Source organism: Hyaena hyaena, unplaced genomic scaffold (genome assembly GCF_003009895.1).
Source record: "Hyaena hyaena isolate Hyena2069 unplaced genomic scaffold, ASM300989v1 scaffold_119, whole genome shotgun sequence".
NCBI classification, from domain to species: Eukaryota; Metazoa; Chordata; class Mammalia; order Carnivora; family Hyaenidae; genus Hyaena; species Hyaena hyaena.
In genome coordinates this window covers 900,387-967,968 of record NW_024080750.1, presented here as the reverse complement: position 1 = coordinate 967,968, position 67,582 = coordinate 900,387, and the positions used below count along the sequence as shown (strand labels likewise).

The following is a 67,582-nucleotide window of genomic DNA, read 5'->3' as shown; positions in this document are numbered from 1 at the left end:
CTTCCTTCCTTCCTTCCTTCCTTCCTTCCTTCCTTCCTTCCTTCCTTTCTTTCTTTCTTTCTTTCTTTCTTTCTTTCTTTCTTTCTTTCTTTCTTTCTTTCTTTCTTCTTTCTTCTTTCTTCTTTCTTCTTTTTTAGGTAGACTCTACACCCAGTGTGGAGCCCAGTACAGGGCTTAAACTCACAACCCTGAGTTAAAAGACCTGAGCTGAGAACAAGAATTAGATGCTTAACTGACTGAGCCACCCAGGCACCCCTTAATTTCTTATATATCTTTATAATTAACTCAGAAGTGTAAGGGCACTCACATGTCAGGTACTGTGTGATTTTTTTTTAAATGTTTATTTATTTTTGAGAGAGAGAGAGAGAGCATGAGCAGGGGAGGGGCAGAGAGAGAGGGAGACACAGAATCCGAAGCAGGATCCACACTCTGAGCTGTCAGCACAGAGCCCGACATGGAGCTCAAACCCATGAACTGTGACATCATGACCTGAGCTCAAGTCAGATGCCTAACCCACTGAGTCAACCAGGTGCCCCAGTTCTTTGTGATTTTTAATGTATTTTCTCAGGAAGGTCCCTCCTGGAGCTCTCCATTCGTTTGCTGCTCTCTGGACTGATCTCTCTCTAGACCTGCTGAGCAGCTCTCATCCCAGGAAGGCCCTTCCTTCACCATCATCTTCCTTTGTTCTCTTTTGGGTGGATCCCCTGTTTTCCAGATCTCTAGCTTCCTCTTTCTTGTTTTACCTCCTCATTGTCATGGAGCACATTCTTAAGCTGGTTTCTGAGAAAGGAGTATGTGGGAGATAACTTCTCTGAGAACTTTACATATCTGAAAATGGTCCATTCTGCCCTTGCACTTGAGTGATAGTTGTATTGGGTATAAAAATCAGGGTCAAAAATCATTCAGAGGATTTTGAGAACATTGTGGATAGCCAGCTTTCAGTGTTGCCCTTAAGAAGTCTAATAACCATTTTAACTCCTGATCCATTTTTTTTTAATTCCTGGAGAAATTATTCAACCTTAATTTCCACTTTCTCATGATTTTTATCTGCTATCATATTTATAATTTTCAAGATTCTTTACTTTCTAATTACTATTATTTGCTTATAACAGCCTGCTCTTGCTAGACGTATATGTTCTTCTCACTGAGGATATTATAGGCCTTTTTTTCTCATTCTGTAAATAAGAGGGACTAGATAATGGCGATGGTCTTTAAAAGGTTAGCATTGTTTTCACGAGGGTGGTATAGTTCTTTTTGTGGTTGTTCTGTCCCCTGCATTATCTGCTTCTTACTAAGAAGTCTTGGACTAAGTTTTGTTCTCTGTCATTTTGGAGGCTTTCCTTAAATGCTTGGTGATCCTTGACGGTCCTTTAATATATTTACAAGTGGAATACCAAAAGGCTGATGGGAAGTTGCATTTGTGCAGATGGGATTTGCTGAATGGTAGGTCTCTATGGAGGCTTACTGGGTAGGGACCTCACAGATACCTCCTCGGGGAACTTCTGGCTGTCAGTATCTGTAGTTGGTTTAGCATGGGCTCACTTCTCTAGGATATTCCTGTCTCCTGCATGGCAGCAGAAGCTTGACCACCACCTCTTAAGGAGAAAGAGACTGTGCAACCCAACAGTTTAATGGGTAGAGTTTTTATTTGGTACCTGTGTTTTTACCATGACACCTTGTGCTGGAGTGTCCCTACGTCCAAACATCCCGATGACCCTCCAGGTTTCATACAGGGGTTAGGAAGGAGCTAGACCTCCTTTGTAGACTTTCGAATAGTCCTCTTTTCAGCCCCAGTGCTCTTCTGCCTCTGAGGTTCCGTGGGCCACTGACTTGCTAAGACTTTGGGGGCACGAACGGACCTGCTTCTGACCCCTCCCCCCTCAACTGGCTGGCGGCACCTTTCTCTCTGCCCCCTGCCGTCGATAGGCTGCCCACCAGCCCTCCAGACTCCAGAAGGTTGCTGCCATCTCTTGGTGGCTGTGTTCCCTTCTCCTTTACTGTGCGTCCACGTGATCTTGTACCTTTTTGTTCTTTTCCCATAATTTACTGGGGCTTCCGAAGGAAGTAGATGTGAATGTATATAAGTTCTGCCTGGCCTATGTCGGGTGCTCAATATGTAGCTATAGTTCTTAATAAACTCACAGTTGATTTTTTTAAATGTTTATTTATTTTTGAGAGAGGGAGACAGGATGAGAGAGAGAGAGCGGGGGAGGGGCAGAGAGAGAGAGGGAGAGAGAGCATCCTAAGCAGGCTTCGCACTGTCAGTGCAGAGCCTGATGCAGGGCTTGAACTGACGAATCTGTGAGGTCATGACATGAGCCGAAGTTGGACGCTTAATGGACTGAGCCACCCAGGTGCTTCCCGACAATTGATTTTAACAGAAGTAATGACATGACCACCTCAGTTTTTTATTATTCTCCTGGGGGATTAAAAATACCAGGTGTAGGAGTGAGAGCAGGTGGTTTGTAATAACCCTTAGGAAGTAAATACAGCCTCACTGGAAGAAGGCCCAGCCTCACCTATTGTTGGAAGCCATTCATCTTAGAAAATCTCCCTGCTTCCTCTTGAGTCTCTTACTAGGTATGGCCTTTTCACGTTTGTCCCGGCTCATTTTCCTGGTGAGGGAGCTCAAGCCGGGGCTCCACCGCGGACGGTGGAGGGTCTTAGGCACCTGCACGATGCCAGGGGGCTCCCTGTCTCTGACTGTGTGTGAGACCCGCCCGCCCTGTGTCAGGCGGTGTGGCCCCCTGTTGTGGGATAGCAGTTGGCCCAACCTGGGTAGGTAAAGAGATTTCCTCAAATTGACAGTTCTGGGCTCTTATTTATGTATTTACTTATTTATTTTTTAATGTTTCTATTTTAGAGAGAGAAAGAGAGAGAGCACGCAAGCACAGGGGAGAGGGGCAAAGGGAGAGAAGGAGAGAATCTCAAGCAGGCTCCCAGCTTAGAGGCCAACACGGGCCCCGATCCCATTGACCCTGGGATCATAACCTGAGCTGAAATCAAGAGTTAGACCTCCACCAACGGAGGCCCCCCCCTCCCCCGCAGGGGGCCCTGTCTGCCCATCTTATGAAAAAAAAAATAGCAACATGAAAATTCCAAACAAGATGTAGGGTACGTGGTTCAGTTTGGAGCCTCCAGTCTGAACCCAGAGCATTTATTCATTCAACCAGCGTTTATTGAGCTCCTACTATGTGCCACAGCCCCTCCCCACACTAGCCACATGGTGGGGGGACAAGACAGACAAGGGCTTTCTATTCTAAAGGAGACGGGCCGAGAAGAGTGAAGGAAACAAAGCAAAGGCTCCTTACAGTGAAGGGCAAGGTGGTAGAACTTCTTCAGGCAGAGGAGGGGGCGACGCGAAGACCCTCACAGGTGGGGGCCCAGGTGAGCACTGGGTCCTCACATCCATCCAGTGGGGCGTGTGGGAGGAGGAAGCCAGTCACTTAGGAGCCCTGGGGATGGATTGGAGGTCAGCTTTGCCCCAGGGAGCTCCCCGCCAGTGAGCAGAACCAGCTCCCGACCCCTGCGGGCTGGAAGGCAGCCTGTGCCCTGGTCAGGAGCCGCCACTCGCCCCCCTTCCCCCTGCAGCCTCCCTCTCGCCTGAGTCACCCAGGCCCCCCGAGACCGGCATGCGGCAGGGCCCGCGTCATCGTGAGCTGCTCTTTCCTCGGCCGGTAGCACCACTGGGAGATTAAACACATTCGCTTAGAAAAAGCAAAGAAATAGCTTCTTTTGATAACCAGCATCTGTTAGTTAATGGGCCTCTGAGAGCTGTATACAATTTAAACTTTTTATTAAAAAAAAAAAAAGCTCATTTCCTCTCCTGGGAGCTTGCACGATGAAATTATAAACTGCACTCGGTTTTTCTCCCCCCTTTTAAACGTGACTGAACATAGAATGGAGAACATTAGTTTTGTGTTGTTTTGTTTTGAAGTAGAAGTACAGGTGTCCCTTTCCCCTCCGCTGATTAAAGCCGCCTCGGGTTTTATGCGGAGGGTATTATAAGGAGCAACGAAGGGGGCCAGAAGGCTGGCGTCTGAGGGCTTCTCAGCTGGCCCCCTCGGGCCCCTGGGCCCCCCAAACGACCCCTCCCTCCTGATTTCAGCCCAGGATCTGGGAAAGCGAGGCCTCTGGCCCAGGAGCTAAGGGCGTGTGGCCTTTCTGTCCAGAAAGTCACCATCAGCTGCTCCAGAACCAAGCGGCCCTGGGAGGGAGGGCAGCTCGGCCCCGTCAAGAGAACCTTTCATTAGAAGTGCCCCACAGAGGGGCGCCTGGGTGGCTTAGTCGGTTAAGCGTCCGACTTTCGCTTAGGTCATGATCTCGCGGTTCGTGGTTTCGAGCCCCGCGTCGGGCTCTGTGCTGACTGCCAGCTCGGAGCCTGGAGCCTGTTTCAGTCTGTGACTCCCTCTCTCTCTGACCCTCCCCTGCTCATGCTGTCTCTCTCTCTCCTAAAAATAAAATAAAAAACATTAAAAAAAAAAAAAAAAGAAGTGCCCCACAGAGCCCCTCTGAACTGCTTTCCCGAACACAGTCAAGGATTCCCCCCCCGCCGCCGAGAGACTGGGACCCTGGAAGGGCACCCCAAGACCGAAGCTTGGCCCTCGGGTTCCGGGGAGCAGCTGATGGTGATCTTGGGCAAAGCCCTCTCTCCAGTCTGTGCCTTTAGCATCCTCCCCGAGTAAGACACAGAGTCCCCCCCCACCTACCCTGTCCCCCCCCACCGCTGTGAAGGATGCCATGCCTGGCGAGCGTCTGTGGCCTCTTCACAGGTCTTGGTGTGAGGATTACATGGGATTGTCAACATTTGTGCACTCGGCTGTGTTTACTGACGTGGTTAGCACGTCAAAATATGGCAGCGACCAACTCAGTCCGTCCCTGTCCCCACAGAGCTTACAGCCGTGGTAGAGGAGGCAGAGAAGAGACATGAATGAAACAGGACATTTCCGACAGTGACCCATAAGCGTTATAAAGAAGAGACGGCATGATGGAACGGAGGGCGCTCTTTGGGGTGCTGGAGGTAGGCCTGCCTAAGCAGGTGACACTTGGTCTGTGACTAGAAAAAGCCAAGCTTCTGAGGATAGGGGTGGTGGTGAGGTGGAGAGAAGCAGCGATGACACATGCAAGGGCCCTGAGGTAGGGCGTGGTTTATTGTGACTGAGACACAGAAGGAAGGCCCACACAGCCAGGCTGTGGGGACGCACAGCCAGACCTCTCGGACATCGGACATCGGGGACCGGGGAACTGAGACTTTATTCTGAGTGTGCCGGAAGCTTCTGGAGAGTTTTTAACAGGGCAGGACAGCAATTGGAACCAAAGTGGCATGACAGAGCCAGAGTTTACCTCCACTGCCTTTATTCTCTCTCACACATTCTCTGGGAGACACTTCACTTCCTTTCTTTAGAACCGTAATCCTTGGCTGACTTTAATAACCAGCAGGAACATTTTTCAGGCTGTTTAATTTTATTAAAAGATTCAAATTTGATGATAAATGGTGTCATGGCTGCCTCACGCCTCGGATACAAGACTTGCTCAGTCACTGGCACGTTATCGCCGCCCACCCTCCTTCCCCCAGGAGCCGCGCCCCCCGCCCCGAGGCAGTCTGAGACTGTAAATAATCTTAATTATTTTTTGCACTGTGGTAAATACACCAGGAACTCTCACAGCTTTCAGAGACCTACAGAGAATATTAACTTGGTGGGGTTCCTTTTCTTTTGTATCTTTTTGTTGTTGTTGTTGTTGTTGAAGAATGGGTAGATAAGTTAGAGCAATTGCAGCAGGCTGATGGAGCCCCACACGATCTCGGGGAAGACAAGGGCTTCCCTCCGAAAGCACCATTAGCCTCACAGACAATTGTTGTTCAAGATCTGTGATAAGAGCCAGAGATAGGAATCAGTCGGAGGAAGGAGGGGGCGTGTCGGAGGCACAGAATCCCGGAAACCCTCGAGCCCACCAGGATGCCAGTTAATTTCGCAGTGTATGGCCGAGGCCCTGGGAACACGAGCAGAGGCCTTGCGTCCCCACCTTGATGACAGCCCCCTCCCAGCAGCGGAGGACGTCACGTGGCGAGCAGCCGCCTCTACCTCCAGATGTTGCCGCGTAGCCCCGTGACCCTGACCTCTCCCTGGATGGTTCCAAAGACACATTTGGAGGTTCCTCTCCCTCCTTGTCAGTTAAGCACAGGGAATCTGGAGAACAGAGGACGCCTGTACGGGGCTAATTACAGAGCACGTTTCGTGTTACCGCGATCGTTAGTATTAATTACTTTCCAAAGGCTAGAAACGCCGTGTTCCTCCGAAGACCTGCCCCCAGCAGCCAGCCTGGTGCGGGCGCGGGTCTCGCAGGCCCCAAGGGGGGCGGCTGCTTTCCCCCGCCGGCCCGGGAGGGCTGCATGCAGCGCTGACTGCTCGAGGCCCGACTCACAGACGCACAGGCAAGTGCAGGCAAACGCCAGCAGTCAGAACTCAAGAAAGCCGCGTTGCCCCCACAGAGACCAGCCTCTTGCAGAGAGCTGCGGAGTGCCGGGAGCCCGAAGCGGCATCTTTAATTCATGGCCGAGGCTCGAGTTTGTATTGCTAAATTCGAATTAATAATCTTTAAACAGCAATCCGCAGGCCCGGCCAGGGAGCAGCAGCCCATGCAGAACCTCGCTCCCGTTTCCCGGGCTGCTGTCCTCCAACCGCCCTGGGAAAACCGCGAGCCGCGGCAGAAGCGCGTGGCAGTTGACACGGCCGCGCCCAGGTTCATGGTCGGCACTGGCGTTCTCTCGCCCACACTGGTGTAGGCTTTGCAGGCGCTCCGGACTCAGGTGCGATGCCAGCCGGGAGCGCAGGCCGGCTGATAGCAGCGGGGCCGTGTCACCATCCACGATGGAGCAGTGGGGGGCGGGCCCTTCCTCACCGAAGGACGGACGAGTCTGTCCACCGGGGCGGCGAGGGGCCAGACGAGCGGCCCGGAGGTCAGACGCTGATTTCATAGCCACTCGAGGAGGGCCAGCCCCAGAGCAAGGGGCAGAACGGGGAGAGGGGCCACCCGAGGACATGGCCCCCTGCCGGGGAGGGGCTTCTGTGGCGGCGGCCCAGACACTCCGTCACAGAGCACCAGGGGCGCCTGGTAGGAAGTGGGACGCTTCTCCGGGCTGTCGGGACTTGACCCATCCGTGGGCCTTTGTCCAATGAAGAGCAGGCTCTGCCCGAGGGGGTCTCGCTCCATCTTAAAAAGCTCATACTCCACGTGGGGGAGCCTGATGCCCAGCGGCAGGCACCCATTGGTGGCTGTGACGTCCCGCTCGGTCCCCAGGGACCAGGCCCCCGGGCCCCCACAGCTGCTCGGTTCAGAGACGTTGAGCAAGGCTGTGGTGACCTGGTCCATAGGCGTCACCCGGGCCCGCGTGACCTGAAACACGAGTTCGGTGCCCCCGAGGACCTTGTTGGACGGCGTGCCCCGGGTGTACCGGCCGGCCGCGTAGACCGTGAAGGTGGGCTGACGGCAGGCGGGGTCCGAGAAGTGGTGGTAGTATCCTTCCCAGGAGCGGTTGTGCCCGTGGAAGGTGAAGAGCCTGGTGAGGAACAGCACAGCGGGGCGCACCTCGCAGCCGGGGCTGACCCACCGGCCCCCCAGGCGCAGGGGCAGGGCCGCCGGGGCGGGCAGCACGGGCGGGTGGTGCTCGTCAGAGCCGGCGATGAGGCTGCACGCAGGGCAGGGCCGAGCGTGGTGCTGGCAGAAGGCAAGGAGAGTGGTGACCATCCGACACCGAGTGGGATCGGGGTGCGGCCTGCACTGGGGTACCGCGGGGGCCCGCTCTCCCTCCCCGCCTCCCGTTCCCAGCAGCCACTTTGCCCTTCTGGGGCCGCGGGAAGCTCCTCCCTCTCCTGGGCCTCTGCACGCACTGTCCCTCCCGGGTGCTGGCCTGGCTGCCTCCTCCTTGTCCCCGGGTCCCGGCTCAGCGGGGCCTTAGCGACACTTTTGCAGATCATAGACCTGCCACCTCCTGTGTCCGCTTCTCTCCACCCTCCCCTTGGCTGGACGGTGGAGTCCCGCAGGCCCCACGGCTACACCGTCCCCAGCGCGGTGCCAGGCTCACAGCAGCCACACAGCGATTCGAAGGAGCAGTTGGATGAATGAGCGAGAAATGGGCTGGAGGTGCCTTATGCCCTGTGGTCTGGAGGTCGTCTGCCCCACACACAGCCCGCTTGGTCCTGAGATTCAGCCGCTCAAGTTTATGTCCTTTCTCCTGGCTCACCGTTCCTCCCCCTGGCCCCCGCCCCTCACTTTCAGGACCTTTCTAAGTGCCCGGCGGTGTGCTCGGCCCAGCTGGGGCAGCCGCCACGTGCTCTGGCGGAAGATGCTGGGACCCAGTGGCCCCGGGGCCCCGCCACGGCCTCCAGCCTGGACTTGGTGGAGACGGCTGGGCCGTGCCGTCTGGAACCTCTTCCCCGTCCCTTCCGTACTGGGAACTTCACCCTCCTCAGAGCCGTGCCCTCTCCAGCTCGGGGGGGAGAAGAGAGGCTCTTTAGCTTCAGAAGCCTCCCCCAGAGGGGTGGGCATCGTCCTCTCACTCCCGTGGAAAGTGCGTGTGCTGACAGGGAGGAGGGGCCATCAAAACACTGCTGCCCACGGAACCCGGTGGCTTAGAGTCTCCCCGAGGGGCCGGCGGGACAGCGACGCAGCCCAGAGATGTTCCTCCTAGTGAGAGTGACAAGACACTGCTGCCCGCACGTCGTCAGCCAGGCCACGGCCCCGGCCGCCCCAGGCAGGGGTTTGCCTTCCTCCGTCTCTGGCCTTACTTACAGGTGTCCCTGCTTTCCAGAGTCCCCGAGCTGGGCCTGCAGTGAAGCCCAGCAACAGGAAACAGATGCCAAATCAAAGGGTGTGGGAGGACTCAGGCTGCATTTTGGAGGGAAAAGGCTCAGAAGAGGCCAAAAAGGAACCAGATATAGGCATCTTTGTGTGTGTGTGTGTGTGTGTGTGTGTGTGTGTGTGTGCGTGTGCGCGCGCTTTGGTTTGGTTTGGTTTTGGAAGGGAGCTGTTGCTCAGGATTTGGTCTAGAGCATCATTCTGAAAGGTAAATGTCCTGGGAACAGCCACTTGTCACAGCAAGGCTGACCCTGGGGACTAGCATACATTCCAGCAGGGAACCTCAGGGCAGGGCCGGGGGGCAGGACGGGCCGGGGAAAACGAGGGGCATTTTGAGAGCCCAGCTGGGAAAGTAGCTCCCTTTTTTTTTTCATTGCAAACACACACACACACACACACACACACACACACACACACACACAAGATTTCCACAGATTGCTGCTGGGTGAGTTTCATGCCAAACAAGTGGCGCTTGGGAGTTCTTGTTTAGAAAGAAAATATTGGATGATTAAGAACAAGTTTTTTTTGTTTTTGTTTGTGTTTTCATTTCCAGATTGCCACATTATCAGCTCTTATTGTTTGGGCCTGTGATGAACCTAAACTGTCCTGATTTTCATAGTACGGAAACCTGTACTATTTTCAGTTCAGTTCAGATGTTGACTTGAGGACAGAGGACGGGAAGGTACTTGGAAATGCCAGTAAATGGCTGCAAAATGCGAGGGGCAGAAATGAGCGACTGGGTAGTTAGCTGGCGTGCCGGTAATTGGGGTGCTGGCTGATAAGGGTCTGATGTAGGCATCTTAACTCACATTCTGACTGTTGTCACATTGGTGGGTGTTGGCAGGGCAGGATGCGATACAGCAAAATAACACCAGGGCTGTTCCCCCCCCACACAATCCCCCCCCCACTCCCCACCCCCACCCCTGCCTCAGATCTTCTGCAGACAGGACATCGGAGGTACTGGTTGGTAATCTGGCAAGTGGTCTTCTGCATGACACACTGAGAGGTAGCGAGCCTTTCAGGTGAGAGAGGACAGAGAACACGCATTTCCTTCTCTGATGCACTTGAAGGGGAAGAAAGATGAGAAACCTTTCTGGCGTCATTCTGCAGAGGTCTGGAGCTGTGCGTGTTAATAAACAAGGCCCCAGCCAGCAGAATTCACACTTGTGCGGAAGCCAAACTCTTACTGGTTCAAACCTGTTACATAAAGTTATCTCTCAAACAGCACATAACAGTTTCTAATTAACCCCCAGAGGTGACAGCAGGCTTAGATGATTTTGGTCGAGTGTTGGCTGATTGATTAGGATTCTACATCCAGGCAATGAATTTGGGGATCAAATTGGTTTTAAATTAACTTCTAAAAATGTTCATGTTTACCATCTGGTTTGGGTCATGGGCAAGGCTTGGGCCCCAGAGAGCATAAGGTAACGACTAATTCGTTCCTTGGGGGGTTATCTGCAGCATTTTCTTCTTTGAAATTATCTTTTTTTTTTTTTTTTTCCCGGGGAAGGGGCAGTTGGTGAGTGGATATTTAATTTAATGTCTGTGCATCTGGCACTGCTCGCCTGTGGCCGCATTCCTGATCTGCTTCTCAGTCACCTCTCAGGTTGCATCGGCCATGCTGGCTGGTCAGGCAGCGGGAGGGCCAGGAGTCTGCAGCACCAGAGCCCTGCCTGGGGAGACCTGACAATTGTCATCCTCTGTGCCCCGGGGGTCCGTCCTCTCTGTATTCAGAGCGCTTTGCCCTCCTGATGAGGTGGTGGGCACCGGTAATCACCCCACCGCCAGAGCCTTTTCCTCTCTAAGTAGGGTTAACGTCAGACCCGCCTGGAACATTGGCTGCCAAAAAGGGAATAATTTTGAGGTTACGAAAAGAATTCAGGCTGATTTTCTGATTATGAGAACGTCTCGAGCCTCTTCTCTGCCATCCGGATCCTGGCTTGGGAGGAGGAGGGGGTGGGAGAGGGGAGGGTGGTGGCTGGGATCATCCCTAGTGCCCTCCTTTGGGGTACTTCGGCAAGCAGTTGCTTCCAGAGATGAGAAATTGCCCATGTGGTTTAGTTGCTTGAGTGTTGAGTACACAGTAGGCACTGAATACATGCTGAATGATGTGATCACTGCCTCAGAGCTCAAAGAGCACTTGGTGGGGGGACTCCTGAACTCATCCATCCAATCTATTTGTTCTCACTTTTTTTTTTTTAATGTTTATTTTGAGAGAGAAAGAGAGAGAAGGAGAGAGTAGGAGCAGGGGAGAGGCAGAGAGAGAGAAGGAGAGAGAGAATCTCAAGCAGGTTCGGCGCTGTCAGCACAGAGCCTGACACGGGGCTCGATCTCTTGAAGTGTGAGACCATGGCCTGAGCCAAAACCAGGCACCCGCATTCTCACTTTTGAAAAATATTCCTTGGGTACCTAGTATGGACATTCTTAACATGGCATCCTACCTTGACTTCTCTTCCAATAAACCCTAATAAAAGTTAACTTTTCTGGGGGCGCCTAGGTGGCTTAGTCGGTTAAGCGTCCGACTTTCACTTAGGTCATGATCTCACGGTTCGTGGGTTCGAGCCCCGCGTCGGGCTCTGCGCTGACTGCCGGCTCAGAGCCTGGAGCCTGTTTCAGTCTGTGACTCCCTCTCTCTCTGACCCTCCCCTGCTCACGCTGTCTCTCTCTCTCCTAGAAATAAATAAAAGATAAAAAAAAAAAAAGTTAACTTTTCTGTAACCGTGGGCATTGGCAACGAGCCTCTGTAGCCGGGAGCTGCGGCTTTGCTGCCTGTCTCCCAGTAACAGTGTTGCAGATACTGGGAACACTGTTCACACCCAGTTAGGGAGGATAAAGGATGCATGTTCTTAGTAGTCCTGGGTTACAAATTACTCTGTTTTAGTAGAATTGGTTTCTGTTTAAATTCTATGTATTTTATTTTATGCTTCTGCCCACAGTTTTCGGAGGAGGGGTCCTTAGGCTTCAGCAGCCCCACTGGAGAAGTCACGAGCCTCCGTGCCACGCTGGCCAGGCTCCGCACTACGTGCCAAGACTAGTACATTATACAAATGAAATTCGGATTCTTTCTGCCTGTGTGCTTGCAGGCCAGAAAGGGCTACGGGGATCTTCCTCAAACGGGGGCGGTGTGCTTGTGACCACTTAATTTAAAATGTAGGTTAAGAACCTCGAGTGAAATTCACATTGGAGTTGGGGCGGGGGAAGCGCGTCTCACAGGGTGGTTCCCTCTATACTTGCAGCCTCCTGCCCGGAGTCGGGAGTCCACGGGCACCTCTGGGAGCCTGTTAGAAATGCAGAATCCCGGGCCCCGCCCCACCCCCACCCAACCTGACGCTGCATTCTCAGAAGGCGCCCAGATGATGCCATCTCAAGATGGCACCTTGAGGAAGATTCTGACAAGTGCTTCTGTCCCTGACATTAGTATGAACACCTCTGGCTCCAGGCCCACAGGGAGGTCCGCAGGCTGTGTGGCTGGCCAGCAGAGCCCTAGAGAAGGGCTGACCTCTCCCTAGTTCCCTCACTAACATTTAGTGGCCCCGACGGTATGCCAGACCCTGGGCCACGTGCAGCGACACAGGAGAGCAGCCTCCCCCACCCCCCGGAACGTCTATTTCTAGAGGAGAGGGAGATGATTAACAAGTAAACCGTGCAGCCCAGGGCAAGCTGAGCGCTGGAAAAATGCGCAGAGTGGGGACTGGATGGCACATCTGATCTGAGAACTGAGAGACACCTGCCCAGGCCCACATGGCCAGCAGCGGCAGAAGGGGACCCCGTGGGGCCCACAAGAAGGATGTCAGGAGGATCAGACACAGCCAGCCTGAAAGGCAGTTCTTTTGGAAAAAGCCAGCCCTGCAAAGACCCGAGCAAAGATGTCTCAGGCAGCGGGAACAGCATGTGCGAATGTCCTGAGACACGCAGGCCAGAGTGCGGGTGCAGAGAGGGTCCTAGGCAGGGCCCAGGCCATAGAGGGCCCGCCGGGTTGGGGCTCAGAGCTCGCCTTTCCAGGGCCCCAGACTCACCAGGGCGCTCTGAAGCGGGCGCTGGTAGCCCGTGGGCCGGTAGTGCTGCCTTTCCACGGGGTCGGTGTGGACGTCACCCAGGTAGAGCTCGTCCACTAGCCGGGGCCCGGCCCGGGGCTGCAGCTGCACGCGGCGCTGCGTGCGGACCAGGCTGAGCTCGTGCATGGTGAAGCCCAGCGCCGCCGTGCAGTCCCGCCTGGCCCGCGCGCTCAGCAGCTCGTACAGCGCCCCGGGCAGCCAGGCGCGGGCTGGGGGCAGCTGCCCGGCGCAGTCCTGGCCCGCCCACGTCCCGTTGAGGCTCCTGGTGACATCGAGCAGTGCGCGGCGGCTGTGAAAGACGATGCCCACCTTGTGCAGGTGGTAGTCGGCCTCGGTGGCGCCCCGGGTGACCCAGGAGGCTCGGCGCAGGCGGACCTTGCCCTTGATGAGCAGGGAGTGGGCGGGCTCCCGGCAGAAGGGGTCCCGGTAGTAGAACTGGTAGCCTCGGAAGAGGCGGTTGGGGTAGAAGGTGTAGGAACGGGCGAGGAACTCGGGTCCTGGGCGCACCTCGCAGCTGTCAGAGAGAGACGGGGGCCGGGCAAAGCAGTGAGAACCAGCACAGTGAGCCTGCAGCCTGCCCGTCCGGGCGGGGCTCCTGCAGCCTCAGTTTCCCCGAGTAGCCTCTACCCCAGCTTTGAGCCCAGCGGCCTTCCACTTAGTGCCTTGCGGCCTCCCCGAATCCTAATTGCCTTCTTCGGCGGACACCCTCCCTGGTGGCCTGAGTCCCTGTGGTCCCTTCTGGCCCAAGAAGCGTACAGACTCGCAGCCAGAGGACCTCAGTGGCAGTGGACGGCGCCCGGCTCCGTCCTCTGTGACGTGGAGGGTCAGACTCACCGCCAGGGCCGCTGGGAAGCATGAAGCACAATCCCTGGGGGGCACTTAGGAAACAGGGGCTCCTTCGCCCCGTTCGGGGACCCTGTGTGCTGTGAGCTCCAGGAGACGGTGGCCTGCCCCTTCTTTCTCCACTGCGTCCCCGGCCCCTGGCCCAGAGCCTGGCACCCAGCGGACGCTCCCTGGGGCCTCACTGAGTGAATGGTGGCTGGACACTTACATTCCATCTCCCCTTCACTAGGTTGACTCCCCTGACCAAGCGGCATCCGTGTCTGTGACAAGTTTGTTGATCTAAACCAGGGGTCACCAAACTTCTGCTGTAAAGGGTCAGATAATAAATGTGTGTTTTTTGTGGGCCAGGTGCTCTCTAGAGCGAAAGCAGCCGGAGACCAGAAGTACATGGGGTGGGGGAGGGGCCGTGATTGTGTGCCAATAAAACTTTATTTACAAAAAACAGGCAGTGGGCTGTCACCCCCGCTCTTCTGCTGGCGGTGACGACTGCAGCAGGGCAGGCTTGACGCGGAGGGCACCTAAAGGTCTCCTGGGCCCCCCGCTGCGCCCTGGGTCGGCGGTTCAGACTTCGCTGTTGAGGGTGCGGACGGGGCGGATGTTGGATGGGTCCCAGGGGACAAAGGAGCAGGCGGGTGCCCCCTCCACACGTCTCACACCACCTGTACTGTCATTGTTCACTCAACAGTCCCCACACCGAGGCTGATGGAGCAAAGGACACCTGTCCTTCCCCGGCAGGCGAACAGCCCCCTTCCCTTTCCTTCAGTCTTTCTGATTATGTTAAGGAGAAAGTCTCTGTTGGAGCTAATATGTCTTTAATGCCAACCTCCCTTTCCTCCCAGAGAGAACAGACTCTGAGGCAGGCGACGAATCTAGTGAGAATTTAATTATGTTGTTTTGTTTCAATTGACTCTCTTTTTACAGTTACCTCCTATTTATGGCAGGTGGCTGGGCTCTCCCTATCCACAGAGAGATTACGCTTCCGTTAAAAATAATTATAGTGCGTTGTAAATGTGTGCAGTTTACTGTATACCAATTATACTTCAATAAAGCTGTGAAGCGAAATGAATATATTTAGGTAAACAAAAGCAAGCTGGTTTAAAGAAAAATGGTAAGGAAGTGCCAGTACAGGAGGTAGTTAAAAACACAGAGGGGTGACTCACCCACCTGAGGGGTGGGCTGCAATCCTGTCCTCACCTGTATCCCAGACAGGGCTGCACGGGGAGTTTGCCCAATGGGACGCAGCAGGCCACGGCGACACCTCGCTGGTTCCCAGACTCTGGATTGTTCCCTGCGCTGCTCCCAGGAAGCAGCAAAGCCTGTTTAGAGAGCACGAAGGGGAACTTTCTAGGAAGAAAGTTCTAGAAGTTTCTAGAAGAACGGTCCTGGAATGCTGTTTTCACAGGGCAGAAGCAGCCTGCAGCCAGTTCCGATGTTCCCCACGCCCCAGTTCTATCTCAGGGTGACCCGGGCCAGTGGCGCCTGGATCTCACCTGGATTTTGGAGTCAGGGTCAAGGCAGAGTCTGGGAATGCATCCAAAGTGGCTTTACAGAGCTCACGCCCCCCTCCCTCCACCCCGAGTGCTAACAGATGTTTGGCAATCGGGCTTCTCCCTGACCCCACGAGATGCATGGAGGACGTGGAGTCCAGTCCCTGACCCCAGAGCAGGACTGGCCAAAAAAGGGACGGCAAGGGCGGGGGAGGGATGTAGGTGTGGAGGAGGCCACTGCCCCCCCTTCCCCCTCACCCAGGAGGGAGGACTCAGGCAGCTGTTAGAGAGTTCGCACTCCCCACCCCCACCCCCGATGAGGGCAGAGCACAGAGCCCATGGCCCCAGAGCAGCAAACGGGGCCTCTGAAATGTCAGGAGAGACTGTCAAGTTAGAGAATTCAGCAGACAAGCCGGATGCCTGGGCCCTCTCTGGCCTGCTGCCTCCTGCCTCGGGACATTTGCACCGGCCTTTCCCTCTGCCTCGCTCTTCCCCCGGTTCTCTGGAAGGCTGAGTCTTCTTTCAGCTCTTAACAGAATGTCGCCACATCTGAGAAGCCTTCCCTGACCACCCTCAAAAGAACGCTCCCAGGTCACTAGCTGTCACCTCCTTGGTTTTATTTCCTTCATTGCAGAGCTTAGCACCAGTTTCCGTCACTTATTTCTGTGTTAGCATGTCCCGTCTTGTCCCCTCTGTGGCCCCCCCAGACCTCGCTCATAGTCGGTGCTCAGCGAGCATTGCATACTGGGTGCTCCCGCAGATTTCATCCATCGCTGTTTGTGGCTGACGCCCGGCACGTCCCTGCCCACCAGGTCCACTCTGTGTGCGTGCGTGGGGGGCGGGGGGCGGCTGGCAAAACACTTGCCGCTTTGTTTGACAGGTGGTGGGCCTCTCGGACACTGGATGAATCATGCCACGTGGACCTCACGTGAGGCTCAGGGAGGGGGAGGTCTCCCTGCCCAGAGGCCTGTGATCGGGGTGCTCTCAGGCTCTTACCCGGTGGAGACCCAGGGCCCGTCGAGGCGCGGGGGCAGCAGCGCAGTGATGGGCGCTCTGTTGGGGAGGGGCTGCTGGCAGCGGGGGTCCCAGTGGAGCCGGCTCTCCCCTCCCGTCCCAGTCGCCTCTGCTGTGTGGGCTGCAAAGCAGACAGACGCAGGTTAGTGACCTGACTCCTTCCAGAAACTCCGCCCACCCTGCCCACCTTCCCAAGCCATCCTGGGCCACAGCAGAGAGCCAGGCAGGGTCTGCCTGCACCTCCAGCGTGGCCTCTCCCCAGGGCGCCGAGCTCCCCGTCAGCCGCACCCAAATCAGGGTGCCTAGAGTCAGCATCTAGACCCGTCATCTCCTGGATCTCAGACGTGACCACTATGGAGCTCTAGCCTCCTGGAGGGAGAGCAGCCGGGCCCCTGAGCTGGAAAGGCTCTGAGAGGTACTGTGCCACGCAGACCCCCAGGAGCCCAGGTTCCCCTTGACCTCTGCCCCGTGGAGCAGGCCAGAGCTGACACCTGCCGCCGGCACCGCTCGCATAGCGGTCCCTGCGTTGGTGTGGCCCGTGTGTGGCCCGTGTGTCGTCCGTCAGCACGTCACGGGCCCCCGGCCGGCACCTGGCACACAGCGGGCGTCAGGGAGCGAGCGGTGGGTCCACGGGCTGACGCACACGGCTGACGGGGGTGGGGGGGTGACCCCGGGAGGAACCGGAGGCCCAGGGAGGTCGGCCGTGAGCAGCGGGCGCCTCAGACCCTCCTGCGTGGCCCCCGCATGTGCTCATCTGACGGAGACCGGCCAGGCTTGGCCGCTCGCTGCCCCGACGCGAGCACCCCAGGGCCTTCAGCTGCTGAAGAGCAGCAACCGCTCCAGAAACCGTCACCTCCACTCAGAGGGCTGGGCCTGACACGACGCAGATGGCGGGCGTGTGGGAAGCTGGGCGGCGAGCAGCGTCCAAGTATTACAGCAGCGAGCTGTGTCCGGGGGCGGCCGGCCTCGACCCGCTGGCCAGCTCCTGCACAGGGCTTTCCAACAGCACTTCCTCCCACCGAGCCTGGGGCCCAGGTGGGGGGGGGCAGAAATAGCGGGGGACACAGGCCCTGATGGTCCGGGGGCCCCAGGAAGGCCGGATGCTGGAGTGGGAGAAGCAGATGAAAGGTACGGCCCACCCCCTCTCCTCCGCACATCACACCCCTGGCGCCCCTGCCCTGGGGAGGCCTGAGGGTCCCACACCAGCCCCTTCGCAGCCATCCGATGGGGCGCACGGCCCCCAAACTCTCTGCGCCCCGGCAGCGTCCCAGGAAAATGAGGCAGAGTAGACCCCTCACTTCCTGGAGGCCGGGGGTCCCATTTAGAGACTCTTGGGGTCCCCAGAGATCCGCAGACGTGATGCCCTCGTGGCCACATTCATGGCAGCCATGGTTCTTGTGGGCTGAGTACCACGCCCACGGGTTTCGTTCCCCGCCTGACTTTTGTGACTGCCGTCAGAGAGGGACGTGGGTGTCAGCCTCCTTCTGCACAGAGAGACAGGCTGGTGGGCCGGGCTTCGCGCAGCGGGGCACGTGCTGCCCATGGGACAAAACCCAGGTGGTCAGGCCCGGGCTGGATGGTTTGCTGTTGGCAGTCTTGCATCACAGACAAGGAGAAGGGGCTGTTTCCAAGACCCAGTGGGATGCATTTGCTGAATGAATGAATGAATGAATGAATGAATGAATGAATGAACGAACGAACGAATGAACGAACGAATGAACGAACGAACGAACGAACGGATGAAAATGCTGATGCAGCGCTGGGTCCTTGCCTATATTCCCAGCATGTCCTATAGTTGATTTGTGGGTTTTAACCCACCAAACAGGAGACATGAAAACAACCACTGTACCAACCGGGGCTGACATGGCCCCACGTGGACACGTGGACACTGAGCTGCTGGAGGGCTCTCAGGCTACACCGAGGGAGGTCTTGAAAAGGAAGCTTGTGGGTAGTTCTGTATTAACTCGGGCCCATCTCATTTCTTGAGGACCAGGACCAAGAGGTTGTGGTGCGCGGGTAGGCACGGAAATTGGGCCACGTTGCCAGTCCTCAGATGGGACATTCCCACTGAGCGTGTTCTACTTTGTCCTGTTTCTCTACGAGAAGTTAGGGTCTAATGAAGTCATGAAATCTCACCGTGTTCATAACCAACACACACGAAACACAGCGCACACCTGGAGGCCCTCTTCATGAGCACGCCGGAGTGGCACACAACATCGCACCCTGGCCGTTGGCCGAGCTTCCATTTAAAGGTTGCAAAAATTAAATCAACCACAGATAAATCACAGTCACAAATAAATATATAGAAGGTTTTCTGTCGCAGCTTTTGAGGTAGCTTTTTGAATTTTTTCTTCCTCCCCCTTCTGGCCCCCCCCCCCCGAAAAGTCTTCACAAAGGGAACACCCGAAAGCAGATGGTGCCGTGGGCCAGTTGCACAACTTTTCACAGGGACCTGATAGACTGAGTTCAATACGTGGGCCAAATTGATTTTTATCACCACGGGTTTTTAATTAACAGTGGTGTCCAGTTACCGCCATCCATTATTTACTGTTTACCCGCTAATTACAAATTATGCTGCTTTCGCACTCGTAAGAGCAGGGACGTGAGCAGGGATGTTTGAGATGAGACAGCATCATTCAAATTACCTGTGGGATTACATCCCGAGCGCCCAACTGCTCAGAACAAGCTCCTGGCATTTAAAATATGAGCTGCCCCAACCTGCTGTGTTACCTGTCGTGAGTCAGAATATGCCAGAAACAGCCTCCAGAGGCCAAGGCGAGCAGAGCCTGCCTGGGGCCTGAAGGGGGCGGGATGCTTGCTGAGCCTCTTCCGAACACGCATCTCCAGATCGGTGGCTCTGTCTGCTTCATGCGCCTGCCACACGCCGGTCATGTCTGCAGAACAGGTGGTATAATCTGCACAACTCCCGGTGACATGGGTTCTGCCGTCAGCCCTGTTTTGCAGATGAGGAGACAGGTTCGGAGAGGGCGAGGGACTTGACTACTGTCACTTACCCCAGGCAGATGCCACCTCTCCAGTTAAAAAAATAAATTTCGGCGAAATGCACCTAACATAAAACTCATCATTTCATTTATTATTTTTTAAAGTTTATTTCCTTATTTTGAGAGAGAGTGAGAGGGAGAAAGCCAGCAGGAAGGAACAGAGAGAGAGGGAGAGAGAATCCCAAGCAGCTTCTGTGTTATCAGCATAGAGCCCTGGCCACGGGGCTCAAACACACAAACCATGAGATCATGACCTGAGCCAAAACCAAGAGTCAGACACTCAACTGACGGAGCCCCCCAGGCACCCCTAAAGCTCATCATTGTAGCCATTTTATCTTATTTTTTTAAATGTTTTACTTATTTCTAGGAGAGAGAGAGAGACAGCATGAGCAGGGGAGGGTCAGAGAGAGAGGGAGTCACAGACTGAAACAGGCTCCAGGCTCTGAGCTGGCAGTCAGCACAGAGCCCGACGCGGGGCCCGAACCCACGAACCGCGAGATCATGACCTAAGCGAAAGTCAGACGCTTAACCGACTAAGCCACCCAGGCGCCCCCCTTGTAGCCATTTTATTTATTTTTTATTTTTTTATTTTTTTTTAAATATTTTTATTTATTTCTAGGAGAGAGAGAGAGAGATAGCATGAGCAGGGGAGGGTCAGAGAGAGAGGGAGTCACAGACTGAAACAGGCTCCAGGCTCTGAGCTGGCAGTCAGCACAGAGCCCGACGCGGGGCTCGAACCCACGAACTGCGAGATCATGACCTAAGCGAAAGTGGACGCTTAACCGACTAAGCCACCCAGGAGCCCCCCATTGTAGCCATTTTAAAGCGTACAAGTAAAATCCAGTGGCATTGAGGCCATTCACCATGCTGCGCAGCCATTACTGCTGTCTGGTTCCAGAATATTCTTATCACCGCAAAAGGAGGCCCTGTTCACATCGGTGAGCACCCTTCGTTCCCTCCTCTCAAACCCTGGCAATCACTAATCTGCTTTCTGTCTCCCGTTCTGGGTTTTTCCTAGAAATGGTGTTAAAAATCTGTGCCCTTTTCTCGTCTGGTCTTCAGAACACTCGTGTGAAGTGGATGTGCTTATATCTGCATCGTGCAGATGCATCTGGAGGCTTCGAGAGCTTTCACACCCAGCTCCACAACCCATGTTTTCTTCAGAGATCACAGGAGTGGGCCTGAATGACAAGGGATTTGTAGCCAGAGAAATATCAGGGCTTCGGAGAGCTTTCTTTTGGGGGCAAAAAGCAACAGAAAAGCAGTCTTTCTTCCTGTCCTAATTGGCTTGTTCCGAGGTTCTGGGAGGTGAGCCAGCTGGTTCTGGGTGCAGCAGCGAGCATCTCTCGCCCCAGCGGCTGTGCACTGATTTTAGAGGGTGTTAAAAAGCAGCCGTGGTTACCGTGGCAGACTTGCACTGTGCGGTCCACATTGCCAAGGACCGGACTGAATTTTTAAAAGGGGGTTGGTCAGGGCGCCTGGGGGGCTCAGTCGGTTAAGCATCCGACTTTGGCTCAGGTCATGATCTCACGGTTCGTGGGTTCGAGCCCCACATCGGGCTCTGTGCTGACAGCTCAGAGCCTGGAGCTGCTGCAGATTCTGTGTCTCCCTTTCTCTCTGCCCCTCCCCTGCTCATGCTCTGTCTCTCTCTCTCTCAGAAATAAATGAAACATTAAAAAATTTTAAGAAAAAACTTAATAAAAGGGCGTTGGTCTGTGCTTGATTTTAAAATATCAAGTAATGCTCGAAGTAAATCGTATTTGATAAGTAAATGCATAAACGGATCATGGACAGTCCGAGGGAGGTGCAGGCGGCGCAGAGAGACAGAGTCGACTCCTCACTCTCTGCCCTCAACAATGCAAAAGGACAGTGGCTCTGTGTCCTAGAGCTGCTCTGACAGAGGACCCCAAACGAGGTGACCCACCCAGCAGAACTTTATTCTTTCAGAGCCTCAGACCACAAGTCTGCAATCGAGGTGTGAGCAGGGCCATGCTCTGCCCCGAGGCTGCAGGGGAGGCTCCTTCCGGAATCTTCCAGCCTCTGGTGGCTCCAGCTGGTCCTTGGCTTGTAGATGCGTGGCTCCAACTTCCACCTCCGCCTCCACATGGGCTCCTCTCCTGTCTTTCCAGGGTTCTACCTGCCCGCTGTATTTCTCTGTTGGGTTCCTAGGGGAGAGCAGGGGTGCAGCTTTCCTGCCTCGGGACTGTTGTGCGTGCGGTTCCTGAGCCAGAAGAGCACTGTTCCCTCTGCTTCGGGCTGGGTTCTCCCTCTGCAGTGAGGTCTGAGAATAAATGGCAATTCCCGGCAGGCTGGTATCGAACACTCTCTTCTGCTCTTTCATTCCCTCTGTTTCGTGTGGCGCTCGCTGCAGCTTGCAGTGATTTCCCGGATTTCTGTTCCTTATTTACTTTTATTTGTTGACCTTTTAACTTGAAATAATCTCAGACTCACAAGAATGTTGCAAGAGCAGTAGAAAGTGCTAGCATACCCTTCATCTCAGTCCCCAATGTTAGTATGATGCACAGACATAGTTCTTGGTCAAAACCAGGACATTAATGTTGATACAACGTCATTAACTAATCTCCAGACCCTACGCACGGTTCGCGTCTGTCCCATCCGTGTCTCCTTTTGGGTCCAGGATCCAGTTCCAGATCACACATCACATTTATTTTTCACGGCTCTTGTCTCCTTTCACCAGAGATATTTCTTTGGTCTTTGTCTTTCACGACCTTGCTGCCTTTGAAGAGTGCTGGTCGGTATTTTGTAGTCTGTTCCTCAATTTGGGGTTGTCTGAAGTCTCTTCATGAGTAAATTCAGCCTCTGCAGTTTGGGTCAGAATCCACAGAGGTGACGTGTGGCTGCCAGTGAGACACGTGGTGTCACATCAATTTGTCCCAATACTGGTGATGTTCGATTTGATTACTTGCTTAAGGAGGTGGCCGCCAGATTTCTTCACTGGCAAGTTACTGCTTTTCTTTGTAATTAACAATTGTCGTACGGGCACCTACTTAGAGATAATGTAAATATCTTGTTTTTCATTGTACTTCCTCCTCCACTAATTTCAGCATCTACTGGTGACCGGTGATGGCTCCTGCCTACAGCAGTGATTACTGTAGTGTCTTCCAGATGGAATTTCTCCAGTTCCACCAAACCTCCGGAGCCCGTTGATTGGGATTGTGCTGTACGGGAGGCCTCCCATCTGTTCTCCCGTCTCTCATTCAGTTGCTATTTGTATTAGTATAAACCTGGATATATTGATTTTATAGGTTACAATCCATTGCAATCATTATTCATTTTGTTGCCGAATTGTCCCTGATTCAGTCGTTAGGAGATCCTTCAACTTAGCTCTTGGGTAACTCTCTACATGCCCTTGTCATTTTTGTGAGCACTTCCTCATTTTCTGGCACCGGAAGATCTTCCAGGTTCATTTTGTACTTTCCTTGCTCTTGGCCTGGAATCAACCATTTTTTTAAGGAGTCCTGGTTCTCCCTCTCTCCGCCCCCCCCCCCCCCCGGTGGATGGTATTTAGAAACCAAGATCTGGGCTCTGGGTGTGCTCATTGCTGCTGGGGTGTCACACAAGGTTCCTCAATTTTCTTTTTCTTTCCTTTCTTTCTTCCTTCCTTCCTTCCTTTCCCTTCTTTCCTTCCTTCCTTCCCTTTTTTCTTTTTCTTTTCTTTTTCCTTCCTTCCTCCCCCTTTCTTTCTTCCTTCTTTCCTTCCTTCCTTTTTCTCTTTTTTCTTCTTCCCCCTTTTCTTTCTTTTTCTTTCCTTCTTTCACCTTCCTTTCTTCTTTTATTCCTTCCTTCCTTCCTTCCTTCCTTCCTTCCTTCCTTCCTTCCTTCCTTCCACTTCCTTCCTTTCCCTTCCCTTCTCTCCTTTCTTCCTTCCTATCTCTTACTATCTAGTTTGCCTGCTACATAAGAAGAGGTCTTTATCTCTCTTGCTTACTGCTGATTCTTCAACACCTAGGACAATGCCTGATGGATGCTCAATCCACATTTGTTGTTGAGACAAGAAAGCACTTGAGACAAGAAAGCTCCTGTAGTTGAATGAATGAGTGACTCGTGCACCGTAACACGGATGCACATGAGTTCCCTGTTGACACTTCTCCCACCCTTTGGGGTTTCCTCTCCTAAAAATCAGCTGGTGACTTCCATCATATGTGTGGCTATTAGGATCAGGCTTGAAATGGAGGCAGAGTGAGGCTTACAGTTGCTGGGATCACTAACAGTCTGGCTAAGGAGCAAAGATGGTGGGCAAGGGAGCCCCCAGCAGGCTGGGGGTCTTGGATGAGCCAAGCAAGGTGAGAGGAAAGGGAAGTGGGTGGAGAGAGATTTAGGTGAGCATCAAACCTGCTGAGAGCTTCAAGGACAGGCTTCATCCAGCATCAAAACCTGATGCCAGGTGCTTTGCTTTAAATCCTTTGTTGTTGTGTGTGCGTGCGCATGTGTGTGTGTTTAAATGTTTATTTATTTTTTGAGAGAGTGAGTTAGAGGAAGGCAGGGCTCAGAGAGAGAGAGGGAGACAGAGAATTTCAAGCAGGCTCCGCACTTGTCAGCCTGGAGCCCAATGCAGGGCTTGAACTGACGAATGTGAGATCTGGACTTGAGCTGAGATCAAGAGTTGGGCACTTAACCGACTGAGCCACCCAGGCGCCCCAAAGCCTTTGTTGAACTTGGAACCCACCCCAGCCAAACCTGGACCCCGATGTGGTTGTAGACCCCCAGGGAAGGCACTGCATGGCTCTGTGGCACTGCTCAATGGAAAAAGAGTATGAGCCACAAACGTCAGCCATGTATGTGACTCTATGCTTTCTAGCATCCACAGTGAAAAGGGTAAAAAGTAACAGGTAAATTAATTTTAATGATCTTCAGCCCCAAATAGTGTGTCTTAACATGGAATAAATGTGAAAACTATTCATGAGATACATGCTCTTTTCCATAAAACTCTTGGAAGTCAGGTGCGTATTTACACTCAAAACACAACTCAGTTTAGAACTGGCTGCATTTTGGAGGCTCGGGCCACACGTGGCTGCTGCACAGGTGGCCTCACTCTAGCTCAAGAATGGGGTGTGTCTCTTCCACCTTTGCTTGTACTCAAGGTTTTCAAGCTGGTTTCCAAAGACCACTAACATTTTGTTCTGGGAGAAAAGAGGCGTCCCAGTGAGTGGAGCGCTAGCCTCCACTCCCCCACCCCACTTTAGCCCAAGTAGCCCCTGGTTTCTATATTGGAATGCAAATTAAAATCTGCTTTGGAAAACAGTGTTCTCTTGCTTAAAAAAAAACAAAATAGGAAACCCTCTGGTTTATTTCAAAATCCTCAGCTTGAGGTAATTCACCTAGAATGTTTGGAGTTGGAAGCCTACGCACATTTTAAATAAAAACCTCTGCCCCAAAACATAAGCCCTCTTGATTAGAGGTGGCCGCTTTTTACAGATGGACACGTGCTAGAGTGAAGTGGGACACCCCGGCTGCTTCGCCAACAAGCTCAGAAACCGGCTGTTGGCAATGGCAGCCGTCACCGCGTTGCTACAGCAAAAGATGTGCTTTCCGGTGAAGTCATTGCACAGAAGGCACACGGAGTTTCCATGTAAACTCCCCCGAGGTTACAGGCTGTCATGTTATGGCAGGACCAGCAAATTGCAGAAATATGAAGACAAACTCTGAATTCTAAGGAGTCTAAACCTCCACTCTGGTGTGGATGGCTGGTCGTCAGAGCCCTCATATGTCCCTCATTTGGCCATAATTGAAACTCATCATCCATCTAATCCGAGGCCTTTCTGTTCAAGGCCAAGTGTTGGGGGCGGTGAGGTTGGGGGTTGGGGGGAGAGGCTCTGTGTTCTTGGGAAACTCAGAAACAGCCGTGCCCTGGAAAAAGTACACTCCACCGCCCACTCCCCCAAAGCGTCCAGGACTTTGAAGCGTGCCCTCCTCTGCTTGCTGAGCTTGGAGGTTTGAAAGTCACCCTGAGGAGCCCTGGAGGGCCTGAGGGGCTGGGGAAGCAGGTTCTGAGCTGGCGGGAAGGGAGAGGGCATCAGAGTCAGATGTCAGCGTGCCCGAAGGCCAGTGGAGGGCACAGTGTGGAGTGTGCACTCAGCCCCCCATGAAAAGTCCCGGCGGCAGGCTGGACCACGGGGGCGGTGGAGAAGGTGGGCTTCCCCTGGTGCCACTTGAGGGGGTGATTGTTTTACGTTCGTGTTTCCAAAATTGAAAACACTTTGTAACGGGGAGCAGCTGGTCATGCAGACACTTCCCGCCCCCCCACCCGCCCTTCCCCCTACCCCCGCCCCAGCCTGTTTCCTGCTGAGCGAAGAGGAAATGTACAGCTCCAGGGGTGGGAAGGGAATGGGGGTTTGGGAAATGAGTCTGGCCCACCAGGCCTGGCTCATTAGCCAGTGTTTTTTGTTTGTTTGTTTAGGAATGTTCCAGCACAAAAACGGTTCACATCAAAACTCTCCCTCGGCCCCATGATAATGCTAATTACCCCTTGTTCTGGCTGGGGCTTCCACCCAGATGAAAACTGGAAAATTCCAGCCAAAGCCCAGCTGTTTCCAAATAGCCAAGGCATTGGGGTGATTGATGGAAGTTTTCGCCTTTTCACCCAGATGTTCTGGTGTCTTGGAGGCAAGGCCTCGTCAGCGAGTCTCGCGCCCGTGTTCCCAGATCTGCACGTTGACCCTTCGATGCTCATAATCTGCACCACATAGTCTCCAGCCAGTGCTCTCCACCGATACCGGTGATCTGCCCTGTGATTCGAGGAGGGCGTGGGGGCTCGGACAGATAAAGCGTGGGCTCTCCCAGGACCTCGGGGTGCACCGAGGCCGACATCCTTGGTGCCTGCTGTCAGGGTGTGGTTACACCCTCAGTCAGCATTTGCTCCACAGAACATGTGTCTAGAAGTCTCCCATTGGACTGAATCTTTGTTCGCCCTCTTGGCAGAACCCTGAAGCTCTCATTGCTCCACAGAATAGGAGTTGGCTAAGATGATCACAAGGTTTTGACACATTCAATGAGAAAGAAGACGTGTGAGCAATCGCGGTGAAGACTCTGGAAGAGTCCAGGAAGAAAGCAAAGCAAGAGGGATCTTCAGGCGGCACCTTGAGGAGCTTAACTCTTCATGGGGCCTTGGGAGCTGGTTCTCCACCAGCTCTTCGCTGGAGGGGCCAAGAACGTTCTGGTCCCGCAGAATCATTTAGGTCTTAAAGAGAGAAGGATGGAGGCCCATGGTTTCCGTTGAGTGTCTTTGGGTCTGAGAAGCGCTGGGAGACGCGGGGGGGTCACGGGGAGCAAGCCCGTCGTTGGGGGAAGTACACCACTCACCGGGCTGTTCTTGGGAGTCTCCACAAGGGGGCCCTCTTGAGCTTTGGTTGGGGCGGTTGGGCGCCCCGGGTGAAACCGGGCACTACCTCCTCCAGCATCCTGCCCCCGCCTGGGGCCACCAGGCCTCCCTTGTCCACCCGGACTCCATAACGACGGAGTCCATGGAAGGCCAGCTCTGGGCCCCATGTCGTCTCCCACTGGGCATCACTTCCACTCCACAGAGGACGTATTTGGAGACTAAAGGGCGCAGGCAATGGGGTCAACCAGGCTTGCCTCCTTTCAGAGAAGTTTGCAGCACGGAACAAAAACTCCAATCGGAACCACAAGAAAGGGCATCTAGGAGGCTTCATAAACAATGAAACAAAACATTCTGGCTCCTTGAGCCTTTTCCCTAAAGACACGTATTGGAGGGGGGGCGGGGGAGGCTTGGGGTCAGCTATGACAGGAAGCATGGAGATTTTAAATGCAGGAAAATTATTGTAATTTAACAAATCAATTTTTCTTACGTTGCGTTGTGATTAAGTTCGTGGTCTCTTCCGCACATTGAAAATAACGAATTTCCCCAGAGTGCAGTTTTGTGGGAAAACCTCCATTATGTTTCGAAAAACCCATTTTGTTAGGAGTTACCAGATTTTATTTTAAGAGAAATGGTAATATTTAATTATGGCATTATTTTACCGTCCAGAAAATTAATGTGCTTTCAGAGTTTTAGGAGTAAGGCCCTGCTCTAAGTCCGAACCCTATTTTTAAATTACCATACAAATAGAAACCCAAAGACGCAAATATTGGCATAAGTGTTGCAGACAAGGTCCAGGAAAATGCGTTGGCTTCCTAAATGTTAAATAAACAGGCTTGTAATTCTTGCCTTCCCCTGCGACCTTGGGCCGGGGGCGGCCTCACGCTGGGGAGGCACACAGGGCTCACAGAGGGGACACGGCCGTGCGGACTGGATGGACACAGAGGATTCATCATCTGCGTCCCTGGGACCATCCAGGAATAAGCTCACGTTTCTATAAAGCTCCAAAGTCTGCAAAGCCCACATTCACTTCCCCACCCGGTCGCGCTAAAGCCTTTGGGACGGGAAATTGATCACCCCATCTTACAGACAGGGAAACGGAGGCTCAGGAGAGGAGCATCGGAGAGCGTCAAGCTTCCGTCACACAAGTCGGTGGGTGGAAAGGCCCAGTCTCCAAACCAAGTCTGTTCCCTGTACATTGTAGTCTCCTTCCACCTACACACAGCCCCTGGGCCGTGCTTGACATTTATTGAGCGCCTACTGTGTGCCTGGACCCAGGTGGAAAGATGCTTCTACGAGGGCTCAGGGTCTGGTATCCCGAACCAGGGCAACAGAACCCTGGAGATGTTCTGCGTGGTGCTGACCCAGTTTGCCAGGAGGGGCCTCGCCGCCTACGTGCTCCTTGAGTGTCGCTACGAGGGCTGTAACGGGCACTCGGGCAGAGGCAGGGGCGGTGGCAGGGAGGTGTGAAGCAGCAGACAGCGCGAGGGAGACGTAATTAGTCCCTGCGGCGGGCGGGCACAGGGCGAAGGTTGTCATGGGGGGGCGGGCAGGAGGCCCTGACAGCCACTTCAGGGGTCTGGAGTGCTCTTCAAAGAGAGGGAGCCATGCGGGGGCTGCGAGCAGGTGGGCGTGATGCCGGGGAACCTGAAGGATGGCTCACGTCTGAATAGTTACATGTCTGTTTTGATTTGAGTCGATAACTGACACATCAGGCTTGGGGTTTTGTTAGCATGAGGCTAAAGCAAACAGAGGTAGGTTGGTTTTTTTTTTTTTTAAACTAAGTGAAAATGAGTTATTTGCTTGAGAGAGAGAGAGAGAGATGTCAACGCAATTATAGGACAGTAGCGATCAGATGTGGCCAAACTGCCATGGTGGCAGTTGGGGACCAAGGCTCCAAGGTCTCCTGACTTGTGTGAAGGATGTTCTAGTGTGTGTGTTGGGGGGGGGGGGGGGGGGGGGGGGGAAGGAAGGGCTTGAACCTGCGAGAGACCCCCTCAAATCCCAGGCACGGGGCAGGGCATGTTGAAGGGCAAAGCCAGCCTGAGGCCATTGAGCTGTGAGGTGAGGGCAGGGAGCAGAGAGGTGCCTCAGGAGTGTGGGTTCTCGGCCTGGCGGCTGGGTGGGGGCCGCTGGGGGCCACTCCGTCTCCCAGCCGGAGAGCCGGGCAGTTGCGTCTCTGGGGTTTGCTGTTTGAGGAGCTGATGGGGCATCTAGGAGGAGGCAGCCGTGAAGGGCTCACCGGGGCCTCCCGTCCAGGGACGATGCGCGCACAGGGCTGCGGGCAGAGGGTGGGAGTTGGCCAGAGGCAGAATCCCAAGGGAAGGGCCAGGGAGGGCCCGAGGCGGGCCACTCGGAGAGGATCAGAAGTGCTGGGAGCCGTTTGTTTAAAAGTAGGGCTGCAGACAAAGTACAAGGGGCACACTGAAATTTGATTTCCAGATCCATTCCGAAAATTTTGTTAGTATCGGTATATCTCAACCACTGCATGGATAAGTGTAGGCGTTTGGAGAAGACAGACAAAACCAGAGAGGTAGGAAGATTGTGTTTTATGGCTTAATTATTATTTTTATATAAGATCTTTTATGCCATACACAGGGCAAGAAAAAAATGAATCAGAAGATACAGGAAAACATGAAGGTGATATAAAAGCTTACTCACAATCGCCTCACCCACGGTGAATTGCCATTAACCTGCTGGTACAATTTACCCTTCAGATTCCAGAGCCTGGGATGCAAGAGAGAGAGAGCACAGGGACCCTGGTGCCCTTTGAACTTGCATCTCTGCAACAATGCCTGGCTCTTGGCAGGCACACAATACATTGTTGTTGAATGAATGGATAAATCTTCCTCGACGTTTGTTTCTTCTTTTATACACACACGCACGCATTTATTCCGTTATTGTTCACAAAAATGGGATCGTTTTATGCATATTATTTGAAATCTATGTTTTTGTCTTAATAATAGATTTTGGAGATCTTTGGGGAAGGTTGGCTTTTTAGGACCGGAGGGACTAAGGATTATTCACAGTCTTCAAGGGAGGAACCGGGGAAATGATGAAGTGGTACCAGCAGGAGATATAATAACCACGGGGAGCAGGTTCCCTAATCACGAGGAGCCCAATAAAAACAAGCCTAACTCTTCAAACAAAAGCAATGCACGGCTTGCAGTGGAATTTTCAGAATGTATAAAAATGGTGTAAAATGAAAAGCGAAAGTTGCTTTTTCTACCCTGAAGCTCTGCTCGCTTTCTCCAGCGTGTGTCATTTTAAGTTACTTGCGTGCCCTCCCCGAAGATGGCTTCATGCCGGTCTCTGCATATGAATGCATATGTTTTTTATTTGGCCATTAGCATTTTTTTTATGGATGCAGTCTTTCTGTACACATTGGTCTGCATTTGCTTTTTACACTTGAATTATCAGGGATATCTTTCTACCTTAGAGGTGTCTCTGTGCAAAATGACATGGTATTCCATGAAGGAGATGAATCTTCATTTACAAACCAGCCTCCCAGACGGCCATTCAGACCACGGTCAGCTTTCTGGGTTGGTTTCGCTTGTTGCTGTTACTACACAATATGGCAGTTTGTTGGACAGCCTTTCAACATTTTAACGTGCTTTGGTGGACATTCTGTACGTGTCCTTCGGAGGAATTCCTAACAAAGAGATTGTACTCTTAACATTTTGATAAGTTTGACCAAGCTGCCCTCCAAAAATGCTGTTTCAGGTCAGCCTCCCTCAATGGAATCTGAGAGTATTTGTGTCCTTTTACCTTTTGGCCACACGGGATATTATGACATTTTTCACTTTCTGCTCTCTAACATCTGAACAGGGGCAGAGACATTACAAGCTAATGAGAGTCGGTGGCCAATCACACATTTCTGTGCCTGTAAGTGAGCAAGGGACACACGGTAACAAGCAGACACTCCACCCCCTTAGATTCATGCCCTTCTGTTTATTTTCACTGATCCCACCCTGGGTCAGACCACCACCATCGCTCACCTCAAAGACTGACAGCCACCCCTCCCTGTTTCCCCCGCGTCTCAGCCCCCTTCAGAGCCCACCCCCGCCTTTTCTCCACAAAGCAGCAGGTGTGATCTTTAACGATGTAACTGGCATCCCGTTTCTTCAGGGTGGCGCTCAGAATATTCCCCACCCTCAGGATGCACAACTAGATTTGATGTAAAGCATCATTTTGCAGAAAGTAGGGAAGCCTCTGAGTTCCTTGGCCCCGAGAGTGAGCTGAAGGGGGACCCGTAGAGGCCGTCCTGGGGACAAATGTCATTGTTAGCATTGCTGGCAGTTAAGAACCAGGGTGTGAACCAGGTTGCTGGTGCAGTCTTGGCTTTTGGTAGAAACAAATATGAATGTTCTCTTGAGAAGAGTATGATCATTCCCCCTGCCCCAAGATTTTCCATGGATTAAGACCAAACAGGGGCTCCTAGGTGGCTCAGTTGGTTAAGCGTCCAATTTCAGCTCAGGTCATGTCTAGCGGTTTGTTGGGTTCGAGCCCCGGGTCGGGTTCTGTGCTGACAGCTCAGGGCCTGGAGCCTCCTTCAGATTCTGTGTCTCCCCTTCTCTCTGCCCACCCCCCCCACCTTTGTGCTCTGTCTCTCTCTGTTAAAAAAAAAAAAGGCCAAACAAAAATGAGTTCCTAATTAAAGATCACCAAATACGCAAGTAAACCACTCACTATGCAGTAAGAGTTAACAAAAAAACAAAAAACTTACATCCCAGGAGCATCAGATATTGGAATTACTATCACAGAAAAAAGAAATGTTTAATAAAAATTGGAATGAAAAAAATGAGCATTCAGCAAATAACCATTTCAGTAAAATACCTCAACTAAACTTAAATTTGGAAAATAATGGAGTTGATGCCCTTGTTGCTACGCTGTGTAAAAATAGTTTCAGAACTGCTGTTGCAAAAAGACAATTTTCCTTCAGTTCTGATGTTAGGCTGTTTAAATTTTAACTTCTAAGCTGTCTTGTCATTGAGATTATTTGATCACAAAAACCAAATGTTTATTACAGACGCATCTGTATCAGCAATTAAAAAACAAATAAGTAAAGGTGATACTGTAGGGGAAGCTGAAGCTCATATAACCTGCACTGGAAATCTGTTCATTAGCTTACTTCCAAAAGAATAGAAGAACTCAGTCTGAATATGATCTATTACTGATTGATTTCAGTCACAAATATACCCAGTACTCTTTTCTCACAAAGCAATATGCTAAGTAGTGCTAGAGACACCAAGTTAGGGCTAGTTCTTGCATTTAGGATCTTCATCAAAATAAATAATATTTAACAAGCAAAAAGAAAAAAAAAGAATAACAAACATGAGCCTATAAAAAATGACCAAGCAGATTTGGAAAAAGAATCAAATAGAACATTAAGAAATAAAAAATATAATTATTAACATGAAAACTTAGTGTTTGGATCAAGGAGCAGGTTAGACACAGTTGAAAAGGGCATTCATGAACTGGAAAACAGATGTAAAGAAATTACCCAAAATTTGGGAAATGAAGAAAGGTGGCTGAAAACTAAGAGAAAGGGATTGGAAGGCATAGCAGTTATATTGAGAAAGTCTAATGTCTCCTAGGAGAGGAAAGGAAGGGTAGTGGAGAAGCAATAGATGACGAAACAATGTCTGATAATTTTCCGGAGTCAATAAAAGACCCTCAACCACTGGTCCCAAGAAGAACAGAGAGCACCAAACAAGATGAATAAAAACCCTTGGACCTGCAGAACACTAAAGGTTAGAGAGAGAGAGAGAGAGAGAGAAAGGAGTCATTGGCTTAGAGTTGTGTATCCAGCCAAATAACCTTTCAAGAACAAGGATTAAGCAAAGGCATTTCAGATAAACAGTACTGAGTGGGGTGTGGAGAAGACCACTAATGACCTTTTATATAAGGGAATCGAAGAAGGAATGTCTGGCTTTTAAGAAGATTTCAGGAGCCAAGAATTTGAAAATGTTGTAAATTGAAACAACACTAACAACAGATAATCTAATAATCTCTCATTTTGTGGGGTCAAAAAAAAAAGAGAGGACTAAAATACTGGAAAATAATAGTCTGTGATTTTGGAGAGGAATGTTTAGGTTAATGTTCTAAATTCTTTGTGTTATCAGGAAAAGGGTGAAGATATAAGTGAAGGGTGAAGATATTAAGGTGTTCTAATTTCAGAGGTAGCCACGAAAGTTACAGAAGTATCATATAAACTTCCAAACCAGAAGAAAGGAAAAAAAAAACTAATGGGAACAAATACAACCTAACTAATCTTTTTAATATATAGATGTCACATATATGATACACAAATATACATCATACACACACACATATATGCATACATATATATGACATACATATGACAAGAAATGAGGAAGACAGCATAAAGCACAATTTGCAGAAAATAAGGTGATAGAAACAAATCTGATTTACTTGCCGGTTAGAAGACATTATCAAATTGGATTTTCAGGACTCCCGCTATATGGTATTTACATACTCAAAGCCTAAGAACACAAAAGGTTGAAAGCCACTTATTTACTAATACTAAATAAAAGGAAACTGATGTCAGATAAAGCAGGATATACCATAGAAAGCATTATTAAGGATAGAGGTCACTCCATAAATGGCCCAATTTGCCAGAAAGATAACATTGAAATAGCATAAAATATACAAAGCAAGCATTGCTATAGACCTAGGGAGCTATTGACAAACCCATCATCCTGATGAATGATTATAACACAATGTTTTCAATTATTTATAGATCAATCAGACAAAGTAATGACACAGATTTAAAAACACAATGAACAAATCTAACTCATCTTATGTATGTGTGATGTAGAAAGTATCTATACAAAGCTGTGCTCACCCGTGAAAGGATGTACTTTCTCTCCAGGCACATATACAATATTTACAAAAACTGACCTGGTAACTACATCACAGATTAAGTCTCAACAAATTCAAAGAATTGATACTGTGCAGGCCACATTAATGATCACAATGCAACTAAATTAAAAGTCAGAAGTAAAAACATTTTTAAAAAACTATGTGTTTGGAAGTTAAAAATCCTTCTAAAACACCCAGGCATTAATGAATACATCACAATAAATAAAAGTTAAAAAAAATACAGAACTCACAGCTAAGTGAAAGTGGAAAATAGTACATATCCAAACTTGTAGAATGCCCAGAAAGCAAGACTTTGAGGCAAACTTATATACAATTATGAACACATTTAAAATAAGAAGGCTGGAAATTAAAGATACTTATGCAACTTAAAAAGTTAGGACAAGACGCCTGGAAGGCTCAGTTGGTTGAGCGACTAACTCTTGGTTTTGGCTCAGGTCGTGATCTTGAGGTTCTTGAGTTCAAGCCCCACATCGGGCTACGTGCTGACAGTGTGGAGCCTGCTTCAGATTCTCTCCCTCTCTCTCTGCCCCTCCCCTGCGCTCTCTCTCTGTCTCTGTCTTGGTCTCTCTCTCTCAAAAATAAATAAATAGAGCAAGGAAAACAGGAAGCCCAAATAAGGTAAGAGGAAAGATATAATAAGGGAAAAAAGCAGATATTAAGAAAAAAAAAAAAGCAGAGAATAAACAAGGCCCGGATTGATTCTCTGAAATCCTTAATAAATTAGATAAATCTCTGGTAAGACTCACCAAAAAAAGAAGGAAAAGAAAAGAACCGAGGGTGGGTGGGAGAGAAGAGAAGAGAAATAAAATCAGGAACGAAAGGGGCAGAACTACAGATCGAGCAGAGAGTTTTTTTTTTTTAAGAAGCTTGTGATTCGATGTATCTAACTGCTGCCTAAGTAGTTTCATAGCTGAGAAACTGAGCAGTAATTTGAAAGGTCCCACCCCTCTAATAAACAGAAAACAAAACAACGCAAAACAGAACACACGCACACAAACAAAAAGCCCCAGGCCAGAAAGTTCCTACAGGAGATCTGCCCAACTTTAGAGAAACCGTTCATTCCAATTTGACACAAACTCTTGCAAAAGGTAGAAAACAAGGGAGCAAATCTCGCCTCCTAACCTGAGTCTTTTTTTTTACCAAGGGCGGAGCCTGAAGTTCCTCCAATTTGGGAGACCCTCCTCAGAGCGAAACGTGCACATGTATGCAGAAGTAAAATTAAAGTAACTCTTAATTTAGAAGGAGAAACCGATCACAAGAAACAACAAATGTGAGGACGCTGGAAGGTGCCACAAACTAAGGTCATGCGGGAAGACGGCCCACTGTCCTTACTGATCAACGGCTCAACCCTTCTCCCGCACCAACCGCCAACATTTTTGGGGCCGTAGAGTCTTCGATCATCTCCTACGACAAGGATTTTGTCCCTTCATTTTCTATGGCAAGAATAGAAAAGCCATTCAGGCTTTCCTCTGCTCTTGTTGACTGAAAATATCTTTGGTTATTGATCATTTAGAAACTTTTTAGTTTTTATTTTTTGGCTCACGAGCTCACTGTTCTATGTCCAACATTTCAGAGAGTGTTATCAGCGTTTGGCAAATCTCTGCCGAATTTTTTTCACACGTGACCCAGATGATGGGAAGTAACTTTCCACATGCTCGCTCTGGCTCCCTGTGTTTCACGTCTCGTCTGTCCACCACCCGCGTGGTTGAGGTGACCGGTGCCAGAGGACAAACCCAAACGCATTTCCTTCAGGACCGTAGCTCCAACTACCCACCCAGGGCCAAGAGTGTTCTTGAAGCCAGTCCCACACCAGCTCAGGTAGCGCTAACTTAACCATACAGGGAAGTGGCTGCAAAGCACATGAATATATCGCAGGACGAGAAAGGATTCCCAACTGCACTTCTCCTTAAGGATCCTCCAAATGCCTGTGCTCGCCTCCAACACTTTACAGCAAGAGGCAGGGACGGAAGGGAGTCACGGTGGAAAGAGCCAGCAAGGAGCAGGGAGAGACTCCCTCCTAACTGGATGATGTTAAATGGCTTCCATTTTCAAAGTCTGTGAAAGCTGATGTCTGTATGAATACGTTGCTAGGGTTCTGCCCCCACTCTAGGTTTTGGAAAGGACCCTCACAAGAGAGAGACCTTGAAGCCTTTTGAAGACAGTGTGAGGAAGGAAAATTAAGGACCGAGTGAGAAAGGAAAGTTCTAGGACAATCTCTTTATGGACAAGGTTGCAAAATCCCAAATAAAATATTAGCAAATGGGATGCAATGGTATATAAAAAGATCGTGCATCATGTCCATGTTGGGTCAATCCCAATAATGCAAAGACGTTTCATATTAGAAAAATCTATAAATGTCATTCACCACATTCACAGATTAAAAGAGAAAAATCGGATGATCTGATACTCATAGATGTAGAAAAGGCATTTGATAAAATTCTACACCCATCCATAATTTAAAAAATTTAATAAAAGAGGGGTGCCTGGTCGGCTCAGTCGGTTGGCCTCTGACTTTGTCTCAGGTCATGATCTCACGGTTCGTGGGTTCCTGTCCCACGTCAGGCTTTGTGCTGACAGCTCAGAGCCTGGAGCCTGTTTCAGATTCTGTATCTTCCTCTCTCTCTGACTCTCCCCCACTCACACTCTGTCTCTCTCTGCCTCAAAAATGAGTAAACATTAAGATAAAATTTTAAAATCTTCTCAAAAGAGAAATAATTTTGAAATACCATTATGCTGATTAAGGGGATTAGTAAAATCTGTACATTAAATGATATATCTCTTAAAGTTTATTTCTGAGACACAGAGAGACAGAGTGTGAGTGGGGGAGGGGCAGAGAGAGAGGGAGACACAGAATCTGAAGCAGCTCCAGGCTCAGAGCTGTCAGAACAGAGCCCGACGCGGGGCTCAAACCCACGAACTGTGAGATCATAACCTGAGCCAAAGTTGGACGCTTAACCACTGAGCCCCACCCAGGCGCCCTTAAATGATATTTCTTCATGGTGAGTACTGAACTTTTGAGATCAGGAATAAGAAAAGATACCACCATCACAGCGGATGCCAGTTAGTTTCAATGCTTACCGAAGGTCCTAGCAGTAAGAAAACAGAGGCATGGGAATTAGAAGAGAAATTAAATGATCACCATTTGTAGAAGGTATACTTATCTTTGTGCAGAACTCAACATCTATGGAAAAATGACTGGAAACAGTAAGAGTGTTTAGCAAGATGGCTGGATAAAAGAAATCGTTGGAAAAAATCAGTTACATTCTGTAACAGCAACAAATAGTTGGGGGGGAAATACCATTTACAATAGTGGTAAAAAGTATAAGGTACCTAGGAATAAATCTCATAAAAGTAAGCAAGACATATTTGGAGAAAATGACAACAATGTATTAAAAGGCAAGATATGAAAAACGAAGTGATACAGTCATGGATCGAAAATATCAAGAGATGTCAGTTCTCTTCTGATCCATAGACACAATGGATCCCAGTCAAAAATCCCAACAGGTTTTTTTTTTTTTAGGATCTTGACAAGATGGCTATACAATTTATATTGAAGAAAAAATAGAATATGGAGGTATGCTGTATCAGACATCAAGATTTATTGAAAACTTGAATAATTATAACATTGTATATGCTGTGAAGAGATAAACCGATCAATAGACTAGAGAACTCAGCTACTGGCTCATGAATTTTATAAGCTTGATACACGATGGGATTGCTGATCCCATTGCTGATATACGATGGGTTAAGAGATGTCTTTTCAAACAACAGGGCTTGGACAGCTGGTGTCCACACAGCAAACAAAGAGATTGGAATCCTTCCTCACACCATACCCCCAAGTCAATTTCCAGTGGATAAAAGACTTAAAGGTAAATGCAAAATGCTAAAACCTTTAGAAGAAAAAATAAAAGAATATGTTTAAGACCTCAACATAGCAAAGGATTTCTTTTAATTTTAATTTAATTTTTTTTTGTTTTTTTTAGCAAAGGATTTCTTAAACAAAGTGCAGAGGGTATTAATGCTGAAAGACAGGCTATAATACTCCCTTAAAATTAGGAACTTCTATTGCTCAAAAAACACCATACAGAGAGGATGAGAAGAAAAGCTACAAACCAGGAGAAGATAATTTGCAACACAATAAACAGCAAAGGATTAATATACAGAATATGTAAAGAAGTCCTACAAATCTTAAGGAAAAGACAAACAATACAACAGAAAAACGGGCGCAAGACGCAAGCCAGTATTTCACCGAAGAGGAAACACAATAGTAAATAAGGCTATGTAGAAACATTCAAACCCATTAATAGTCAGGGACATGCAAATTAAGATGCAACAAAGTAACATTTTATACTCATTAGATGAGTGAAAATTACAAATTCCATAAACAGCAGTGTAGGTGAAGATTGGTGGGGACCCTGTCAGTGGGGGCGTAAATTGGGATAATTACTTTGTACAGCAGCTCTTGTCACTCAACTTTATAAAAGTTTACCACACGAGAGCAGTAGCTTACAAACATTTTCTGTGACTCACAGTTAGAGATGTGGCTAATGTCAACACCCACTGTGTACGCCGCCCACCCGCACACGCACTGTGCACCTGTCTATAACGGAAGTAGCATTTTTAGGGAACAGTACTGGCTCGCACTAAGAGATGTCCGCTCGGTAGCTTTCTCTTCTCGTTCGCTGAAGAAAACCCACTGGTCAGGCCCCACTGAATCACCAGTAATCGCCACTCAGATCATAGAACTCTTGCACACGTTTCCTGGGGACGAGTATAGGAATGTTGGTAACACACTTGCTCACAAGAGCCTAAAACTGGAAACGAATGGAACCCTTGTAGACCAGAGAACAGAAGAATCACCTGTAGCAGCCCGGCACATGGGAACATTACAGGGCAGTGACAAGTGTATATAAACTGTGGCCACACCCAACAGCGCCCACACATGGTGGAATCAGAATACGGGGTGGCGCAAGTGGATGCAGAAGAATGGATATGCTGTGCAGTAACACTGAGCTCCGGACAAGCCTGGCTTACAGGGAAGAGAAATTGACAGGTGGATAAAGAGGTTCCAGGTCGTTGCGTGAGAGCTAGGTTTACAGAGGCTCAATTTATGTTACATTTCAGAGGACACAGAGTCTCACTGTTATCAAGTATTAGGTCCCTAGAAACGCACATATGATCAAGTCGCTCTCCTGTCTAATGCTCTTCCCACTTATAAATCCTACAAAATCCGGCCTTAGCCTGTTTGCTGTCGTCATTTTCTCCTGGCACCCTTGTATCACACTGACCTGGCAATGTTTTATCGCAGCCAGTGTGATGGGCTGTCTGTGCCCCCGCCTCCCAAGTCAACTGTTGAAGCCCTGCTCCCCCAGTGTGATGGCATTTGGAGGTGGGGCCTTTGGGAGACAGTAATAGGTTTGGATGTAGTCATGGGGGTGGGGTCCCCATGGTGGGATTCCTTCCCTTGCAAGAAGAAGCAAGACACCCAGGCGCAGCAAGAAGGTAAACCAGAAGGGGGGCCCTCACCAGGCTGGGAATTTGCTGGTTCTGGTTATCTCGGGCCTCCCAGGCCCCCTAAACTGAGAACGACATGTTCAAGCCTCTCTGTCTGTGGTATTTGCTACCGCAGCCTGAGATGACTGAGGCACCAGCTTGTAACCACCCCAGCGCCTTTGAACTTGGCCCTGTCCCAGGATGCTCTTTTTGGATCTTCTGGCTCATTCTCATCCTTCAGCTCAAGTGCTCCCTCTTTGGTGAGAGCTTACCCATGACCCTACCTTGAGTTGGGCCTTCGGGTGCCCTCTAGAGCCCGTTGTGCCCCGCCCCCGTGCCCCCAACCTATAGGGAACAATGGAAATACCGGCCCCCACCTTCCCAGCACTGACCACTGTTAGTGCAGGTCAAGGTACTTGCTGATCACAGGCCCCTGCAGCTGACTGTGAGCTTAGGGAGGCTGGGATGCCTCTGTCCTGCTCACCTTGTCACCTGCCAGGCTTGGTGGCCTATCTACCGGAGTCTCACCGCAAGCCCTGGCCGCCGGAACCGGCTACCTGATCTGCGGGGCTCAGTGCATATTGAAAAAGCAGGGCCCACGTTCAGAACCTGAAGAACTTCAGGACGTTGACAGCAGCGCCCTGAACCCAGCGCGGGGCCCCTGTCAGCCCGGGGGGCAGCAGATCAGTGCAGCCAGAGCCTTCATACAACAGCACGGGGCCTCGGAGTCACACTGCGTGACCTTCACCGTGAGCGCACATGAACCCCTGCTGAAGGCGTGCTTCTCCCAGGGAGCCAGGCAGGGGCCTCGCTGCTTCCTGACCCCTGGCACACACCCGTCCCTTAAAGGCAAGGACCATGGCCGTAGGGCCCAGTGGCCGGAGCCCAGGCTGGGCTGGACAAAGCTGGCCTGGAATCCAACGTCTGTGGCTTTCTTTGGGTGAGATGCTGACACGTCACCCCAGAAGCCTCAATTTCCTCATCTGTTCACGGGCTCAGAAGCTTGCTGCAGGGACGAGGTGACACAGGCGGAGTGCTCCGCGTGGTGTCCAACACATAGGGAAAAGCTCAACCCGCGCCTGTGGGCCCGTCGCGGCGCAGAGGGAGGAGCCCGTGGGCCCCTGGCTCGGGGCCGGGGGTGACCCTCTGGCCAGGCACGTGCTCTCAGCCGGCTCCGCGGGGGGCCGGGACCCCCAGCTCACAGGTCACTGCTTGCGTGACTGTGGGCACTGGGCCCCTCCCACACCTCTGTTTCCTCATCCTCAGCCTGAGGCTAACGCGGCCACATCACTCATTCCTGAGCCGGGAGTGAGGACCACATGACAGAGGGTGGCGGAGAGCTGCTCACTCTTTACGACTATTTTTATGAGCAGATGAGGGCAAGGGGCATTTGTATTCAGTCCGGCTTTCCCCCAAGGTTAATGAGTTCAGGTTGGCTTTCTGAATCCTGAAAAGAAGTTTTAGTGGATGCAATTACTGCTTTTATTTAGCAATAACCTGCGCCGAGCCCCGGGTCAGGCATGGGAGGGACGTGAAGAGGAATAAGACATGTAAGTGGCGCCGGTGGGGTTCACAGCGCTGCCCGGAGCCAGACCCCCGATAAATAGTGGCTGTGCCGAGGGCGGGGGCTGTGCCGGGCTCGCCACGCGGCCGCCGAGCTGGGGGCCCCGCGCTGGCCGGTCCTGCCCGCAGGTGCACACGAACAGACGTGCTCCACGTATGCTCACGGGTTCAGTACGGTGACACATCCTGACGTGTTCAAGGGGACCAGAGGGTTCTGCTGAAAGGACCAGCATGTCTTTTTCAACCGTAGATTGTATAAAACCTAAATACAGATTCAGCATTTCCTTTTCCCCCCTTTATTCTCTCTTTTTTTAGAGATATAGAAAGACAGCGCGTTTGGGGGAGGGGCAGAGAGTGAGCAAGCGAGCGAGAGAGAGATAGAGAGAGAGAATCTCAAGCAGGCTCCACACTCAGCACTGAGCTCAACTCCAGGCTTGATCCCATGACCCTGGGATCCTGGCCTGAGCTGAAATCAAGAATTGGACCCTCCACAGAATGAGCCCCCCAGGCGCCCCAAGATTGAGTATTTCTGATGGAAGTTTTGTGTCCGAAATGAGATGTACTTGAAGTGTAAAAATACCTGCCAGATTTTGAAAACTTACTACAGAAAAAGAATGTGAACTATCTCAATAATTTTAAAATATTGATTACATATCAAAATAATACTACTTTGGATCTGTTGGGTTAAAGAAAATAGATAAATAATTAAACATTAATTAAAATATCTAATTATATAATTTCACTTCATCCATCTTACCTTTTAACAAGGTGGCTACTAGGCCATTTATAATTGCACGAGTGGCCGGCATCCAGGCCCACTGGGTAGCGCTGCCTTACAGGGCAGGAGCCAGGGTGCCGGGGCGGCTCAGGTCATGATCTCACGGTCTGTGGGTTCGAGCCCCGTGTCAGGCTATGTGCTGACAGCTCAGCCTGGACCCGCTTCGGATTCTGTGTCTCCCTCTCTCTCTGCCCCTCCCCTGCTCATGCCCTGTCTCTCTGTCAGAAATATATAACATTAAGGGCCAGAGCCTGCAAGAGACAGAGGAGCATTTTTGGGAAGTAGGAGCAAAATCACAAGAAAGCAGGGGTGTCAGAGAGCAGATGAGGGAAGCTGGGTGGGCCAAGCCTGGGGCTGGGGGCCTCCGGAAGGGAGGAAGGAGGAGGAAGAGGGCAGCGTGGGCTCAGAAGGAGCCCCGCAGAGGTGACAGGGGCTGGGGCAGTCCTGGGAGCCCGTGGAGGGGGCCCAGGAGGCCTGACAAGGTGTGTGAAGGATCTCGGGGACTCGCCGGAGGACTGAACGAGAGAAGGCAGAGAACGTGGGGGTCTCTGGAAGTGGACAGCGTGGGTGAGATCCCACGATACCAACCCCTCCCAAATCGCTTGAGTCGAGCTCAGGTGGCTGGCCGGCGGCGCTGGTGGGAGAGCCGGTGAAAGGGCAGGTGTAAGGGCAGCCTGGGTGAAGACTGGAGGAGGCGGGTGGGATCCGGAGGCCATGGCTGGCGGCTTCCACCATGGAAATGGATGCTTCCCCGGTTCTGGAAGCTGGAGTCTCAGACCCAGGTGTAGGTGGGGTCGGTTCCTTTGCAGGCGTCTCTCCTGGGCTTGCAGACGCAGACGGCTGTCTTCTCTCTGCGTCTTCACGTCTTCACATGCCTCCCGAGCTTCACCTTTTCATGAGAATGCCGGTCATGGTGGAGTTAGGACCCAGGCCAGTGACCTCAGTTTAACTCCATCACCTCTGAAAGGTCAGCCAGAGGTAGTGGGGTTGCGGTTAGGACCTCAAGTATGAATTGGCTGGGTGTCCAACCCAAAGCACATACCCCAGCGCACAGGGTAGGGTCCTGCCTCTCTTAATATATTCTCATTATTAACAAATAATCCAATGTAGGGAAGCAGCATCGCCTCAGCACCCTTGCCCCTTCCTGGCAGCAACTAGTATTATTAGTTAGTGTATCTTTCCACAGCTTTTTAAATAGAGGAATATAAATATGTGTTGTTGGGTTGGGGAAGGGGCAGGCTGTGTTTAAAATAAAATTTAAATCTTGTTACAGTGAAAAACCTGGCTAATGAAAATTATATTTCAAAATAGACCGAGGCATTTTTTTTGTGCTAAATATGGTGTTCTTTGTCTCATTTGCAATGGAAAAGTCCCTTGTTTCAAAAAAAAAAATACATTATTAAGAGGCCTTACAATACAAACTACATTTTCCAATTCAATAGCGTACAAGGTCAGCCAAGCAAAGACAATGTAAACTAGCTTCAAAAGTGTCTTGCTCAATAATGAAATTTGTTCAGAGGGGCCAGCATTATAATCAGAGCCTCGTGTGGGCTGGCTGTGCGCAGCTGAAGCCTTAGCTTCCAAAAGGAGCCCCTTTGGTGGCCGGGAACCCAACCTATTAGAGGCTGCTGAACACAGCTCTAAACATCCCATTTCCTGATTATCAAGGATATGATTAGTTGGAGTTAAAAAAACAACCAAAAAAGAGGGGGGCACCTGGGTGGCTCAGTTGGTTAAGCGTCCGACCCTTGATTTCGGCTCAGGTCATCATCTCATGGTTGTGAGTTCGAGCCCCCCATTCAGGCTCTGTGCTGACAGTGTGGAGCCTGCTTGGGATTTAATGCTCCATCACTCTCTGCCCCTCTCCTGCTCGCTCGCTATCTCTCTCTCTCAAAATAAATAAATAAACTTAAAAAATAAAAAGATTAAATAAAAAAGGATACCTTTAACATCCTTGGTTTCCCTGAATTGGCTTCTGAACAAAGAAAAGCCACGTGTTACTGGTCCAGGTGGGAGACATATGACCAGAAAGAGGGTCTTTTTTTTTTTTTTTTAACTTTATTTATTTTGAGAGAGAGAGACAGAGAGAGAGAGATAAAGACAGAGTGCAAGCAGGGGAGGAGCAGAGAGAGGGAGACACAGAAGCAGAAGCAGCCTCCAGGCTCTGAGCTGTCAGCACAGAGCCCAGTGCGGGGCTCGAACCCACGAACCACAAGATCATGGCCAGAGCTGAACTTGGACGCTTACAGGAAAAGGGACCAAAGGAGGACTTTTAGGGGGACCGTGCAAACTGGCCACCTGAGTTCCGTCCTGGTGTGGGCACCGGCAGAACCCACACCTCCGTCGCTGATAACCTTGCTCTTCCCATGAATGACAGCATCTTAGATTGCCAACCTTAAGCTAGTGTTGCTTCTAGAACATTCCGACTCCTCCGTCAGGCCAAAGCACCTTGCCCTTGAAGGACGAGGCCTCGCTGAGGCCATGGGCTCTGCTCTCACCCCGCCCCCGCTGCCTTCATTGGAGTCTTGTCTCCACTGCGTGTCCATCTGGGTTTCTGTCTGGTTCCCACCTTGGCTCCAGAGTCTTCCTCACGTCCTGCCCCTACTGTGCTGATGACGCGGTTGTGGTGGCCGCCCGGTGGAAGGTGGTGTCTGCTTCGCAGGCCCGGCTGCCTGCCCCGCGCCTCTGTGTGACCGTCATCTGCATGTGACCGTCACCTGTGTGTCTGGCCCAATGGGCTCTGAGTGTGTCTACATCTCCCACCAGGGAGGGAGGAGGGACAGGCCCGTCCTGGCGGTCACACACATCACCGAGCCGGTGGCCTCCCAGTTGTGAGGGAGGCTGGACGACGCTGGGCCAGCGGAAGGGACTTGGGAACGATGGGGGAGGAGGGGGAGGGGTCCTGGGGTGCCACCTGCCACCGACCACACCCATACCCCATCCCATTTCCCTCTCTTGTCACCACCTGTCCTCCCGGAGCCACCAGCTCGGTGTTTGGCTTCATAAACATCAGTCACCCACCCGCTTCCTTGCCCCGGAGCTGCTGGAGAAAAGCCCCCAGGCCCGCAGGGGACCGAGCCGCGGCTCCTAGTGGGCCGTCCCCTCCCCTCGGTGGCCCCTTCAGAGCCTCCTCATCTCCCAGAGCTGCCGGTCCGGCTCTGGGGGGGACCTGCCTGCGGCGCTTCCCCCCTCCCTCAACAGGACACCTGCTCCAGAGCCCCCTTCCCCCGCCTCGCACCCCTCCCCCAGCTCCTCCCCAAGCTCCGTCCCCCTCTCCTTCTCCAGAACCTTCTACCTCCTTTCTCTGGCCCTTCCCACAAATACTCAGGCCTGCTCAGCCCTGTCACCGCCTTGGCCTCGCCCACGGCCGGGCTACAGCAGAGCCATGTGAGGTGCCAACAGGTATTCCGTGCGCACCTGCTGTGCGCCAGGCGTTTCGGAGCCGGACATTTGCACTTTTAAAGAAAGATGACATCTGGTTAAAACAGCACAGGGCAGCCCCCTGGGCCACACTGGCCGTCGGCGTGAGCCCGGGTGGGCTTGCTGTGCCGAGGCGAGTGTGTCACTCCCGGGTTCCACACTCACCAGCCCGCCGCCGGCCCCCATGGTGGCCAGGCTCCCGGCCAGGCTGGGGCCGCTGCCGCGACGTGCCGTCTCCCCTCTGCCTGCCTCCTGCCACCACTGCGAGCCAGAAATGAGGGCAGTGCAGAGCGTACCCTTCCTCCTGGCCGCTCGCCAGCTCCCACCTGTCCCCCAGGACCTCCCAAAACACCTGTGCTCACGGAGGCCTTCCCTGAGCCTCCAGCGGGGCAGCCACAGTCTCAGAGAGTCTCCGCCTGCCCTGGGATTATGTGACTGCTGTCACTCACACGTCCCCTTCTGCGGCCACCTCCACGATCCCTGTGAAGGAGGGGCCAGGGCTACATTCCATGGACACGTGCCTTCCGTGAGTGCTAACATAGCTAAGAACATCGCTGCTCTCGGGTACCTGGAGCACCATGCAGCCAATCAGGATTCTTGATCTCCTCCTCCAACCCAATCCATTTGGGCCACAGCTAGCCCATAAGGCTAGGAAGGAATTTAGAAAATGAGTTAGAAAAAGGTGACCCTCTGGGCAGGCACAGTCCCCCGCCCCCCAGGCCCTTGGCTGGGCTTATGGAACACAGATACCATTTCACTCTTGTAGAGTGAACAACCTACCCAACAGTACATGGTGGTCCAACTTCCCCAGAAGGCCACAGTCTTCCCCAGATTCTATCACCCTCCTGATATCAGCGCATATCTGGGAGTCATCTTCTCAGTCCCCCACTGTGGGCTGAATTGTGTTCCCCAAAAAGATACATCCAAGTCCTAATTCCCAGTACCTGTAAATATGATCTTGGAAATGGGGTCTTCGCAGAGGTAATCAAGTTAAGATGATGACATACTGGGTGAAGTTGCGCGCTAGTTCAATAACTAGACAGAAGAAGACAGAACCTTGGACTCAGACACAGAAGACACAGGGAGCCGTGCTGTGTAAAGACAGGGGCAAAGACTGGAATGATGTGGCCAAAAGCCAAAGGGCACCAGGAGCCACGAGAAGCTGGAAGAGGAGAGGCAGGAAGCTTCTTCGGGGCCCTTGGAGCGAACACGGCCCTGCTGATACACTGACTTTGCCCTTCCAGCCCCCAGAAGCAGGAACGAAGTCGTCTCTGTTGTTTTAAGCCCCGTAGCTGGTGGAACCTTTTCCGGCAGCCCCAGGACACTCACACGGCACCCACATCCAGTCCACTGACAGGTCCCAGTGCGCCGCCTCCGCATGCAGTTAGAGAACGTTCTGCCTCCGTCCCTCTCCGCCCGTGCAGCCCCGCCTTCCTCGCTGCCTCCCGGCGACCCTTCCTCCATCCAGCAGCGGACAGCCTTTCAGAACCTCTAAACTTGCCCCTGGACTTGACCACAACCTTGTCCGAGACCTTCTGCGGCCACGCCGGCCGCCCGCCTTTCTGACCCGTCCCCATCACCCTCTCCTGCCCCAGCCGCTCAGGTTTCCCTGCTGTTCCCTAAACCAACCAACGTGACTTCTGTCTGGGGCCCCCACGCCTGCTGAGCCCCCGGCTCTGGTTCCTTTCGCCCCAGATCTTTCCATGGTCGGCTTCTTTTCTTTTCATCTTTTCGGAGCGAGCTTCAAAGTGGCCTCCTTCCGGGGACACTGGCAGCCCCGCCCCGGTGGGTCACACCACCCCCTGCTTTCCTTCACGGAATGTCACCATCAGTCACTTCCTCATTTATTTCTTTCCTTATTTACTGCCTGCGCCCCCCTCCCCGCCCCAACCCCGGCACCCCGGTAGAATGTGAGCCCCGTGAGGGCCACTCCCATTTTGTTCTCTGTTGCGTCCCCCTACCCCAGGGTGTAGAACAGGTGTGCGCACGCAGTAGGCACCACTGAATGCCTGTTGAAGAAGCGAACGCTTGAACGAAGAAATATTTCCACCACCGAGTTGAAGCGACACGAAGCTAAAAGACACAGTTAATACGTGCTGGTTGATCCGAGGTCCCCAAATTAGAATTCGGAGGGAGGGAGAGAAGTTTGTCTTTGCACTTAAGCGGGATAAAAACAAGAAAAGAACTTTCTGAGAGCAAATTATCTATGTAAACAGGGTGGCCCCCGCGTTTCACCCTGTCGGTAGTGAATTGCAGAAGCCCTAGCCTCGGGCACCTGGGGAGGCTGTCTCTGGAGATGAATATGCAAATTCCAGGCGAATCTGTGGCCTCGGTGAAGCCCTCATAGGATTTGGGGGGCTCAGGGCCCCAGCCTGGACTCCCTGGGCCCTCGTCAGCAATAAAGAACGCTCTGGATAGGAATGGACTTAGCTCCTCACATGCACCCAGGGGACTCTGACGTGGGGAAGTCGGCCTGTCCCGAAGCACCGTTAGCAGCAGAGCAGTTTCTGAATTGTCCCCAAGCAGGTGCTTACCCTCCCTGAACACTCGGGGGGTGGGGGGGGGTTGCCGGGGAGAAGCCAGGGGAGCTCTGTCACAGTCACCTTCTCTGAGGTTTCAATGTTTCCTTTAAAGGCTATCTATCTGTCTGTCTGTCTATTTTGAAAGAGCACGAGAGCAAATTGGGGAGGGACAGAGAGAGACAGAGACAGAGACAGAGAATCCCAAGCAGGCTCCATGCTCAACACGAAGTCTGATGTGGGGCTTGATCTCACAACTGTGGGATCATGACTTGAGCCGAAATCAAGAGCTGGACGCCCAATCGACTGAGCCCCCCAGGCGCCCCTCAGTGATGAAGACGCAAAAGTGTTGTAAGACCAGAGAGGAAAAAACAAGTCCGAAGAAGGTCAGCCGGTGGAAAATGCCAGGCGCCCTGCCCTGCTCACTGGCAAGTTGGTTTTCATTTCAGTCACTGCGGGTTGCTGTTAAGGAAATTGGAGCCCAACAGATCTGGTTGAAGTTGATGGGCTAAACAGTAGACTTAAGTCTCCAACTATCTAGAAACCACACCCAACCACCAAAAACACATGTTAAAACAACTCTAATTGTATATTTCAAAGAACAGGCCATTTAGTTTTACTGTGGTCGCTGGCGAGTCCAAGCCAAATACGTCCGTGTCTTGCTCTCCGTTTTTATGCAGGTTTTTTTGGAAAGAGTGGGGTTGGGTGTGAGCTATTGCTTTTCTTCCCCTTTTCTGTATAACTTAATACTAAGGCTGGAGGACAGCAGCCCAGATTTTTGTAATGCGCACTGAGCTCTGGGGAGAGCTCACGATGGGGGCCCACGCATGCACACCACGCAGCTAACTGCTCGGGGAGCACACTGCTCAGGAGCACGGTCTCAAAATGGACACTGGGTGGGTGCTTTGGTTGCAAGCAACGGAAGCCTCGCCCAACTCACGCAAACGGAGAGGGGGCTCCTTAGAAGGGCGGCGTGGGTGCGCGCGGACCCCAGCGATGCCCTGAGTCCGGTTGGTGGGAACTACCCCACAGGCCTCTAGGACGCCCCGGTGCGGGCAGGGTGCACCCACGCTTCTGGGCCCTGCATGGAGATCCTGACACTTGTCCCCAGCTGGAGGGGAGGCACCTTGACTGCCAAGTCCTTCAGGGTGAGAGTCAAGGGGGAAATTTGCTGTTAGCAGAAGGAGCCATTGGTCTGTTACCTTCTGCTTCAAGCGAAGGGGACTCGAGAAGGGGGGTGGGGGGATTCCTCAGGGCAAAGGGGTCAACACAGCGAATCTCCCGGTGTTGGTGGGGACCGCACCTTCCCTGGTTCCTCTGTGTGGTGGGAAGCGGGTCTCCCGGCCGCTGGGCTGCCTGTGCAGAGATTGTTGGGAGCAGGGTCCGGCATGTCGCACGCTCTGGACGGCCCCTGAGCACCCACAAACCCACAGGCTGCAGTCTGTCCAGGCCTCTGCCCTTGAGAAGCATCCTAACCCCATGGCCTCCATTGACTTGGGACTCAAATGGCAATGACAGAGGCACCTGGGGGACTCAGTCGGTTAAGCATCTGACTTTGGCTCAGGTCATGATCTCGAGGGTCGAGAGTTCGAGCCCCGTGTCAGGCTCCGCTGTCAGCGAGGGACCAGCTTCATATCCCCTGTCCTCCCCGTCCCTCCCCCACTAGCTTGCGTTCTCTCTCTCTCTCTTTCAAAAATAAATAGGCATTGAAAAAATGGCAATGACAGCAGGACCTGAATCCACAAGGTGGCTGTGAAGAAATAACTGTAATGTCCCCTAAAGTGCTTAATGAGTGCAGACGCCCAGTGGACATTAGCCGTTGCTGATACTGATCCGTCCAGAGCTATGGCCTGGCCTCACTCACCCTGCACGGGCTGCAGTCCCCTGTCCTGTGGCCCCATCTACTTAACAGGGCACCTCTGCCCCCCGTCCCCCTCCCCCTGCCCCCCTCCCCCCGTCTCCTTGCAGCACAGAGGGCACAGGGGCCTGTCTCAGTGTCTGCATGGGTGGGACCCTGCTGGTACCCAAATCAATGACTGGGAACCCTCGCCTACCTGAGAGCTTCTCTGCTGCCTAGGACCCGACACCAGGCCCCTACCCCACAGCTGGGGCGGGCTGAGCAGACCCCGCAGACTTTCCCACGGGGGCCCCCGCAAACCCGGGGGACTGTGGGCCTGGAAGGCTGCAAACCAGCCCAGAAGGAACTGACCGTGTGGGAATAAAGACAGAGAAATCACCCGTAATCACACCTCCCAGAGAGGGCCACTCACTCATCTGCTGCTTCTAGTTTATTTTTAAAGAATAAGGATGCCCTCGCCCACCCCCCACCAGTGAAAATAAAACTGAGATCGAATGTTATAGATACCAGGTTTCTGTTCTAACATTATATCAAAACTACCTTTCCATCTCCTTCAACGTGTTTTTTGGTGACATATAATTTTTTGGTGGGTGCATAATTCGTTCAAAATTTATTCAAGTCATTGCCTAATGTTGGAATATCTAGGTTTTGGTCTCCCGGCCGCCCTCCCGTCCCCAGGTCCCTGGGTCCAGCTTGACCCCGTCCCACCCACCTCTCAGCTGCAAGCTGATGACATAACTTCCCAATTCTCCACTTCCCAGAGACACCTGCTGCCGTCCCTCTTGCAGGTGGGCCCTTCAGAAGCGACACTAAGTGTCATGGGCTGATTTGCATGCCCCACACACCAAAATATGTTCAAGTCCTAACCCCCGGTCTCTCAGGAGGTGACCTTATTTAGAAACAGGGTCATTACAGATGTAAATAGTTGAGACGAGGTCGTCCTGGAGGAGGGGCGCCCTACGCCATGATGACTGGGCTCCTTCCGAGAAGGGGTGAAGAGGGACAGACGCGCAGGAGGCCACGTGACAGCATGGGCAGACACTGGAGAGCTGCGTCTAAGGTCAAGGAAGGGCACGGATTGCTAGCAAACACCAGAAGCCACGAGAGGCAATGTGGGATCCCGTCCTACGGGTTTCCGAGGGAGCACACCCCTGCTCCTGTTAGGATTTCCAATTTCCGGAATCCGGAGACATGACTTCCTGCTTTTTTAAGGCACCTGTTGGTGGCACTTTGTGCGGCGGCCGCGGGACACAAACACAGGCTTCCCAAACCCCCACTGCCCAAAACACAGGGCATCAGACCACCCACCACGCTGGGCCCTTCGGGTGCCTGGCCAGGCAGGTACCTCGCACCTGTGTGGGCAGGAAGCTGGGCAGGGGGGCCCCTGCCTGGGCCTGGAGCCGGAGTGTCACCAGCAGGGCACGGCTGAGGCGTGAAGCTGCGTGGCCTGTGCGCCTGGGCCCGAAGCTTCCTGCCGGATGAGCGTGGGCACGCGGTCTTGCTTCTGTCTTCCGTGAAATGTGCCCATCACGCAGGGAGGTCGCGAGAATGAGGTAGAGTGAACGGTGCACTTGGCGCAGCCCCTGACCTACGCCCTCTTCTCCCCAAGGCGGGTCGCACATACACTCAGCGCGTGGTCACCTACAGTGAGAACGTCCGGCCATCTATTCTTCCCTCTGGGAAAAATGCACATTTAGCTTAGACCTGTGTGTGTCCCACGCAGGGTTCAATGGGGCAGAAGCCAAGGGGCTGGGGAGGGGCAAATCCTCTTCTAGGAAGCGTGGGTGGACAGACAGTAGGCTGCGAAAAACTGCAGCATGTACGGGAGACACTTTGTTTTCTATATATAAAGATCACTAACAAATCAACAAGAAGAAAAGATGTTTTCCGAAAGTTCAGTATAAAAATGGGCAAAGGATATGACCAGACAGTAGGGCGTAGGAAAATGAATGCAAGGGGTCCGTACAGGTCCAAACAGATGTTCTTCTTTGCTCATAATTAAAGGAATGCAAATCCAAAAAACCAAGCATCACCACTGGCAAGATTTTTAAAGAACGATAATGACGACGTCTGACAAGGTTGGGAACCGGTGCTCTCAGAGGCCGTCTGCGGGGAGCGCAAGCTGGTGCAACCCATCTGGAAGGAAGGCTGGTGAGGGATTTAACACACGCATTTTGCCACAGTAATTCCACTGTTAGGAACTGACACCCAGACGCGCGGCAGAAGGGGTGCTGGGGGAAGGGAACAGTGTGAAGGGACTTCATGGCCGGTGACTGACGCCTTCTCCGAGGCGGAAACAAGCTTGTCTGGGAGCTGTGTGGGGACGAGGGTCAGATGGGGACTGAGGAGCACCAGAAGGAGAGGAGGGAAGACAGAGGTGCAAGGAAGAGCGATGAGTGTGAGCATGGCTGAGCTGGACAGAGAGTCTGGCTGGGACTGAGTCCCATGCACACCTTCCTACACCCCACATCTGGACAGAATATGAGCATTTTCTTTTTTTTTAAATATTTTTAATTATTTCTGAGAGAGAGAGAGAGACAATGTGAGCAGGGGAGGGTCAGAGAGAGGGAGACACAGAATCTGAAGCAGGCTCCAGGCTCTGAGCTGTCAGCACAGAGCCTGACGCGGGGTTCGAACCCACAAACTGTGAGATCATGACCTGAGCCGAAGTCGGAGGCTTAACCGACTGAGCCACCCAGGTGCCCCATATGAGCATTTTCAACCTCAAAATGCGCCCCCCCCCCAAGAGGTGGCTGACAGCCTCGATTAGACGTGTCGGCGGTGGGGGAGAGAAATGGGGACGGAGGAGCCAGAGTAACGACCTAGGGGTGGGGGCTGGGGAGGCTGTGTGCGCCACCCCCTGCCTCTCCTCGGGTGAATGCTGCTCCTTGCTGACACGGGTGCCCCACGGAGTGTGTGCCTGTCGGACGTGGTGGGATAGCCCATCCCCCTTAGCAGCATAAGCACCAGGCTGGGAATTTGGGGAGCCTGCGGGGAGCCAAAACCACAGTCAACATCACCTGTCCTTGTTGGCGGAGCTCCTTAGGCTCAGAGACTTTCAGGGCTGGCGGCAAATCCAGGCAGCTTCCTAACGGAACGAAGCTGCCCACCACATCATTCAGTTCGCTCTTGGATGCCTCCCATGATGGGGGACTCACTAACGAGTTCCTCTCCTGCCAAAACCCTTCAGTGGAGCCTCCACTGCCCTTGATGCAGAGTCCAGCTCCCTCTCGAGGCCCTCACTGACTGCTCCCCTGACAACCTCCGAGCTCACCCACATTCACCCCTTGCCCTTTCGGTCCCCCCTCGCCAGCCCCAGTGGCCTCCTCTCTGGGCCCCCAGCACATCAGTACATCAGTGTTCCCGTCCACGCCTCGGCCTTTGCACATGCTGGTCCCTCTCCCTGGATGTTCCTTCCTCCTCCAGTTAACCCTCCTCTTCGGTCAGGTGTCAGCTCACATGGCACCCCCCCCCCCCCCCCCCCGGCCCCAGCCTAGGTTCAACGCCCCTGGGCATCCTCTGTACAGTGCTCATCACTTTGCAATCAGTTGCTCTACTTAAGATTTCCTCGCCTGTTTCACTCAGGCCTCCGCGAGGACAGGGGGCTGCCTTATTTGTTCTTGTCTTCAGTCCTGCGTACCGGCAAGGGATGTGTACCCAGCAAGGGCCCCGGTGCCTGGTTGCCAAACCGAGCCTCACTTGGGCATCTCTGCTGGACGACTGCTTTCGTCAGCCTCGCCCGACGGCAGCCCCGGGTGCAGCCAGCAGCCCCATTTCACAGAGCGGGGGCCTGAGGGTGGCGGCTGAGGCTGCAGGATTTTCAGACTCAGCATCCAAGGATGGCTGAGCCCGGTACTATTAGGAGCTATGCCTCATTTTATCACAGTTGCCCGTATTCTCGAGGACACGCAGGGCATCAGAGTGGGAAGGAGACAGACGTTCAGGGACTCGCTCAAGCTCGGGCTGAATTGGCGACTGGCAGAGAGCGGGGTGGGGGCCTGCCTCTTTCCTCTGCGGGGCTGGAGAAATTCGTGCAGGGTCTGCCTCTTTGCAGTACGAGCGTGGAGGGCTGACCAGGTTCTCGGTCCACCTCTGGCCCCAGATCATCTCATTCAACCGCTCAAGGCTAGAGCTATTCCCCATTCACTGATGGGGACATCGGTGATGGAATGGGAAGGTGACAGAGCCGGGGTGGGAGCCAGGTGTGTCCCATTCCCAGGATGCTGCTCTCAAGCTCTCTGCAGCCCAGCCGGGGGTCCTGAGTGGGCACTGGTCCTGCCCCCCTGTCCCCTGTGCTGCCTCGGTCCCCCCTGGACCACAGGCAGCCCCTCCAGCTGGGAGGTCTGACATTCGCTGGGATATGCTAGTCGCTGTGGCACCTTCCCTGCCCACTCCTGTTCTGCAGCTCACTTACCAGGTCTCACAGCTCATTTCCCGCATCCGGGTCTTTTGGAAACTCTCTGAATATCCCAGGAGGGCAGGAGACGGGCTTTGCACAGAGGGCTCCTGAAAGCCGCTGGGGTTTAAGCCACAGCCACGCCATCCCCCTGGCCACACTTCATGGCCACTCCCTGGTGCCGACTTCAGAATTTTGGTCTCAGCTCCACTGTGCTCAAGTTCAATCAGATTTCAGTGTCCTCCCCTTCTCCGCATCGGGCTATGGGTCTTCATTTTCTAGACGGGCTTTGGTGGTGAAAGCAGTGCGTCTTGGAAGTTTTTTCAGGGGCTCATTCTGGCTTGAAGCTTTCATTAACATAGTTAACTTCCAATTCATCGCACAAATGTTTCTTCATGTGTGGCTTCTAACGGGTCTGCCATCCAGATGGTTTTGAAATTAAGGAAGCTGCTATATTTGCCTTGAGCTGGTTATTTTGAATTTGGAGATTAGAGCCCCGGTCAGGAGATAAGCGACACAGCTGGCCACCGAGATCTGTCCCCGGCCAGCGCCTGCGCGGCCAGGGGAAGTTTCCTATGACAACTATCTGTGTTTTAAAAATAACGGATTCAATTAACACTCTTTATTTACATTCGATTTTCGGATGAGCGTCCTTAAGTTAATGTTCTTCCCAATTTTTATTCTCGGTTTCAAAAGGGAGTCCCCACATCGACAACTCATTTGTTACAGACCAGCCTCTCACTCTGTTGTAGTCAGTTAATCTGTCTCGAAATGATAACTTAACCATCACAGAGTATATGGCTCGAGATAAAAGCGAGACTGAAATTAGAAAAAAAGAAGTACAAATGAGGGGGAAAAAAGAAGCTGTGGTTTTTCGTTTTCCCCCTCAAGCAGAACTTGCTGAGTAAGGAAATTTTTAAAAGCCAGAAATTGCTGTGGAGCAAACCGGGGCTGGAAGCTGGCAAACTGGCGCACGCCCCGGCTGGCACTGCGGGGCTCCGAGGAGGCTTGGCTGCGGCGGGGGGACCAGCCCGCTGCCCGCAGCCGCTCCCGTCATCCACGAGGAGGACATTTTCAGAGACAAGAAGGGAGGGCGAAAAATCAACGTCCAAATTAGAAACTACCTAAGCTGCCTTGTTTTTCTTGGGGCCCCACTGTGCCTTTGATTTCCTGATTGCTCCGAGCAAGAATAACAACATTCATCTGACCCGGTGATTTTGACAGATGCGGTTGAAAAGCTACCAACTGAGTTGGATCTGTCCATACCAGTGGTTCTCAACCAGGGGCGGCTTTGCACCCCCCACCCAGGGGACACTGGGCAGTGCCTGGAGACCCTTTTGGTTGTCGTAACGGCGCAGATGCTGCTCTTGCATCTGGAAGGGGAGAGGCCGGGGATGCCGCTCTGTATCCTGCCGTCAAGGAGCAGCCCCGGAGCAGGGGACGGTGGGGACCAGAGCATCGGTAGTGTGGAGGCTGAGAAACCTTGGTCGTGTGTGCGCGCGCGTGTGCGCGGGTGTGTACTCAGGAGTTCACTCGGTGGGGCCCCTGGGGCGCCATTCGATACCAGATTTGCAGAGCCCAGGACCTGAAGCCCAGGCGGGCCTCAGCTCAGGTGCCTAAATTATGTAAGGATTAACTGGGTCCTGTTTCCTTTCACTAAAGGCAAAAGGACCTTGTTGGCCAGCGGTGCAGCCAGTGGTGAAAAGAACTTCTGAAGAACCTATTCGGTGGAAACCGGTGCCTGAGTTAAGAACAGGGAGACGGGAGGGCTGGGAACCAGCATCCTTCTGAGCCATTGGGGTCTGCCTGGGGGGGTGCAGCGGGCTCTGGAGTGGTCCCCGTCTGCCCCGGGGCCCATCAGGCGCTCCTGGCTCCTTTCCTGTGGAATCTGTCGCGTTTGCAGTGGCAAAAGGTCGCCAAGGAGTGAAGCGCCAGCACCCCCCGCCCCCCGAAGAACAAGTCTCGATGCTAAACTTCCCGTGATTTTATTAGCATGACGAGAAGCGCGGGGCCTGCCAAACACAACAGCCCTGTGCTGTGACCAAGGCTGCCGGGTTCTGGGCTGATCTGCCCTATGGCTCTTGATGGCCCCATCCCGGCGGTGGTGATGGCGGGGGGAGCCCCCTTCTGCCTCAGCCCCCTGAGGAAAGTGCTGACGTCCTCGCCCTCCACTCTTTCTCTCATGGGCCAGCAGGGTGGCCCTGGCCGGGTTTTGCATTGATGGAGGAGTCTCAGGCAAAGGACAGTCGAGTGACCGCTCACTTCCGGCCCCAGCAGGAGGGAAAAGTAGCCCCTTCCAATGGATGGATATAGCTGAAACTCCCCACCTTGCTAACCCAACGCTCCCTCGACCTTCCTTCAGACCCCTGTCCTCTCTTCTTCAAATGTCTTGCTTAGAAATTTCGGGTTGGGAAGAAAAGACTGATGGATGAGCTCCTGTTGGTAGACCAGATGGCTCCTTGCCTGTATGTGGAAGAGAGTGGCCGGTGGCTCCTGTCAGTTTATGGGTCACCCCGTGGCACCCGGCCATCAGCTTACAGAGTACTCCCCTGGTGCCAGACAGCGTGCTAAGTGCTTTTCCTGCCTACCTTCTCGTATCCTCACGACCATCCTAGGCAGAGGGAGGATTTTGGAAGCCCATTTGACAGACGAGAAAGTTGAGGCTAAGACAGCTAATGGACACACCTGCCCAAGGTTGATATGAAGCGGATCTGGTTTCTGAGCCGGGTGATCTGACTCCAGGGCGCTGATTCTTAACCCTTTGCGATGTGAAGGTGCTCGGGGGTGAGCCTGGGAGTCCGCACACTTCCACGACTGTGGTGGTTCTTGCCCTTGTGGCCAATGGTGACGTGGTGTGGTCAGTCGGCATCTGTAGAGATGTTTGTATGCCCGCCCTCTAAGAGGAGCCAGTGGGGAGAGCACTTGGTTCTGGAGAAGGCGTTGCCTCCTCCACCTGGAGGCCTTTGGCTGCCCCACCTCCACCCATCAGGCTTGTTCGACACTAGCATGGGCTCAGGGTCACTGCACCCTCCCAAACTTCTCCCCCAAGCTCTGCGGTGGGGACAAGCCCGCAACACCCACAGGTTCAGGATTCAGTGGGCAAGACCAGATCCTGCAGCCCAGGTCTGAGGGATTTGGGGTTTATATCTTTCCACGGGGGGTTCCGTGGGCCTGGGATCCTCCCACATCTTCCTGGAGATCCTGGTCCCCCTGGGGCCCGGCAGGCACAAGGGGCCGCTCCAGGCGCCCAGAGTCCAGGCCCCGACGGCACACAGCAGGCGGTGCAGAGGGGAGAGCACGCGGCGCGGGAACACAGCGCGCAGGGCCAGGGCGCAGGGCGCTGAAGGACCCCGGAGGTGCGGCAGGTGCCGGCTGGGGGAAGGGGGAGGGCGGGGAGGCCGGAGAAGACCTTGCCGAGCGCAGAACCCAGCGCGCAGCATAGCGCCCGGGCGCACAGGCCCACACAGCAGTCAGTCCCTGCAGACTTCCCAAGGAAAGTCAGACGGCGAGCTCCCTCCCTCCATCCTGAACTCGGGCGGCGAGCCGGTGGGGGGAGGGTGGCACCTACCTCCCAGAAGCATCAGGACGCAAGCGTAGGGGAGCATGGCCGTGGGCATCCCGTCGGGGCCGGCCGGCCGGCCCGCGGTGCGCCTCCGCAGTGCGTGGAGAGGAGGCGCGGGGCTCTGCGGCCCGTGTTTGCTGGCGTTACAGCTGGGGTCCTGCGCTGAAGTTGCGAGGGTCCGGAGCCCCCCTCGGCGTTCACTGCGCTCACCCGCCCGGGGCTGTTGATAGCTGTAAGTGGAGCTGCGCACTCATAGGTCCGACTTGCCAGGAGAGGTGGAGACAGCCCCAGGCGTTGCGCGCCCAGCAGCGCGGCGCGCCCAGCCCTCTGGCGCTGCTCCTCCTGCCATTCAGAGCCCCCAGCCGACCCCCCTCCGTCCCCTGGTCCTCGCCTCCCCGCGAAGTCTTGAAGTCTTCTCAGGGAGCAAGGAGGCCTCCTGAAAGTCTTGTCGTGGCCAAGCCCCGGGCTGTGGGCTCCTCAGGCCAACGCGCACCCCTAGCCAGGCTGGGGTCCCTGGAAGGGCTTGGGCGTTGGTGGGAGACGCCTCTCAGCCCCGCTGGGTCCCAGGACGCCCGATGTTTCTATTCAGGCCTTTCAGGTACTCTTGGAAAAGTTCCTGTCAACTTGGAGCCCAGAGAGCGCAGGAGCGCATGAAAGTGGCCAACCTGGGGTGCCCAGCGGCCGCGCTCTGTAATTAGCCCGTCCCGCTCCAGAGAGCATCGAAGCAAACAGTGTGGAGCCGACCAGGGCGGCTTCCTCCCCCCTCACCTCACCCCAGCTCCTCCTCCACCACCCCCCCCTTCTCATCTGAGTGAGTCAGTTTAGGGTGGCAGCCCAGAGACAGGGCAGCGGGGGGAGGGGTGGGAGACAAACAGAGCCCCCAAACCGAACCCCTCCTGCCCCCCACCCCGGGCCCCAGGGCCTCCCCAGGAACCTCCCTGAGTGGCGGGTGGTCCTTGAATGGAGGTGATGAGCATCTGGGAAGGAGGCCCTCGGCAGCTATGGGGTTTGTGAATGAAACAGAGAAAGAGCATCAGGGCTTTAGCCGGGTGGTTCCTGCCGGCGTGGACCATGTGGGCGATGGACGTAGAGCTGGGTGGGGCAGGCGTGGGGTCTAGATATGCATAGATCTGAGGTCCGTTTCTACAGGGTTGCCATTCACCGAGAGGACAGAAGGAGAGGGAAAGAGAAGAGAGACCCCAGAGAGGAGAGAGGAAGGGAAAGAGAGAGGAAGGGAGAAAGGCGAGCCGCAGAGACAAAGAAAGAGCAGGGAGGCAGAGATGGAGAAACACAGAGCAAACGCAGGACAGAGAGGAAGAGGAGGGACAGGGGCCGGAGGGCAGAGCCGAGATGGAGGCTGTCCCCTCCAGAGGGCATGGGGACCTCAGGACAGGTCTGCTCCCAGGGTGCACGTCCACGCCGTTGGCCCACCCTCTGAAGGGTTTATAGACTCGTGTGTCCATGTCTGTCCTGGAGCGGGTGTGGGGGGGCGGTCTGGACAGCACCCACCTTTGGATTCCTCACCATAAGCTTGGGTGAGGCCCCCAAGAGCCCTTCAGCTACCTTCAACCCCCAAGGACTCCCAATCTGGGACCTCCCCCACCCCGCCCAGATGGGCCTTAGCTTTCTCCTTCTCCAGGGGCAGCAGAGATGAGCGGAAAGTGCAGAAGGAGGCCACAGCGTGATCTTACACAAATGGAAACGTGAGAGAAGCGATCAATTCCCTTCCTGAAAATGACATTTTTTCTGTCTGGTCTCTATGGATTACTGAGAACAGCATGAGACCAGAGTGGCCTCGTTGAAGCCGAGAGGGGCCTCAGCTCTCCCTGCAGGCAGGGGCCACAGCACATATTAAGTTCAAGTGGGGGGGGAGGGTGCGGGTAAATTTAATGGCGGGCAGAGAGTTGCTCAGGATGATTATTTATAATTGCATAATCGTGATCATTTGTGGCAATTTTGTGTCTTTGAATCCCCAAAACTTACACCTGCGGATAGTTGTTGTAGCTGCATGCTGCCCTGGCCGCACCGGTTGAGATTGCACTGTCTGGCCTTTTTTGCAGCCCCGGGCTGCTGACAGGGTCTGGCGTGGGGAGGGGCTGTTACATTGATTTCACAGGCGGGGTTAGAACTCAGTGCTTTTAGAACTTACTGTACTGCTCTTAGACGCGGGAACTTCCCCCACTGAGGATGGTGCCCATTTATTAATCGTTGAGTCAGCTTATTTATAAATAAGGCAATTGCCCATAATTTGGAGAACCCAGTGTGGGCCAGGTGCTTTAGACGCATTTGCCTTACCTGCAAACGACCTGATGAGAAGTAGGCATTCTTGTTTGCCCCCATTTTTGAAAATGGGGAAACTGAGTCTCAAGAGGCTGGGCCAGTGTCCCAAGGCCACACAGCTAGAAGGTGACCAGTGTGCTCTGCATCTCCACGGGGCGCTGCTGGCTGTATTCGAAGTCCAAAGAGCCTGAAGGAAAAAACGCCTTCTGTCATAACAGCCTTTCTTGGAAGAGGCTTTGGAAAGAAGACGACGGCAGGGCGCTCAGTGAGCCCGAGCTGGGCCGCCAGAGAGCCCGCCGGTGGGGGGTGGGACCCATGCCCGCCTCCTCTTCATGGTGATGGTGGGTGGCCCTCAGGCCATCATGGGGCAGGTCTGGGCTCTTGTACAGGTGAGGAAACGGAAGCTCAGGCCAGCAGGTTACCTGTTCTGAGGCAGATTTTACTCCAGAAAAGAAAAAAGCGAAGAAAATGAACAAGCGATGTTCGCACGACTCCCGTGTGGTTACAAGGAGATAAAACAAACGAGAAAGAAGGAACCAAAGCTAAAACTGACTTACTTACTTACTTAAAAAAAATATATTTTTAACAAACTAAAAGTGATATCGTCCAGACCTTGCATTTTGCCAGAGGAAGGGTGGGTGTGTGCTCGGTTCCTGACCCCTTTCTTACATACAACAGTCACGTAATTAAAAGGCTGTTTGGGGGACAAGCAAATTCTTTCTCAAGCCCCCACTTTGCTGGCTGTGAGTCACATCCATGGGCATTATCACACTTTAACCTCCAGAGCTGGGCCTTTCCGGGTTGTTAACCGCAGGGACCCTCCCCAGGCGGTCAGAGCTATTGGGGACGGGGTGGGGGTGGAGGACACAGGCTATGTTTCTCCGGGCTGCACAGCCATCGGGAGGGAGGCAGAGGCCAGCCTTCCACACTCTGCTTTTCACTCCCACCCATCCCTCCCTGCAAATCCGAGTCTGGGGGCGGGAAATGGAAAGCACGTAGAATGGAGCCTTTTCCTGCCCTTTCCCTCCCCTCCCAACACCCACCTCCTGGTCCTTGTCTCTGCTAAAAACACCGTGGGAAGGTAAGATTGCCCCATGAAATCTTGCTATAAAATGGTCTGTTTCCTCTGCTTGTTATCAGGGGTGCCTGATCAAAGCCACAGTGCTCAGACTTGGTTATCTAATAACCAAATAACCACCAGGCCAGCTTCCCTGGTTGGGAAGGGTGGGCGGGGGCAGCTCTGGGTGAAGTGAGAGACAAGCCAGAGTGGCTGGACCCCCCCTTGGTGACCGTTCCTGCCTACACAGTGTCACACTGGCCAGGTCCTCACTATGAGCCCTGTGCTTCAGGTGGAGAAACTGAGGCAGGGAAACTGTGTATCCGCCCTCCAGGGGAGGGTAATCGACACTCATTTGTCCCCTCAGGTGATTGCCATGGCGTCAACCCTCTTCCTCAGTGTACCTGGGCACTCAGCACACGCCTTGTGTGTAATGGAGGCTCACCACGTGTTTGCTGAGAATGAGTGAATGAGTGAATGAATGAATGAGCAAATCAACTACAGAATGGGCACTGGGTTTACATCAGAAAATGTGGTCACACATCTTAATGCTACCACTTAGTGGCTTCCTGGGGCCAGGGCTAGGGTGAGGCAAATGGGGGCCCCAGGACTCAATACGTAAGGGGGGGCTCATGCTCAGGTGCCCACCCTGCACCTGTACAAGCTTGCCTCACACTAGCCCTGGTGCTGCTCAGGGGATTAAGAAGTCAGGGTCTGCAGACGTGAGCACTGGATAGAGGGTCCCGTCTTCTTAGGTCCTGAGATTCTGGAGAGAAGTGGAAGGTCACACAGCTGGTGTGAGATGGAGCCTGGCTGACATCAGGGTCTGGGGCTTGAAAGTCTGGCTACTTAGCCTGACTCTAAACTGCTTGGGACCTGAATGGCTCCTTGTTCGCCTGCCTCTGGGGTAGGCACGTTGTGAAAAGGCCCTGGGATCCCCAGAAACTTCCCCCACTAGTCCTCACACCTGTCTCAGTCTTCATGCGCCATCAGGCTGTGGTAGGAGTTGGAAGGCTTTGGAAGATTTAACCGAGCACATGGCACATAGGTGTTCAATGAACATGTTGTGGGTGGATGGGTGGATGGGTGGGTGGGTGGGTGGAGGGATGGGTGAATGGATGGATGGATGGTGGATAGATGGGTGGGTGGGTAGATGGATGGATGGTGGGTAGAGGAGTGGAGGAATGACTAGGTGGATGGATGGATGTGTGGACTGGTGGGTGGATGGATAGATGGATGACTAGGTGGATGGATGGATGGATGGATGGATGGATGGATGGATGGATGGATAGATAAATGGCTAGATAAATGGCTAGGTGGATGGATGAATGGGTGTATTGGTGGTTGGATGGATGGCTGACTAGGTGGATGGATGGATGGTTGATGGATGGGTGTGTGGGTAGATGGATGGATGGTGGATAGATGAGTGGATGAATGACTAGGTGGATGGATGGATGGATGGATGGATGGATGGATGGATGGATGGATGGATGGATAAATGGCTAGATAAATGGCTAGATGGATGGATGGGTGGATTGGTGGATGGATGGATGGAGGACTGGGTGGATGTGTAGGTGGGTGGATGGATGACTCCGTCGGAAGGCGGATAGATGGATGAGTGGGTGGGTGGGTGGATGACTCAGTGGGCAAGTGGACGGACAGGTGGAACTACTAGCATTTCTAGCATTGTCACAGCTGTTCTCGGTGGTGCCCTAGCTGAGAGCTATTTAGACACATCAGAGCTCGCAGACCGACAGTGGAGAGAAATGGGTTGGTTTAGTCCCTTTTACTTGAGAAGCAAGAATGTTCAGTGTTGATACCAGGGCTGAGCAGAGGCTGCCGGGTCCAGGGGAGAAAGGAGGCTTTGGGTGTCTGCGGGAGTTCATACCCTGACATCGCCACTCACGGGGTGCATGACTTTGGGCAGCCTCTCCAGGCCTTTGGCTCCATCAGAAATGAGAACCTTCAGAGGTTTGGGGGAGGATCCTGGGAGATGAGGCGGTAAACCTCTTAGTGTGGGGCCAGGCAGGCTGCAAGTCCTCGGGAAGACGGTAGCCGTTACCGTTGGTGGATGGTCCCCTAGATGTAAAGATGCATGACCCTGTGGTGTACCCAGACCTCATGCTGGGCTCAGTCCTGCGGGGGTTGGAGCTGGAGGGCCTCAGGAGATCATTTAGCTCGCTCCTTTCCCAATGGCTCCTTTCCCAGTGGCTCCTCTCCTCTGGAAGAGGGGACAGGAAAGGAGGCAGCTCTCCCCACTGCCCCTCCTCAGCAGCATCATAGGGCTCTAGGTGGGGAGGGGAGGTGCGGTCCCCTAAGTGCGTCTGTCGGACACGGGTTCCTCAGAGCTGTTACAGCAATGAAGGAGATACACACACAATACAGAGAGATCTAGAAGGCATGGTATCTCGGGAAAGAAGCAGAAAGGCTCATGCATGTAAGCCCCAAACACAGGTCTGCACCCAGCAGACAACATGCTTTTCATGTGTGTGTGTATCTGAGGCAGGACATCACACGTGTTCGAGTAAGTGCTTGTAGGAAGGAAGCGGGTGTGGAGGTTGGGGGCAGGAAAGAGAAATTACCCTGAATACACAGGAGGGTCCTTACACAGACCGAGGTTATTAGCACACACGAACCCAACACTATTATTTCAACTCTGCACCCGAGCTGCCGAGGTGGCAGTGGGGTTTCACACTAGAGTCAGAATTCTCCCCTGCGTGCCTAGACCCAGCAGCCTGGGGCAGGCTTCTCGTTCCTGGAGGTATTCGCACAGCCAGCCCCCAGCCACCACCCCTTGTGACAATTCCTCTGGGCTGAGGGGCTTTTTGTGAAAGAGGAAAATGAAAAAAAAAAAAAAAGAAAGAAAGAAAGAAAGCAGGGGACACGTGGCTTCAGACTTGACTTTTTAAGCAAAAGTTTACTGTTCTCTTCCCATTATAAAAAGCATTACATGTTCCTAATAAAGCTAATTTATTAGCTAATATATCTAATAGATTCAGAAAGCACAAAGTTTATTATTTGTCTCCCATTATAAAATTAACAGTGTTCCTAATATACTCCGGAAAACACAGAGGAAGAACAGAAGTGAAAGTCACACACAGTTCCATCACCCAAGGACCAGCCCCTGCTGACATTATGACTTTTTTTCCGCTTACATATATATTTTTTTCCAATCTGCAGTCAAATTTAATAATGTCAATGTCTAAATAAACCACTAGTTCCCCAATTTCATCTTCCGGGTTAATTTGCCTGCTATTAAGGACCAGGCAGGTGCAAGGCCGGGGGCCAGGGGGGCAGGCGGGAGCAAGAAGGGCAGAAAGGAAAGTCAGTGTTTTTGCATCCAAATATCCTGCATGTTGGACTTGCCTATGTTTTGTTTTGTTTGAGCCTTTCACCATATTAGGCAGCTGTTTGCAAACTGTCCTCTGCTTCTGACTTCAATCTGGAGGCAGCAAATTGATTTTAAATAGAAATATCTTATAGGTGGTGTTGTTTGGGAGTTTAAAAATCTATCCAAAGGTCTGCCAGTCAATGGGAGAGGTTTGGTGCATTGTCCAGCAAGTCCACATTCCAGGTGAAAGACAGACATTTGGGAGCAGAGGCTCTCACACACGTTCAGGGCATGACCAAAGCTGAAGACCTTACCTATTTTTTTCTTTCCTCCTTTTTTTTTTTTTCTTTTCAGTTTACAATTAACATTCAGGGTTTAGTCTGCACCCTCCCTCTTGAAATGGAATTTTTATCTCTTGATTCATGCTACAAGATAAAATCCCTGTTTATCCAGTTGCATGAATAATTGATAAGCTCTTTCCAGAAGATGCCAGAAGTAACTTAGCGGTCTCGCCTTGCGGCCAGGAGCCCATGGCAATTTCCTGAGCACAGGCAAGAGACCTTTGCACGGTTTCTGCTTGGAGCCCACTGACTTTCTGTCTCTGGGGTGGGGTTATCTCTTGATCCAGATTCGGGGGTTGAAGATTAGGCACTCAGGGTTCTAGCAGTGGGAATGTGGGCATTTGGGGGGGTGCGGGGCGCATGCCGCAGTGTCCACTTAAGATTTTCTGAAACCGCATCCGTGACAGGTGTGGATTCCGACAGGAGCCTCCCTCCCGGCGGGTGGTTTCAGAGTTCACTGCATTAATTAACTCTAATCTGTTCCCTGATAGTTTAAACCAGACCCAAGATGTGAAGGCATTTTCTTTCCTGCATATTTAATGGACTTAATGAGATCACAGTAAGAACCTGTGTTTGGACTCGGGTACATTTGGCTCTCTGGCCGCGTTTATATGATAAAACGCGGCAGGGGGCGATTTGTGTGCTTAGCTGGGGTTTCTCCTTTTTAAACAGGTCTGGACAGATACCTGTTCTCTCTGGCTCATGCGAAGCTTAAGAAAAGAATTTACAGACCCTCCCAGCTCTTTAAGGCCAAGGTGCACCTGTGCTGGACCGGCGCTCATGGTGCAACACGCTCTAACGGGAAGGAGCATCTTCGTCGCCCTCCTCCTGCACCCACCGGGGTTCAGGGTGGTAAACACTTGGGTTTGGTGCAGCTGAGGTTTGCATCTGCCTTTGTAGACGCCAGGTCCTCATCTCAAAACCCGCCGAGGGAGCCGCTTCCAAGTCTCCCGGGGGCTGAGCGGTCCTCTCTCGCCACGGGGAACGAGGGGCTTTGATTTAAGCCACTCAACATTTATCAGCCGCAGATTCCCATCCAGCTTTCTCATTCGTTGACGGAAGGTGGTGAGAGAATGAATCGGAGGCTGATTTTTTCTCCCCCCTGCCTGTTTTCCCAAAGCCCCAGGAAATTCAGAAATATGCCATTGGTTTTAGCAAACACTTTCAGCAAACTAACAACAGCTCTCCTGGCAGAAGTCTGGGACCTCGACACGGACTCTGCCATTAGTGGTTCTGGGCCTCCTTATGGGTGCTGCCCAGGACAAGGCAGAGGCGCCAGTGGGTGCAAAGCGTCGCCCCAGTGATGCAGAGGGTGTGGGTGACTGTCCCTCCCGGACCTTCTCAGCCACGTTTCTCATTCATTCGTGGCCTGCTGGCTACAGTGGAAGGGACCGGGGCGGGGGGGAGGGCGGGGTTTCCGGGGCCATGTGAGCAGAACTCAGGCCTCAGGGGGAGCTGGTCGGCATCTGCGTGCCATGAGTGACCCACCTGCAGGGCCCTGAGAGCAGCAGGCATTTCCTTGGCAGCCGGTCCCCAAGGCGGCGCTGGGGGCCCGCCCCTGCACCCCGCCTAAATCCACTGGCTCCTGCGGTGTCTTCAAGGCTGTGTGGTTCCTTGATGGGTTCCAACTGTCCGTACCCTACCAAAAATGTCACCGTGCGGGCGGGGATCACAGGAAATCATACCGGGTGGTCTGGCCTCTTAGAGTGAGCTCTGCCCGAGCCCCGACGCGGGCCCCACGGGGTAGTGAGCCTCTGCGAGCGGGATTTGTGTGCTGAACAAATAACACGTACGTAAACACATTACCCAGCGCACAACACAAGGTGAACGTTGGATGACGTTGGCTTAGGTGACAAGGAGGAGGGGGAGGGGGGGAGAGTACCGGGGAAGGGGGAGGGGGAGGGGGGATACAGGGGTCGGGAGTCCCGGCTCCATCCTAGCTGTTCCACTGGCTCCCGCGTGCCCTTGGCAAGTGTCCGCCTCCCTCTGGATCAGACTGTTTACCCCCAAGGACATCCCAAGGGCATTGGGAGAAGGTGAGAAGTGTAGAGCACAGCTGCTGGTCCCGAGAAGCTGCCACTCCGCAGCTTCCAGACTCCTGGGGCGCCGGTTTCTCCTCTCTTTTTTCCGGGTTCCTATATAAAACCCATTCCCATGCCAGAAAACCATGCAAAGCCGAAAAGCGAACACAAGAAGGCCAGAGGGTGTCTACTCGTCCTCGATCGTCACTTCAGCAGACATTCGTGAGGGCTAGACGTGAGCCAGAGTGGAAGCGGCAGTTCAGGCTCTGTTCCCAGAGGCTGGCGGGCCCCGTGTGGACCAGGCGTGACTGTCGTGGTGTCCTCTCTCAGGTGGCCCATCGAAGAGAAGAGAGTGACTCTGGGGGGTGCTGGCGTGACTTCCACACCACGGCGACACTTGCACACTCTCCTTTTAACTACGGGTGAGGAGCCCTCAGATTTAACTCGTGTGTCCCTGATGCCTGATGATATTTAGCATCTTCTCGTGGGCTTGTTTTACAATCCAGATGTTTTCTTTGGTGAGATATCTGTTCAGATCTTTGCCCATGTTTTATTTGGGTGCGTTTGCTTTTCTTTTCATTGAGCCCTGAGTGTTCTTTACATATTCAGGATCCAAATCTTTTACTAGATATGTGACTAGCGAATATTTTTTCTTAGTCTGTAGCATTCCTATTAATTTTCTTAAAGGTGCCTTTGGAAATGCATACATTATTGTGATGAAGTACACTTTATCATTTTTCTTTTGTAGATTGGACCTTGGGGGCCGTATCTAAGATATGTTTTTCTAGGCCAAGATCACAAAGATTTTCTTCTATGTGTTCTCCTGAACTGTTTTTTATTTTATTTTATTTTATTTTATTTTATTTTATTTTACTTTTTATTTCTAGGAGAGAGAGAGAGAGACAGCGTGAGCAGGGGAGGGTCAGAGAGAGAAGGAGTCACAGACTCTGAAACAGGCTCCAGGCTCTGAGCTGGCAGTCAGCACAGAGCCCGATGCGGGGCTTGAACCCACGAACCGCGAGATCATGACCTAAGTGAAAGTCGGACGCTTAACCGACTAAGCCACCCAGGTGCCCCGACTGAACTGTTTTTTAAAATAGTTTTAGTTTTACATTTTTTTAATGCTTATTTTTGAGAGAGACAGAAGAGGAGAGCATGACCTGGGGGAGGGTAAAGAGAAAGGGGGACAGAGGATCTGAAGTAGGCTCTGCACTGACAGTGGGGCTCGTACTCACAAACTGTGATATCATGACCTGAGCTAAAGTCCGACACTGAACTGACTGAGCCCCCCAGGCACCCTGGTTTTACATTTAGATCTCTGATCTATTTTGATCGAGTTTTTGTATATAGTATGAGTTACAGATCGATTTTTTTTTTATGGATATCTATTTGTTTCTATACGGTTTGTTGAGAAGACTATCCTTTGCCCGTTTAATTCTCTTTGCAAACTTTGTTGGAGACTAA

At 52.6% G+C, this 67,582-nt stretch overlaps 1 protein-coding gene across 1 annotated transcript; it reads right to left on the bottom strand.

Moving 5' to 3' along the window:
- Window positions 1-6,972: 6,972 nt before the first annotated feature.
- Window positions 6,973-26,085, bottom strand: APCDD1L (APC down-regulated 1 like). Its single transcript, XM_039236884.1, has 8 exons — window positions 25,992-26,085; window positions 23,956-24,011; window positions 17,554-17,703; window positions 17,191-17,279; window positions 16,747-16,845; window positions 16,238-16,387; window positions 12,873-13,425; window positions 6,973-7,716 (listed from the first exon to the last, which is right to left on the bottom strand). Exons 1-8 carry the CDS (start codon window positions 26,083-26,085, stop codon window positions 6,973-6,975), a joined length of 1,935 nt encoding a protein of 644 aa, XP_039092815.1.
- Between the last annotated feature and the right edge of the window lie 41,497 nt (window positions 26,086-67,582).

What these genes read in the sequence shown, in the direction of transcription:
- APCDD1L (XM_039236884.1), bottom strand. Translation starts at nt 26,085, where the DNA reads ATGTCGGCCTCGGTGCACCCCGAGGTCCTGGGAGAGCCCACGCTTTAT. An exon ending in GGACCCCCGGCCTCCAGGAA is followed by an intron (nt 17,280 to 17,553) that starts GTGAGGGGTCTA and finishes CCTGGGCCCCAG; the next exon opens with GCTCGGTGGGAGGAAGTGCT. An exon ending in GCGAGCGGTGCCGGCGGCAG is followed by an intron (nt 16,388 to 16,746) that starts GTGTCAGCTCTG and finishes ACCTGCGTCTGT; the next exon opens with CTGCTTTGCAGCCCACACAG.